The sequence below is a fragment of the Camelus dromedarius genome, chromosome 16 (assembly GCF_036321535.1).
Source record: "Camelus dromedarius isolate mCamDro1 chromosome 16, mCamDro1.pat, whole genome shotgun sequence".
In the NCBI taxonomy this organism is placed as follows: Eukaryota; Metazoa; Chordata; class Mammalia; order Artiodactyla; family Camelidae; genus Camelus; species Camelus dromedarius.
In genome coordinates this window covers 15542684-15603631 of record NC_087451.1, presented here as the reverse complement: position 1 = coordinate 15603631, position 60948 = coordinate 15542684, and the positions used below count along the sequence as shown (strand labels likewise).

Genomic DNA, 60948 nt, shown 5'->3' with positions numbered 1-60948 from the left:
GAACAGAATATGGAATGAAATTGGCTCAGTGGGATTTGCTTTGATAGAATGAAACTGTCTACGTATATGGTACAGATAATGTTAGTATGATTTTGGTAAATATATTTGAAACCATAAACATGGGTTCCTTGGGGTCCAAATCATGGGGTAAAAATTTTCTTTACTTGGCTGCTGTGGCCTAAGAGAGGAGGGAGGGAGGCTCCTACAGGGGCTGGAGAGGGACAGAGAAAGCGTTTTAGCCCGAGGACCTCTGAGGAGAAGAATCATGGGAGTGAGGTATTTGGGCCTTTAGGACACAGGGGAATTCTTTAAAATAATGTGTTTGTGAAACAGAGACATAGGTTCAGGTCACACTTCCACTAGTGTCCACTGCCCTCTGCTATTTCTGTCTTTACCACCTATGCTGCTGGAGCCCAAAGACTTCCTCACATGCTGGTTTGGAAGAAAGGCAAGCTCCTTCTCTCAAAGCAAGAAGGGAGGGCTGGGAGGAATGTGCCTCCCAAGTTGGGAAGGAATGTTAGCGCTGATGGGGGCCTGTGAGACTCTGTAGGAGGCTCTCTGCTCTCTAAGGTCAGAGCAGCACAAGTGGGTGTGCCACCACAGCGATGCTCTGCGTGGGTTACTGCCTATTGGTGGACAAAGGACCATTCAGAGTTTCTGGATTTGTTCAAAATGTCACCTTTACAATCAGCCCTCATTTCCTGTTCACATTTCATCTTCAAAAGAGCATCTGCAAATCTACAGGTATCATAACTACTGCTAAAGTTTATAGACTTGATCCTTAATAATTTATCATTAATTCAAATCTGAAAAAATTTAAAATAGCAAGTTGGCACAATTAGTTTCTGGTAGCATTTTTACACTACTTGAAAACATACAACATTCAGTTCTATGCTCAAGTTAATAACTCTTTTTATACAGTATATATTTCAATGTTAAAATTTGAACTTAAAGGCTGTTTACTGGGAATGTTAACTGTCAAAGTATAAGGTACAAAAAGCTATACAGAAATAAGAAAAGCACTTCTTTGAGTAAGTTGCATACATAAAGTACAATATCTTTAAAAGATATTCATTGATTTATTCATGCATTCAAGAAATTTACCTGAATGCCCACCATCTGCAAGGCACTGGGCTAGATTCTATGGATTCGGTGTTGAATAAGGCACAATCTGGTCTCCAAGAGCTTACAAACTAGAACTTTTCTAGGTACTCTATAACAAATGAGCTATAAGTGATTTCTAACGTAAAGAGGAGCAAATACTTTTTGCACTGAGTGTTAGTTTAGTCGTCTTTGCAAAAGCTTCTTTCTTTTCATAATATGCAGCCTCATTTACAAACACCGGGTACACAGTACAGTCTCCGCCCAATGGAATAGTCTTTCCATCAAGAGTTAAAAACACAGGATCCCCAGGGTGCAATGGCTTCCAGTCTTGATCCTCCCAGGAGACAATTAAAATACATAAAAGTGCATTAGGTTTTCTCCTACTTTAAAAAGTTAATGTCAGGTTCTATACAACTAAAATCATAGCATCGTCTTCTTTAAAAAGAGATACTTGAGAGGCATACGAGTGATGTGACTAAACTGAGACTGAGCAATTGATTTTGGCAGTGGTATTAAGAGTTTCCTTTTTATTTTTATAACCGACAACATGTAATTAGAGTTTGCTTCAATACTGTTTGCCTTGAATGTTGCCAAAGAGATTTATAATATTAAAAGGCAAAACAAAATGTGCATCTCCTTAAGGGCATACTCTAACTCTTGCTAGCTGAATTTAAATTCTGCTCAGTAAAATTGAAGAAATACCCATTAAGAGCCTTCTGTGTATAAGACATTCTACTGTTGGGGATAAAAAAAATGAGTGACATTGTGCCTGCACGCTAGGAGGTTCCTCTGTGGTGGGGACTGGTGGGAGAAGGTGGGAGCAGGCTGAGGAAAGTCTAAGACAAGGTGGGCGTTTTCCATACGTGTCCCCACATTGTAATAACGGAGTTACCTGAGGGTCCCCACCAAGGATTTGGACCTGTGAGCCCACCCACACCAGTGCTGCCACACCACAGGAACCCTAGAGCAGCTCTTCTCAGACTTGGATGTGTCTGCAGTTCATCTAGCGATCTTGTTCATCTGGACTCGTAACCAGGTCCCCGCCTGAGTCACTCACTCAGGGTCTAATGGCTTCTCCGTTCACTCCCTACTCTCCAGACACTGGTCTTCCTGCAGTTCCTCAAAACACTGCAAGTTCGTTCCCGCCTCAGAGCCTTTGCACTTGTTTTCCACGTGGCTGACTTCTCATCTTCCAGGTTCCACCTTCAATGCCCTCATCTTAAGAAACGGCATTTTCTGACCACGCCATCTAATGAGGAACCCTCTGTTATCTGCTACTGTATTATTCTGTTTATTTCTTTCATAGCACTTATGAAAATTTGAAATCATGTGATTTTTGTATTATTTACTTACTTATTCATGGTCTGTCCTCCCCTTACTAGTATGCAAGTTCTATCAGAGACCCTGCCTATCTTGACTCTCAGGGCCCAGGACAAGCTTAGTAGTTATTCAAACATATTTATTGAAAGAATCAATCAGTCCCTCCTGCAGAATACTGAGCCATTCCTTATTGTCTACCAAAACTATCCTTTCTGGCTTTGAAGACCTACCACTAGCCCTGTTTGTTACCGACTTCATTCATCTCACCTCTGCCTCCGCAGGATGATTTTTGTGTTTCTCACGTATGTCTTTGAGGAATATGAAACTTAAACAATCCTGTGTTGTAGCCAGTTATGACATCATCACCTTGACCTCTGGTTTTTGTTCTTGTAATTTTTGTTACTTGTAGGGCTTTCCTCCCTTCTCTCCCCAGACCTTTGTCTTTCTGTCCTTTCAAACACTGCCTAAGGCTCCTTCTTCAGGTTTCCACCTGGGTACCACTAAGGCACAAGGCAGGATTTGCTCCACTAGACTGCGTTTTGGGACAGGCTATTTTATTAAGTTGTAAGTCTGAACGACTATCATTAGGGTCATTAAATAGGAGTTTGAACTGGATCAGTGCTTTTCCACTCTAATTACCCAGACCAGTAAGATCAGATGATCCCAGATTGGGGGCCTGGCATCATTACCCTTTAAAAGGCTCTCTAGGCAATGCGCAGCCAGGGTTGAAAGCTCCAGACTAGACGATCCATCAGGATTTTTCCATTGCTGAGTCCTGAGGGTGTGTAGGGTGCTCCCAATGGGGATGGATGTCTTAGCTTTTGGGAACCTCTGCTTCCCCCTGCTTTTACCTTTTTCTTTTCCAGATTTAAACCTCCTATACTCCCCCTCTCTCCTACTTTTCTTCCCCTTCACTATGCCATTATTGATCAAACCGGACAAGGAGCAGATACTGGGGTTCTGAGGAGTCAGGAAATGACAGCAGAAAAAGTTCCAGAGAAAGAGGTTCTGATTGTTCTGCTCTAACTTATATGGTAGTGCTCACAGGAAGAGGGTGGCAATGTGGCTGGCTGCAGAGAACATTAGTTCTGGATCTGCCGTCAATAGCTATATGGCTATGGGAAGGATCTAATTTCTGAGCCTCTGTTTTCTTATGTTAAAATAGATGTAATAACTCCTAGCCATTGCACCTGGGCAGGAATTTCACCTTCTCTGACCCGCACCCCCCTCATTATTCTGCAGTAACATCTGGTTTTCTTCAAGACCACAGCTTAGACCTCAATACACCTAGACTGTAGATTCCACAAGAATATAAACCATGTCCACTGATGTATCCCCAGGGCCAGCACAGGATATACTCAATAAATATTTACTGAGTGACCATCTGAACACCTTACCTACACTGTTTTTGAGAACGTCAAATGAGCTAATGTATGTAAAATGCTTTATGGACTGTAAAGTTCTACTCAAAGGTAGGGCATCATTATTTTGAATATTTAAGAGAAGTAGTAAATGTTACCTGCAGTTTAGGGTGGATAATAGCAGCAATTTCTCCACTTTTGTTCCTGGGATAATCAACTTTCTCCATTATTTTATAGACTTCAATAGCACAGGGAGGAAATTCTTTTCCTATGGCAAAAACAAAATGTATAAATAACAAAAAAAGAAGAAGAAAACTCCTGAAAAAAGGGAACTTGATATTTTAAAGAAGGAACAGTAATAACCAAAAACTGAATTTTCAAGAACACACTTCCTTTTTTTGCTTTTAAATCATTTTATTGTGAAATTTAACGCTCAGAAAGTACATAAAACATAGTTTAATGAATTATAAAATAACTACCCATGTAACTATCACCCAGGACAAGAAACAGCACACTGCCAGTATTCCAGCATCCCCTGCGTGCCTCCTTCCCATCATAATCCCATTGCCTTCCCGCCTTTAGCAGTAATCACTAATTTTGGTAATGACTCTCTTGCTTTACTTTATAGTTACACCACCTATTTCTGAATCTTACACAGTATAGTTAAGGTTGCCTACTGTTGAATATTTTACAAATACAATCAATCACTATATGCACTTGGTCTTCTGAAGATCAACTTTTTGGGAAGATTCCTCTATATTGTGGTATATAGCCACTGTTCGTCCATTTTCTTTGCAGTATAGTATTCCACTGCAAGAAAATGCCATAATTTATTCACTCTTTCTAGGGTTTATGGACATCTTGCATGTTTCCAGCTTGGGCCTATTAAGAAGAATGCCATGGGCTTGCAGGGCTTCAGGCAGAGAGCTGCTCTGCCACCACCACTGAGACACTTTACCGGATCATCTTCCTGATGCTCAAATGTCCCAAGCTAAAGCTGAAAACACCGCCATAGATGCAAGTCATTGGCCACAACAGTCATTGCTCCAGTGTTATCTTAATTTCATTATTGCCAGAATTAACTAAAATGCTCTATGACTGATGATCACAGGTCCCAGAGGCCTTTAGCTTTCTTGGTAGAAAACAGAACTTACAAAGCCAGTGTGGAAGAGAAAGTGGCTAGGACTGGGAGTCAGGATACCTGGGCTCTTATCTCCTGGCTGTGTACTTGAGCAAAATGCTTAACTTCTCGAAGCTTACGTTCTTTACCAGTCAAACTAAGGTTGCGCATTAGTTTATCTTGAAGGGCCCTTTCAGCTCTGACATTCTATGATTGCATAACTTCAAGAGGATGTCCAGCAGGTTAGGTGACTTCAGCATTGTGCTCCTTCTCTTAACTGAGTAGGTTAAACATCTGGATAGCTCCTGAGCAGTGAGACACTAGGATGCAGGCAGTGGAGTGCAACTTACAAAGGCACAGCAACATTAAACAACCCAATGCCCAAAAACTTGGAAAAGGAGTAGTTTACATTATACCAGGCAACTTCTGAACAAACAGGATGAACTTTCATCCAACGGAGAGCCCACAGTGTGCTGTGCTTGCAATCCAAATAAATTCTTCCTTTGCCCTTAGAGCAGAAAGTGCAGCTGGGGTTGGAATGTCGATATAACGTGATCACTTCTGTGTCCGTTAGCTTTTGCTGCAAAACACACTACACCAGAACTTAGTGGCTTAAGACAACAATCCTCTAATTAGCTCATGCTCTGTGGGTTGGTTGGGCAGTTCCTCTGGTCTAGGCTGGACTGGCTGATATCTAATTGGCTTGCTCATGCATTAGCAGTGAGCTGGCAGGTCAGCAGGAGGCTGGGTGCTCTAAGATGGCCTCACTCTCTTAGTTGGTATTTGACTGGCTGTCAGCTGGAGCTGCAGGATCACTGGCCGAGGTGTCTCAGTTCTCAGCCTCATAACATCTCATTATCCAGTGGGCTAGGGTGGACTGATTCACATACTGGCAGTGCAGGGTTCCCAAGGATGGCAAGAGACAGAGCCTCGATTGCAAGTTCTTTTCAAACTTCTATGGCACAAAACATGCCACATGGCCAAGGCAGATTCAGGTGGTAGGGAAATAGACTCCACCTGTTGAGGGGACACAGATGCAGGGAAGGAAAGAATTTGTGGCTATTTTTACAATTTGCCACACTTTCCAAGATGAAGATGGGAACTGATCAGATATCATCTCTTTAAACCAGAAGGTCCGTTGGGAGGAAAGGAAAGAGTGGTAGAACACAAAGGAGTGTTTTTTGCTACTTAGAATCTCAGAGCTGGAAGGAGTCTCAGATGCCCAGCTTCCAGAGATGCTTGAATATTCTCCACATCTTTCTGGCCAAGTGGTCATCTTGCTCCTGCTTGAACAACTTTACAAAGTGTGGTCCGTTCCACTGTTGGTCAGCTTTGTTAATTAGACATTTCTGTCTCTAGGTAACATTATTCCACCAATTCTAATCTGCCCTCTGAGTCACAGAAAGGATGCCTAATTCTTTTCCAATATAACACTTTGAAAACTCTAAGATAAAATCGGCCTTAAGATTTTTTTTCTAAGCATCTCTAAATTCTATCAATGACTGCTCTTCTATTGTCACACACATGAGGACACATGTGAAGGTATCTTTGGGATTATTCTTATTATATTTCTCAAATTTCAACATTCTCAACTGCTTCCTCAGCTAACCTCTACTTTATAGACATTCCTCCTGAAATATAGACTAGGAATTTCTTCACATGTCTCCAAGCATTGTTTATCCAAGGCAGAAAAGAGACCGTCACTTCCCTCATTCTGTGATTTTTTTTAATATGAAAGTAAAATTTTGTTTCTGATGTACTTTAATTTTAAACATTTGGTTTAGATTAATGTTAAAGCCTGTCAGGACTTTTTGGATCCAACTTCTGATCTCAGATATTTTCCTGCTAGCTTCCTGTCACTTATCACTTACATAAGCATGTCACGTATGTCCTTATCCAAGTCACTAATAGTAATTTTGAGTAGCACACAGCTAAAGACAGAGCTCTTCTACACATTTCTAGAGACTTCTTCAGATGGTTGCCAGCATCCTTTGGATAACGGTGCTCTTTCCATGTTAGTTAAAAATCCATCAAACTGGATAGTCTAAATTAATAATGGTTCAAAAGTTTTGAATTGCAGAATCCTTTCCTTAAATGAAATGTTACAAGGATAAAACAGATACAACTGCTCTGGCTGAAGGAGGAGTGGGGGTCGTTGTCCTGGAGCTACCAGGGCAGCTACTAAATCCCCGCCCTGTGGCAAGAATCTATGGATTGTGATTTGAAAACCATGTTTTTGAATGTATGTAAGTTATTCCTCAATAAAAACAATGTCAATTATATAAAGAAGAAAAAAAGCAAAAGAGTAAATAAAAATATTTCTGTACAAACAGAAAGACACAAACAAAAAAAAACATGTTTTGGTTTTTTTTCAGTCAGGTTTGTGGCCTTCTACCTGGGTGCATTGTTTCCTTACATTCAACACACTTACTATTCCAAGGGTTTCTTGTGAATAAGTGGTGACCTTCCCAACACCAGGCCCATCAGACAGTATAGAACCTGTCCTCAGACAAAGGGGGTAAAATCCTGATTTTCAGTCTTTGTGACTTTGGGGTCAAAGGACTTCCAAGCACAGAAGAAATTCCTGTGATCACAGCAGGAGGTTAAGGAATTACCCTCTCCATAGTCACTAAAATATTCACCAGCTTTGCCGCTATATAGACCCATTCCTCAACAATAATTTCACTTCAGCCTGTCTGAATAATTATTTATATGTCACCTTGTTTTGTCTTAATTATAATTCTTAAAAGATTTAAAGTAAACTTATTTTTTAAAATAATTAATACGTTTCTTGTTTTGTTTTGTTTTGTTGCAGTTTTAGGTTCATCAAATCAATGAGCAGACAGTACATAGAGCTCCTTATACCCATCTCACCATGAGCCCCCATTTAACTACTTGTAATCACACAAATAATACATGAATACGTCATTCTTCTTGAACACAACTAAAACAAAATTAACTTGATTTTCCCCTCCTTTCCCCAGTAATCACTGTTATCACTTTGGTGTTTTCTCCTAGAAATTTTCCTGTGTAGTAACGTATATTTATATGTATTCTAGCAAGTGTTTTATTATTATTATTATTATTATTATTATTATTATTATTATTATTATTATTATTATTATTATTATTATTATTTGAACCAAATTGGTGTAACATATATTTTGGTCTACAACTTGCTTTCTTTCAATTAACAATGTAGTTTGAAGATCTTTCCATGTTGGTTTACTTAACTAAGTGATGGATATTCACGTTATTTCCATTGTTATGCTGTTACAGACAATGCTTCAATAACCACCCTTGTATGTGGCATGTTGGTATGCATGTGCTTGTGTTTCTTTGAGATGTGGAATTGCTATGTCACAGAATTTGCACATTTTAGAAAGTGGATACTGTCAAATTATCCTCTAAAGTGTCTTTACCAATTTACATCAGCAGGGAAGGAGACTATCCCCTTTTCTCACACCCTTACCAACACAATATTATCAGATTTTAATATTTTCCCAATCTAATGGGAGAAAATGGTTTTGCATTTTAATTTGCATTTTTCTGATTACTACTGATACTGGACATCTTTTCATCTCTTTATTGGACATTTGTATTTCTTGGTAATTCCTTGCTTTTTAAAAAGGAGATTAATAGGAAAATGAGGATTTTGTTTGGGGAGCTTTATTTGGCAGCTGTTTTCCTTGGAAGGCAGCTATGCTAACCACTCTACCACCAGTGCAAGGTCGGCAGCTGTTTTTCTTGAATGTGTCTACATTGGTAATGAAGGAAGACCGAAGTGAATACAAATTTTATAAAAGCACCTAATATCATTAACATGGCAAATATGACTTAGATTCCAATTGCTACTTCAATGTGTAGCAATTAAGTTGTTATGTGTGCTCCATCTCATCTATTTCTGATTTATTTACACACACAAGCTATAAATTAAAGAAACACTTTCTGCCTACTACTTACCTTCATTGAAATTATGTATAAAATCAAGTGCATGTTTAATCATTTTTCTCATTTGATCCAGGATATCAGCTCTAAGGACCCCTTGAGGCTGGGGACCAACTTCTATACCTAAGTACAGAAGGGGAGATAGTTGCATTTATACAAGTTTTAGAATATAAGATTGAGCATTTTAATATATCAAGATCTAGAATCCCATCATTCAAAGTGATTAAAAAAGTAGGCCATGTAGCATCATGAAAAATATATATGACATAATGCCAGGCAAAAAAAGAAAGCAGAGCATTTACATGTACAAGTTAGATGCATAGTAAATAAAGACTGGGAGAGAACATGGAAAAAAGTCCAAAGAGTTGTGTTATAGTAGTAAGGTCTTGAGGTCTTTTTTCCTTTAGATTTTCTTCAATATTGTCGAAATATTTAAAAATCATAATAATTAAAAGTAGACAAATTTACACCAAGAAAATAATATGTGGCCACAGAGAGAAACTGTCATAGACCTAACACTTAGCTTGTAGCAGAAAAAACATCTATTTAGTCAAAGAAATCTACACTAAGTTGAGCCATGGATTTAAGTCTAATGACAATCTATGTGACCCTAGAGTAACTTTCTTGCTCTTAATATAACAACCCATCCCGACATGATAGTGCAATGGATTCAATTATCTGTAGGAAAAAATCATATTTCTTCTCACCCTAAGAAGGTCTGCTTCCTGTGGCTGTCACACATCCATCCACAAAATACTTTTTCTAAACCACTCATCTAGTCCCTTCTCTCCTGTTCAAGTCTCCCACGCAGTTATTACTCCAATTACCACCTTCCCCATTTATAAAACCATTTACCAAGTATAACATTATCCATTTTTATTCTTTTCCATTTATCTATCATCACCCAATTCTGTTAATTCTCAATTCACAAAATCTTACTGTATTGTCTTTTACCTTAATTTTTGTGCTTAGCTTTCCTGGATATATGTTTGGGCATATATTTAAGTATAGGGTATAAGTGTGGCTAAGGTATGCATCAGTGTATAAGTGATTTGTACAAATGTGTGAAAACGTGTTCATGGATATGTCTGTATGTGTAATGTAGAAGACATTGTTGATTGCCTACCCCAAATCCATTCTATCTTACTTTTTGCTGACAGATACCTGATTTTGGTTGGGTATCCAACTCAGGAGTAAATGTGGAATAGTTTTAGTCAATCAGAGTAACCCCATTAACTCTAGGAGTTAACTTAAGAATGGATATGTGACCCAGTTCTGAACAACTGGCCATAATGGAAGGTCTGCAAGTGGATTCCTGAGAATGTCTTTTCTTCCCCTAGATATTGTCGTGTTGGCGTATGATGATTGAAACTACAGTGGACATCTTGTGCCACCTAAAGTCAGAGGTGTATTATAAAATGTTGAGTTGAAGAGAGTGTTTTTCTGATCTTAAGTGTTCCTCCCTCCATGACTGAATGACATAAAAATATTCTAAAGAAAATAGCAAAGTTGGAAGGAGAACATATAGTATTTCTAATTATTTACGATGATCTTAATACTGTCCCACATGAAAATGTTTGAAAGATTTGGCTCTATTTTTAAGAACTAAACACAGCAGTAGATATTCGTTCTGGTTAAGAGCAACACTGCCCCATAAATATCACAGATCAAGTTCGCTCTCGCAAGGCTTGGAAATCTTAGGCTTTATTTGATGTCACAGAGAAACAGGATCTCTGTCCCTTACTGTTAAGCATTCAGTTTGTTTCAAATAATTACCCACACCTGTGTATTTAGCATGCCCCGAATGATCTGTTGATTATACACCAAATTATCAGTAATTGAATAACTATGATAACTTTAAATTTTGCTTATATTGTTTGACGACTCACTTTTAAGTTAAATTGCTCTTGGTTAAACCATCTGAGATCTAACAAAAAAGATTTTAGGTTTTGACAGCAATTTTAATGATTATAGCGTGGTCTGTAAACAACTATGCTACTAGGTCACTCAGGAAAGAGAATGGAATATAGAAAAAAGAGACTGTCTGAGAGTGCAAGCCTGCATGTTGGAAGTTATCAGGAGGTAAAGATGAACTCATAGCCCAGTAACCGACAGGGTAAACAAGTGCGTGGAAAACAAACACAGGTCACCAGAGATTCTATTGTAAAGCAGGTGCTAAGAGGGATACTGGGAGAGAATTTTCCATGGGCCTTTTGTGTTTCTGCATGTCTTTTCAGTAAGACATGACTGTCTTGGCTGCAGATTATTTTTTTAAGAATGTTTGTACAGTGAGTACTCTTGGAAGGTAGGAATGGTGTCTCTCTTACAGCAAAAGCCAGGCTGCTTACTGCACATTATAAAAGATACCAGTTCCCTTAGCTCAGTGTTTCTTCCTGGAATGCAGAAAGCTGCCCAATGAAATCGAGGAAATTTGATATAGTTAGACACTGTTGGTGATAGTTTGTTTATTACTTGAAAATTATAAGCCATAATGATAAGCAAAGTAGCTATATATAGGCTTTAAATTAATTTTCTCAGAGTTTCATCTAGGACACATTTTGTTTAGTTGTGACAGTGGGAGATATGACTTACCAACAGCATACTTGGCTATAGAACGAGTGGTTGCGTATTTGAGGGAAGGATGCTCAGTAAGATAAACGTAGCAAGGTAATGGAGCCAAAGACATCTGAAAAGAATTTAAAACATCTTTCTTATTATGTAAAGACCGTATGTCTTGTTGTCTTTGCTGTTAGAGTCAATGATGCCTTCAATATGTTTCCCTTCATCGACTAAGATTAGTAAGACAGCTTTATGAAACACTCTGAAATCCAATGTTGTTATTATAGCTTTGAAAACACATAATAAAGGAATTACATATAAAGCTGGATTCTAAATAGCTTTCGGGATAAAACGTATATTAAACACTTCTCCAGAACTATGAACAGAGAATATGAATAAATTCTCCTTCTGAATGGATTTGGTTATTTTGTTTACATCATTGGTTCCATTTACTATTTAGCTTAGTATTGGTCTCTCAAAGAATTCTGTGTCTGTCAAAGAATTCTGTGGGCAGGTCTCTACAGATGTTGGGCAACTCCCCCTACCCGAATGAGAATTATCTGAATGAGAATTCAGGACAGGCCTCTCAGCTTTGATAACAATGGCAGCCATGCTGCTTCTATGCCCGGCAATCAAAGCATGCAACTTTCCTTTCAAGAAGCAGCAAAGACTTGCTGCATTATGAACTCCTACCAGAACAACTATCTAGTTAATGTCAAAAATTCAAGGGATACAAAAATAATTGTTAATTTTTACTATCTGCTAGGTATTCAGCTAAATACTCTAATTATTTTATCTCATTTAAGGCTTAGAACAGCCATGTAGGGTAAGTGTTATTATTGTGCCAATTTTATAAAACGAGGAAAGTCAGGTTTTGGAAGTTGAGTATCTTGTTCCAGGATAGTGAATGAGAGAGCCAGGATTAGAACCCAGGCACTCCTGGCTATATGGGTCACACTCTTTCTACTAAATCATACTGGTTCATACCAGCTCTCTGGAAGGAAGGCTATCCACTATACAGAAATAATCATACAGTTTATTATTTGTGTATTTGCTTGGTTGCTATTTTCTAGCAATTTTTCTCTAGTTATAGGCATTGGATTGCTGAATTTTTCATATTGTAGATTTCTGAGCTTTAGAGCGATTAGCTAGAGGAAATACTGAAAGATCAGATGTGCGTGAGGGTATCTGAATCAAATGGAGACATGGGCAGGGCTAAGGAGAGCCAATGTTTGTATTATTGGTCTTTAATCAACATTAAGTGACTATTTTTGAGCTTCCTAAAACTATAATTGAGCCACTTTAATCATACCATTTAAAATTTTGGTATTAATTTTACTAAAGGGCCTATGGTTTGGTGGCTATCTCAATAAAAGATTTACAATTTTATAGACACAAGGATCCATATGTTTCATTATTTTATTCATTGTATTTATTATTTCACTCATTTCTTCCCCTTTTCTCCTGCCTGTCACTACTACCTCCGTTCTAGTGCTTCTCCCAATCCCCCATTTCTTTTGAACCCTCCCTCCTGACCCTTTTCTAGTTGTTTCACATCTATAATTGACTGAAAAGTACACGTCCTAGGCTAACTTGTAAGTTAATAACATTGACATTACCTTAATATAATGAAACATCTGAATTAAAAAGTCATTCCTGGAATCTTCAAGAATAAGAGTGCACCCCATGTTAGAAGTAGTGTTGTGAAGGTCAAAAATAATGTCATAGGAATCTTCACTATCTTTTGGACCAAATAAATGATTTATTTCTTGAGCCCTTCTCACTTCATATGGCAAATCCTCTGACATTTTTTTGCTGTTATTAGCAGAAAGAAAAAGATTAACAACATCTGTGGCTAAGGTAACATAAACATACAAAAAGAACACAGTATAGAAGGAACCATTTGCAAAATCTTTAATATGAAAAATCTGTGAAGAAGTGGAAATTAGCTTGAAAACTTCACAAACGAAAAATTACAGTTTCCCCCCTCCATTTGATTCCATGTAATGTTGCACTGACATGCTTACAAATAATAGTTTATTTCTGTGGCTGGCCACAAGAAAGACATTTCAAACAGAATTCACCATCTGACTTCAATACTGAACAAAGTTCATCCATTCATTTAATCACCAGTGTCTTAGTAGTTCAGTGCACTGAGCTATTATGGAACTAGACCACCAAATGCACTATTCTGGGGGAGGGGCTCTAGCTAGTTCCAGTGCACAAAAACAGTCAAACTTAGGAGCTCACATCATCTAATTAGGAATTCTTAAGTGATGCCAGGAACCACTAAAGATCCAGGGTCAAGCTTTATAGAGAAGAGTCTGTAAACCCTGTGAAAATAGAAAATTTTACAGGTATATGCACTTATGCACTTTTCTGGGATAGAGTTGATAGCTTTTACTGAATTCTCAAGTAAGTCTCTACCTGACTAGCCACCTCCCACAGTAGTTATGATATAATATTTTTTAATGTACATGATCATTTAAATTTATTTTTCCTCATTAAAGCATTCAATCACATTTCTCTATAATTTGATTTCTTTCTAGTCTCTGGCAATTTTTGCTAATATCTTCAAAGGACCTATATTTGCACCTGAGTAATTCTTGCCTGGAAAGGAATCAAGAAAATGGAACAGCCATTTTTCAACTATGAAGCAAAAGCAATGAGGACGAAAGCTGCATATTAAGGCTAGTGCAGTGGGAAGATAGGATGACATCACTGTGCACTGTACCAGCCCTGGACTGCCTACCTCGGACTTATTACTCGTGAAAAAGAAACCGTTATTTGTTTAAGCCACTGTTTTCAGATTTATATTATGTGCAACCAAACATATCCTAATGAATATATATGTACTTTAAAAGTTAATTCATGCAACAACTCCATGAGTACCCCCCTTCACCCCAACTGATTTGCTCCTCACTCTCCCCCATGTGAGTAAATGGCACCACCAGCCACACAGTTGCTCACAGTCAAGGCTTGAAGTCTTAAAAGATAATAGACACTGAGTTCTCATGCCTGGAATCCAGGTCCCGTAGCAAGAATCCCAAGGGATGGGGTGGAACGAATAGGCAGGGAGAAGATCCTAAACGGGATGGCAGCCCTACTAAGTGACAAATATATTCTGCATAGGAGCCTTTTGAAGAATTTTTAGCATGGGAAAGACATGACAAGATTAGGATGACCCCTATGGCTACTACTATACAGACAACAGATGTAGGCAGGATTGGAGTAAGGCTGGATGCACAAAGATTCCTTAGGAGGCTACTTTAACCATCCACAGAAGAAATAAACTAAGGCAATGATAATGGAGAGGAAGACTGGATTTGCAAAATACTTGCAATTATTCAATACTTGAATAATTGGGAAGATGAGTAACCCACTAGATGTAGGGGATAAAGAACTGGGAAAGTTATAAGATGATCTCTATAGGTGATTTGGTGAGTAATGGTGACATCACTGAGAATTTAGGAGAATTAAGGAAAAGCAGCAAAATTTGGGAGAGGGAGGATGGGAGGAGGTAATTAATTAATTGATCTCATAAGTTTCCATAACCACCCTGAGAGATAACTGTCTAGCCTCTGATAAGTGTTGAATGTAAGAAGTAGGAAGTGAATTTAATTTAAGAGACTGTTCTCACTGAAGTGCATGCTACTGAGTGGTCATAATAAGAAAACTCATTCTAATCTATATTAGAGTTATTTGGGAAGTTAATATGCCAACTAAAAGTTATTCTTCAGAAAATCCTTACTTGTAATATAAGTGTTAGTTAATAGCTGTTTTAGGTGCATAGATAAAACTTAATTTTATCGACATAATCTCAGTCAAGATAAAGCACTTTTGAAATTAAAACTTATGTTAGTAAAAATATGGTCTGATAGGCAAGGTATGACTACTGTATAACTGCTCTGGAAAACATCTATTCCATAAAGTGAGGCACATTTGTATAAATGTAGCAACCATCTTTTGAACTGTGATAAGATTAAATTTAAGTAACTCTTTAAACTCAAATTAAGATTTAATAGAAAATGAGTCCATAAAGCAGTGCTGTTAGTTGTCTGTGTGCATGACATATCTTAGCTTGTAGTCTGCTAGCTCCTGAGGGTGAAACCATTTTGTACACAGCTTTGTACTCCTATAGTACCTGGCACAGAGCCCTGTAAAGAGAAGATGTTAATATTTTTAGGTACATGAAAGAAAGAAGTGGTGAAGAGCAAATACTTAGAGGCCTGTAAATCTATATAGCAGCTATAATGATGTAAACAAAGGCAGAAATAATTCATAAGGACTTCCCTAGAGTGTTATGATTGCATACCTTGTATGCAATATGTCATAAATCAGCTGTAACTTAAATTCAGAAAATTCAGGTCTCAGTGATCCACACTGAAGATAGTACACTAACTCTTCAGATCACAGAGTAGTCTACTATTTTCTGATGAGGGTCATTTATTCACTCTTTCATTAAACAAATATTAATTGAAATATTATACTTTTCTTAACTAGAACTTTCTGCATTATCATAAACATAGTTGCAAAAACATAGTAATGAATCACCTAGAAAGCTAACAAATATGTACCCAAGCAGAGTGGCCAAACATTAATTTAATGTAAAAGACTATTAAATCTGTTTCTTAAAAGACAAGGTTTAAAAATAAAAACCTGTGTTATTTGTTGTCTCAGTCTATAGAATACATTTAAAAAAAAATCAGTTAAGAACATTGCGATGTTTAAAAAAGTTTATAAAAGAGCACATGAATGCCCAGTTTAGATAACTGAGTAATTCGTAATGGAGTATGGTTAAAAGTGAAAGTGACCATTCACAACAGCTACTATACGTACAAACATGAGTATCATCTGCATACACAAATATATACATATGTGCTCTCACACATACTGCTTTTCAGACACACACATACACACACGTGTGCGTGTACACACACACACAACACAAAATAGAGTCTTACCCAAGATTTTCAGGATCAAAAACTCGATTCAGGTCACAGTCAACATATCTGGTGCACTTCTTCACAGCTCTTGGGTTGGTAATAAATGGTTTTACCTCCAGCCCCGTTCTCTGAATCTCAGTGCCGTTCTCCAGCCAGTGCTTAACTAGAAATACTCCTGTTAGCTCATTCCCATGAGTTCCTCCAAAGATAGCAACCTTTTTTATAGGATCGTCAGCAACGTGACAAGAAGTCATTTTATCGAGTAGTTTTATCTGATTTCTGCAATTCAGAAAGGAGGAGATCAAAGAAAACTTAATTTCTTAAGCAGTTTAGGAATTTAAATCTAAATGAGACCTTTAACCAAAGTGCAAAGTACAGGGTTCTCTTGAGAGGAGTGTATTTTGATTTTCTGTTACAAGTTCTGAGCCCTGTTTATTATAGGGACACTCCCTTCTGTAGCCCTGCCCTTTACCATATTTGGATTAAAATATGCAGAGATCAACTAGAGATACAGCTGTTTACTTTAACGTCTAACTCCCTCAAATGGTGGGTAGATCTAAATGCAATCATAAATTAGCATCTCATACTAATGCAAAACTTCTGTATTCTCTTTAGCTAAAATGTCATCTAATGGTGCTTTCAAGACCCTACATAGTAATAAAACTAGATTTTACTTTTCTTATGCTCAAAAATATGAAAATAAAGAAGTGGCCCATAGTATGCATGTTACTATTCAATATATATATTTCCACTTGCATTTAAACCATTTCTCCTCTGAAATGAGTCCAGGCCCTTTTTATCATCGGAGGGCATTTGAATTTCATCTCCATAAACAGCCAAAGTCAGATTCTCAGAGACCTCCTCTGGGATCAGCATCCTTTCTTTCAGAATGCTTTTTCATGGTCAGAGACACAAGAACCAAATCAATGACCACTGGGACTTAAAAAGCTACTTTGAAATATACTTGAATTTCTTCCTCGTGAAGTTATTGGTAACGCTGTGCTGACTTCCTTAGGGATCTTCCTCACTTTTTGCGTCAATAGTAAACCAAAAACAACTGTTAAGTAATTTTCAAGACTTTGTAATGTCTGAAAATGTCTTGGGGCATGCTACATACACTCACCAGATCATACGAGTTTATATGGACACAGCCTAATTTACTGGCAGCAGAGACTCTCCACTGGAATGTGTTACTCAGGATGGGGTCTAATGAGGGAAAACTATCCAGAAAACTGTACTAAGATGGTCATCCCTTTGGAGAAATGACTCTGAGCCAAATCTGATTTGATTTCATGCTCAACCACCCAGAAAGTCAAATATGTTCAAGTTCTGAAAATACCATGTGCTAGTAATGGGAGATTGATATGGGTACAACAGGAGTAACTCATTACAACTGCAGAGAAGTTTAATTTATAATGTTTTTCTGCAGATGTCATCTCAGCTTATTCATATATCCACTCTACAAGATAGGATGGGTTAAGTATTGACATCCCCATTGCAGCGGTAAAGGAAAAAGAGCTTAAGTAACTCGGTCAAAGTTTCTGAGCTTCCATAAGAAAACCAGGCCTGGGATCCAGGTTTTCTCAATCTAAGTCCAGTGTTTTTCACAGAACAGTAGGGTGCTCCCTGTTACTTTTGGCTTTCCCCAAAGTTCTAATTTTGCTCTTTCGAAATTCACAAAAAACAGTCACTTCAGTGTGCTCAGGAAACAAACGAGCTTACAAACAAAACACATGATGGAAACATAAAATGTGGATACTTCAAAATACTTAAAAAACCAACACCTATGTTCTTCCTTTAATTATAATGCAGAGATAAAGGAAGCAAAATAATAAAATCAAAGTTTATACATTAAAATGACTGTTCTAACTTCAGAAAAAGCCCCTGTAGCCTTTGCTCTCCTACCCACAGACACTGAACGTTTCAGTCTAGAGATGCCAAAAACAAGCATAAATATAAACAGATGATAGTTGTTTAGTTACTTTGGTTTTAAAAGCAGTAACTATGGTGAATTATTAACACTCGACTGTTTTGTCCCTTTTCTGCCAGTTTGTGGTTAGTTCTGCTCTTTGCCCTAGTCTCGCTGGAAATGCTGCTTCAGCGATGTCCTCGTAGCTGGCACAAATGACTTGCATTTCAAGGCTTGTTTTATGGAATGTTAACACATCAGCACTTTGAAGCACATCTAACATTCATAAATAAAGTTTCCCTTACACGTCAAAAAGAATAACTTTTTGGAGAGTTAATGAATTGTAGTAATTCTGTCTTAACTTACCTTGTTTATTGTGTACGGAGTTGGTCTTCTGCGGAAAGCTTTATTAGAAAAAAAAGGCGAGCATTTCCTTAGAACTAGAGCAACAGAGGCTTTTCATACTCTTATACCACGTTAACTTCCAAAAGATTTTTAACTCCCTGTTTCCCAAAGCACACTAAACTTTTGAGCCCTACAAAAACTACAAGTTTTTATTAGTCTAGTTCTTTTTTGAGAGTTCTGATAGTATACAGAGTGGGACCCTCTCTGGTTGTCACTATCTCATTCTTAGGTTGAATATTTAATCTTTTGAAGTACTTAAAAATTAAGCCTAATAACTTCAGCACTTCAAATATTTTCTGGGGAGAACGGTGCCTGATTTATTAGCAAAATAATGTAATTTGAAACAAAAGGAGAATAAATTTTTCACAGTCATGGCTGTCCAATAAATTTTGTAGGAGACAAATTTAAGGTGCAGTCGTTTCCAAATCAGTTTGATTGGAGGATAAAAAATGTCTTCTCTCCAATATTAAGCATAAGGTGTCTCATACATAATGGGGTTGTCCAGCAGTCATGTAATCAAACTACTCTTATCATTTTTTTCTTCTCCTGTGTCTCTATTGCTGTCATTCATCCTGACCAACTTTCCAGGTGGAAATACATAAATGGTAACTGGAACAAGATAGGGATTGAATCGACAAGTTAATAAACTGCTAGCAAAGACTCCATGCTGCTTATGTCTGCAGTCCTAACAGATCTAGCACAGGATGTTGCTCATCGTGGGTTTAAAGTTTTTCTCTTTCAATGAGAAATCTACTTTGAAGGGTAGATGGGTATTGTGTACGTGTGTATGTATGTATGTACATATACATTAGGTCAAAATCTGCTTCCCTGAGCTTTGCTCATTAAAAAAAAATCTCTCTGGAACCATGAAGACTAACAAATCTTATCAGAATTTTATTGTGTGAAGTTTTGTGTTTTCCAAATTAAATGAAAACCTTAGTCCTTCAAACTTACTCCTTAATTTGGCATTCAAGGTCTCCTATTATCTGGTCTCAATCCACCTCTGATCTATCTCCTAACATTCTCCTTTATTTGACCTAATCTTCAACAAAACTACCAGTATGTCTCATGGTCTAATAGTCTCAGGCCTTTACTAACAACCTTCCCTTCATCTCTGGGTCCCTCTGCACCTCTTCCCTCCTCCTATTCCTCTTCAAACCGTCAGAAGACAGGGTAACAACAAAATATGATCCTTGAATCCAGACAACTACTATTATTAAATAAGGGCTAACATTAACTGAACATTTACTATCTGTCAGAACTGTTCATTTTCTCTTTTAATACCTTTGGGGCGATTAAGTCAATTTTATTGTTACTATTTTACTGTGGAAGGAAATGCACGTTTAGAGAGGGTAAGTAACTTGCCAGAGGTAAAAGGGTCATGGAGGGTCAGTCCAGCGGCTGAGGGCCAGAGCCCAGAGTCACTGCCCCTCCGCTCCCCTCCCCGGGGTCCTGAGTCTCTGCGGCGTGTGCTTTCCCTCCCCTGAGCTCCAGCATCACTGGCCCTGCCCTCCCGACCACGCTCGGCTTTGCGGGGCCGGCATCTAAACCCAGGCCTCAGCTCTCCTGGCCTCCGGACGTCTCCAGTGCCCCGCCTGCTTGACCTCACGCAGAAACTCAGCCTAACCAAGCAAGACCCCCATGACCTGGCTCTGAGGCCTGTGGCCTTTGAGCCATTCTCTTCTAGGCACACTCCGGGTTGCCACCAGCCACTTACAAATGCATATCTAGAACCTAAGAAATGACCTTGGGGCGCGGGAACGGGGTTGGAGGACTAGCCCTGGGCCCAATTTTCGGACGAAGCTGGGGTGGAGTCTGGGAGGGCCCCGCAGGTGACGAGAACAGGCTTGTCCCTCTCTGGGCAAAACTCCAAAGAGGTAGAGCCATCCCTGCGCCCCGTACTTCACAGTGTGAGAACGCATGGGCGCGTTCACGTTTCTGTGCCAGGGAGAGGGGGCAGGCATCTCTTCCCCTCGGTCCACAGAAGGTACGATGCCATCTCGCTGTTCACCGGTCGGCGGCCCCTGCGCCTGCGCAGTCGGAGGCATGGGCGGAGCACGCATGCGTACGGTGTGATTCCCGCGCTTTTTCGGAGGCGGGAAGGTAGCGTCAGTTGCTGTTGGCCTGACGGAGCGACGGTTGACAGAGCGACGGTTGACGGAGACGAGAAACCTGAGGGTTCAAGTTGCGTGTCGGGTTGGCAGGAGGGCCAAGAAGGGAAAGAATCTGTGTAGGCCTTAGTTACTAACCTGCCTCGAGCCCTGGGGTCAGGAGAAATCTTTGGAAGAGAACAGGAGCCCTGACTGGAGGTTTTCCCACAAGGGGCTGAAGTAGGCCCCGTGGCCTCCATCTGAGGCAACGGTCTTGGGGGGGGGGGGGCTGTGTGTGTGTGTGTGTGTGTGTGTGTGTGTGTGTGTGTATGTGTTAGAATCGGAGAGAAAGGAAGGATCAGAGACAGCTGAATGGCAGAGTCAGATTTATTTCGAGATTCTTGCAGTGAGCAAACTTTCTGCACACTGACGCCGCCACCCGTGTTAATGCGATTAGGATCCAGTCAGAAGCCGAAGCGGAGAGGGCAGCTCAGGGTCCCCGCCCCACCAGGGTCAGGGGTCCAGGGGAGGATGCGGCATTTTTATTTGCCTGAGACTCAAAAACGTACTAACACTTCTCAGCCGCCTCTAGGTTCAGGATGTGAGTTGCGTTGGTGTTTCTGGGCTAAGAAAAGGTGGCCCGACCTCTGCTTTGGTTCCTAGAATGGCATCAAGAATATTTTCTAAAGAGACTGCTGTATCCATCAAGGCCAAGACGTGGAAACAAAACAGAGGAAATCCCTGACCTCATGATTCCCAAGTTTTATTTCTAGAAACAATATTTAGAAATTGATATTTACCTCAGTATGATTTGCATTATTACTCAGTGGTGGTCATGTGTGTTTGTCTCATGGGGCAGTGAACCTGGGAGCAGAAGTGATCTTAGCTTTTCACACAACGGGTAAGTGCTGAATTTAATTGGAGTTAGACAATAAGAGACTAAACATGGAGAAAATTACAGCAGAAATTCTGTGGTAAAAGGAAAGGAAAAACAGAAAAAATCTTGTTTCACTTGTTAAAGTTACAGAAGCTGTGGAAACTTATCATTACAATTATTCTGCATATTAAGTGTGGCCTTAGGCTTTGGTATTGTATAATCCTGGGATCTCAAACTAATGGCCAAAGCAGATGATCTGCACAGTGTTTTACAGTGAGACACAGAACACATTCTTAATTGGCTTTCAACTGTATGTGTTTCCTCCCTGGCCTTGTTTGTTTGCCAATTTGTAGTCCATTTTCCAGAATTGTTCTCATTGTGGGTCCTTGATTCTGAAATAAATTCCGTAGACTCTGTGAAAATCCACGTATGTTTAGGAGGCAAGCTTATAGCCACACTGGTCTTATTTCCAACAGATTTGGGAAAATGGGTTATGTTGTAAATTCTTATTCAGAAAGCAAGAGACTACAGCGTGTTTACACTATTAAGTCTGAAACCATGGTTTTCAACCATAATTTCAGGAATTTCCAGGCTGAGAATTTGGTTTTCTCGTTGATAGCACATGAGTTACAAATTTCTCTCCTTGAAGGTTTAGTCGAATAACTTCATGCTGTAAGGTTGAAGTGCTAAAGAAAGAGTTATCGACTTTGATATTGAAGGAAATGAAAAGAAACCTAAATGAAAATTCAACTCGAAGTACAGCAGGTATTGACTGACTTTTATTTTAAAATTTTCTGTAGTTTGTATATACCATGTAAACCTTATCTAGTATATAGATACAACATTTTGGAAGGAACTTTTAAAAAGAGTGAACATATAGTCTAGCCTCTACTTTTTAGGTCGAAGGAAATAAATTACTCAAGACAAAACACTTAGTGGCTTAGGTGGAAGTAAAATCAGATTTTCCTGGATTTACTCTTGTGTTCTTTCTACAATCCCCATGTACTTCACGAGTTGTTCTGTGCTTTTAAGCTGAAAATAAAGAAATTAATAATACTTTAATTTTTATTTGTGACTTGTTTAAAATATTTCCAGAGCTACTTCTGTCTTCCTAACAGCTTCCCGTGCCATTTCTGCTTTTCCTGCTTATTAGTTAGTACAAGGACAGAGGGCAAGAATGAAGAGAACCAGGGGAATGATGATAATGCAGAATGAAGATAATAATAGCTATGATTTATGGTGGATATACTGTATTCTGGGCATTTAATAATATGTATTCATTTATTTAACTCTGAGAGAGTTTTTGTCATCCTTGCTTTCTAGATGAGAAGCAAAGGCACAAAGAGGGTAAATAAATAATTTATGAAGTAGAAGAACCAGGATTTGAATTTGACTCCCATTCTTTTGATCACTATCTTATTCTGCCTCTCAGTATATGTCATATTGGCACGATAAGTTTAAGAAAATAGCCATCGTTTGGACTTTAAAATTGTAATTTAGACCTGCTTTGAAGTTATATTTCAAGCCTAGACAGTTTGACTCCAGAGTCCACATCGTTTTCCCAGCCTTTCATATACAGCCATCACAGAGTCTATATTCTCCTGTAGTGAAAGTGCAGATGGACCAACTAGAGTATGGTATAGTGGCAAGATAGCTCTGAACTGAGACTTAGGAAGCTTGGGCCCTATCTAAGTTCTTTCACTGTACAACGTGCAAACTTGTGGGACCTCTTTTTCCACTTAGAGCCCTTCTAGCTTTAGTGTTTATAAATTCTGACTTTTGACTAGACTTGCGATCCCAGGTCTTTCATCTGGAGGGTTTGGAATAGTATCTGTTCTCATTTAAACTCATTATTATTACTCTAAGTCATTCTCAAAATGATTCACAGAAAATATGCATTACAGACACCTGGAGTTCTTGTTGAAACTGCAGCAATTTGGCTTTCAAAGCATATCTATGGAAATAAAATCTATGAGAGTGGGGTCTAGGAACTGGTATGTTAAACATAATTCCAGATAAATTTTGGTCAAACGAAAGTTTGAGAACCATGGCCTTAAAGGGTGTGCTCCCATGGTCCAGAGAGTGGTTAGGGTTTTGGAAAGCATGGGTCAGATTTTGGTTCTCCCTTCCCTCTGGTGTACTTGAAGGGTCCCCTCCAGTTGATATGGTGATAAGCAAGCACAGGAGGAAAGTAACAGAAACAAAATGTAGATTTGGAAAAGTTTGGGGGATGAGGGAGGAGATGGCAATTACTCAAGAGGAATTAAAGCAGTGTTAACACAAAACAGGAAAGGAGTTTGTAGAGGCAAGGAGGCCTATTTGGGATCTTAAGAATGTAAAAATAAATCCAAATATATAGAAATATATCTGTAGTAAATATAAAATTAATGTATAGAAGTAGACAAATTCAAGTTGTGTATTATTATATACTAGTAATTATTCTATAACTAGATCTGACTATTTGCCTATTATGTACTAATTTATTGACATATATAATTTAGGCTGTTTGCCTGTACCATTGTTCAATCAGAAAAAGAGGAATAGACAGCCATTAACATCCAATCCACTTAAAAATGATCCAGGTATCAGTATTGCTTCTGACAGTTATGATTTCCCTCCTCTACCAACAGGTAAGAAAATAAGTTAAAATTTTCAGAAAATAAGAAATAAGACTCTAGAAAACTACCATTTCTATTTTATTATAATGGAAGTAGAAACTTTATTATTTTTCTTCTTTCCACTATCCAATTAAAAGGATTACTTTGCTCTTTCTGAGCAGACTAGTGTAGTAGTTTGAGTTTCCTTGTCTACAAGGATGTCTCAGCATTTAAATGGAGTATCTTAAATATGGAGTCTTTGTTCTAATGAAGCAGTAATCTATATTGTAAAGATTTTTTTCTTTTTCAAAACATGTAGGTATTGTGACTTAAACATTTGGTGGTAAAGAATGGAGAAACTCAAATTACTTCAGGAATAGGGATAAGTGTGAATGGGAACATGGGAAAGGTGGAAGGAAATAGACCTTAGGAGGGGTCTGCTTGGCCAGGAATTTGTCTGCTTGGCCGTGGTCTTTTTTCTCTAATGTCATTTTTGCCTTTCTTCATTTTTTTGGTTTTTTACTCCTTTATCCAGTTGACTTCCTTATAGCTTCGACTAGCACATGAGCTAAATTGCCCTTGCTGGCTGTTAATATAACCTTTTAGTGCTAGTTCTCAGAGCCCATCATTGGCTGCCCTCTGTTTCTCTTGATTCAAATTCTAGAGACAGCCTCTGCTTCAGCTCATATTTTTAAGTAAGATCATTGAAATCCTGATTTAGCTTTATGGGTAGGCCTCTTATCTCTGAAACAATTAGCTGTGGTGGTTTGTGCTGGGAGGTCTTAATGTTTGCTTACTTTTTACTTCTCTCTGGAAGAAGGCATGGACAGGCAGCTATTCTGAAATATACTTGGTACATGCTGGTTGTATACATTTGCACTTTGGGGGCACACTTAAAAAAGCTTTAATAGGATTTATGAACTAGAATTTTAAAATCCCTTTATATGTCAATACTTGTATTGTTAATTTTATCCAGTGTGTAACCATAGACCTTAACCTACTTTCAAATCTGTAATTATTTTGTTTTCTTCCACACTTGAGCAATTGGAAGTATGAATTTCATATTATTCTCATTTTTATGGAGAACATAAAAAATTCACATGGATATGCATTTAGGCATTTATCTGATCATCTTTTGCCATTTAAAAAACTCTCCACTATTTAAAATACTTTTTATAAGTAGCATGAATGATGGATGATCTTGAAAAATAACAACGTGAGTTGCTCCTTAGGGAAGTGTGTGTCCTCCTGAAGTACTGAACTCTTCAAGCTCTGAGCAGGATTACTGTCTGTCAGAGATATAATAGGATTCTTATATTGGGTAAGAAATAGGACTAGGCCACTGTTTTCCACATTTTTGTCTTGATCCATTAGTAGGTTGGGAAATAATCAGTCTTTTAAAAAAAGAAATAAAAGAGAATAAAGTAGAGTAGAATAGAGAATATCAGAATGCATGACACATAGTAAGAATAAGAATTGATGAAAAACACAAGGTGCTATACCAGGATTGATTGTGGAAGAGAGATACAGATTAAACTATTACCTTGCTTAAAATACAACAGGGAAGACATTGAAAAAAAGTAATAAGGCAGGCTGTGATAAATTCCACAACAAGGTACTGTTGAAGAACATGTCCATATATTTAAGTTCTTTTCACCTTCAAGCTTTCAACTGCCTCCCCCTGCAAATTAAATAAATATGAAAGAATTATTTCCAAAAAATGCTACCTACCTTACTCTTACCTGTGTTACTTATATCTTTTGAGATTGGGCCTGGGAAGCTATGAATCCAGAGTTGCCTCCTTTAACGAAAACAATGAACACAGGGTATGTGGAAAAATTTATACCAGTGAATCTGTATGTCTGTTACTGACTGATGTTATTCTTCTATGTATGTTTTATATTTTATATTTATGAATCTGGGAACAAATTATTAATAGTTAATAAGATATTTTCTTGAAAGGCAAATATATTCAGTTTCTCATCCCCTGAGAAGTCAAGAGTTTGTGTCAAAATCTATTCAATCAAATACTGAAAGAAGTAAGAGTGGTGGGAGGTGAGTCTACTTAAGATTTCTTCTTATTCTATTCCTTCTCCTTCCCATCTCCTCGTTTACTCCCTTCTCTCCTCCTCTAATCTCTTCTCTTTTCTTAGACAGAATTGCATTTAGAAAATTTCTATAATTAATAACTATAGTGATATTACTATGTTCTATAGAAGTTAAGAGAACATGCCATATAAAACTTTAAAAATAGGTAATTTTGGCAGTGTTTATGTTTTCAGACTACTCTGTGTTATAATGAAGTTTCTGCCAATATTTATCACCATGAATTTATGATTTTCCTGTGGATCATTAATGATGTAATTGATAATAGGTAAAGAGTCAGGAATAAGTATATCTAAATATTGAATATATTTAGAAATTGAAAACCAAATAGAATGCTCAGTCTTACCCTAGTACTTAGAATGCCTAATACCCTTATTTACTCAGAATTGTTCTCTTACAGCGCCTAATGTTTTTTAACGATTCTTCTTATATGGATCTATTGTAAAAGTTAAATAATGTAAGATAATGTATAATTTAAGTCAGTAACTCATGGAAGGAGCTGGCATGACCCCCCCCTCCAATATTCATATAACTAAATTTTGGATCTTTTACATCCCCTTTACCTTCTTCAGGATGGCCAAAGATATGAGGAGTCTTCTCTTTCATACTTGGCCTCTGGAACACCCTCTTGACATTCCTATCCTTGTTACAGCTCTTCTTAGCCACAGTTGAATGTTGTACTTCTGCCCTATTAAGATCTTTAAGTTCCTTGGTAATTGCTGGACAACGTTAGCTTACATGCTCTGAAACCAGAGGCTTTCATGTCCTCACAGGCATTTGATGAAGAAGAAGACAATTTTAGTTTCTTTCTTTTATAATTACCATGTTGTCTTTTCTTTTGTATCAGTGTGCTTTTCCACGCCAGCATCTTCCTTTTTCTAGATGATTTTGGCTTTTCCAGAGAAGAGCATTCTTCTAAGTTCCAAGGCATTTCTATTCTCACTCCTCCTGTAATAGAGTTTATCAGACAATTTGCAGTCTTGCCCATTTTTAGACATGTTACTTTTATTATTTTCAGAATGTTATAACAATAGTTATTTTAAAAGATTACAGTATGAATTTTTTTAAAAAGTCCTAAAATATCTATATGTCAACTTTTGACTGACTTCTTTATATTTTACTACAACTTAAGGAGATGTTACTTGCTTTCCTACTACTCCTAAGTAGGACTTTTAAGCTACACAGTAAAAGTACAGAATTCCTCATCAAACAGCTATCTACCTTGCCTGTATTTTCCTTGTGACTTAAAATCACTGACATTATAATATCAAGCCATAGCTTAACTTTTGAAAATTTTACATTGTAGAAAATGAAAAAAAAAATGTATGAAGAAGGAAGCAAAGTTTTCAAAATTTTACTACTCTGAGACAACCACTGTCATACAAAGGCTTGTATAGTTTAAAAATATACTCTCTGGCACTGGACTTTGAGTTGGGAGACTAGGATTCCCTGGGTTTTGAATTGTCAGTAACTAGTTATATGACCTTAGGCAAGTTACTTCCTCATTAAGGCTCAGTTTCCTCACTTGAAAAGAGAGTATAATGTATTGTAGGGTTGTTGTGATGGTATATTTGGAATTTCTAACTAGTCAGTAGTTACAAAGTAGTTTATAAACCACAAATTACCATATAAATGCACATTTTCATTAATAATTTTCTTTTAATTAAGAAAAATATATAGAAACAACGCTATTACTAATTTTTTTTAAAAAAACTATTGCAGCTACAAAGATGGCAACACAAATACCAGTTTTAAAACTTGGGATAGAAATGATTTTAAGCCTCAGTGCAAAAGAACAAATAAAATGGCAGATAATGGAATAAATTCTTATCCAGTGAATTTGGGAGCTCAACAACAGAAGCAATTAAGAGTATCTGAATCGACTAACTTATCTCACCAAAGAGAAAGTAAAGTACTCACACAAACACATTCATCAAAAATATCTGGCTCCACAATGAGAAGTCTAGACAAAAACAGTGCATTACAGGCATTTAAGCCCAATTTTCAACAAAATCAATTTAAGAAAAAAAAGTTGGATGATTTTCCAGCAGAAAACACCCTGAAGGTAAACTTTTAAATATTAATTATTTACATTTTGTATTTACATTAAAAATGTGTGAAATATTTAGAAAGTTACAGAGATAAGAGCATTTGAAATTATTCCCATGGCCTACGTTACTTGATTAGCACAAATACCCAGTTCCCTTCCTCACGTCCTGGCCCAATAGATTCTTTACCCTCTGCCCTTCTCTATGTTCTGGAAGGCTGAATGGTCCTACATAGTGCATCATCCTGGGATCCCGTAGCTGGCTTCTGTTAGGGGTTAGCCAGTAGGAATGGAAGACACTGGCAGGACATCAAAGGGTAGGGAGAGAGGTTGGATTTTCCCATTCCCTCCCTAATTAAATGCTGTGTCACAGGCGGCAGCTGTGTCCCTGTATGATATAGCCCTCCAGGAGTCCAGCTTTCACAAGCTTGATCATTTTATTTCCTCTGCTTGTCCTTTCAGCCTTGGAGTGGTAACAATTTCTTACTGTTGTTGGTCTTTGAGTGCTTAAGTACCCTATGTTGATTATGCCTATACATCTGTAAGCAGTTTTTTCTTAATAAGAAAAAAGTATTTTCCATATAAGCCATCTGAGGTAAATTGTTTTACCCACATATTTGTGTAGTATAAGGACTTAGAATCTTTACATAGAAAGTGAATGAGTATGATGAAAAAAAATGACAGGTTTTTCTAATGCTATGTTTTTATTTTTTCAAAAGGAAACCTCATTGTATCAGTTAAAGTTTAAAGAAAAAGATAATTCTTTAAGAATTATATCTGCAGTTATTGAAAGCATGAAGTACTGGCGTGAACATGCACAAAAAACCGTACTTCTTTTTGAAATATTAGGTGGGTGTAGCACTTCGAAAATACTTCAGTAATACCATTTAGAAAATAGTTTTGTATGTTAATAGGAATACCTAGAGGATCTTAAAGAAAAATAAAATTTTTACAGAAGGAGATTATGGTTTATTAGGATTTTCTTCAGTTCCTGGGTCTGTCACTGATTTATGTGACTTAAGACGTGTTTGGTTATTCATGGTAGTACTCTTCTGATTCATAATGTCAAAACTGGGAGGATTCTTACAAATAATCTAACCCAACCATTGACGTAGGTGAAAAAATGGGGCAAATAATTAAAATAGACTTGACTGAAATCACAAAGCTAGTTAGCAGCACAGATGGATCTAGAACCCAAGTCTCCTTATTCTCAATAGAGTGTTCTTTCTGCTCTGTTACACTAAATCCAGTAGTAATTTTATATATAAATTAAATTATAGTAAATATTCTGAAAGAACATTTGTGAAGAATCCTTTACTGATATGCGTAAACACCCTACAATTAATCTGTTTTCTAAATTAATATTTAAAAGGGAGGAGAGTTTTATAGAATGTGTCTGGAATTTGATTTTACTTCAAATGAAGAGACAAACAAGAAGTGGAGATTCAAAACATACTTCTTTCCACAGTTTAAATAAAATATTTAAAGTAATTTAAATTATGAAATATTCTAAACATGCAGAAAAATCTAGAGAATATAATAAATATCCACATACCTGTTTTATAGACATCCTTGAAACCTGTATCTGTTTTTCTTCTCTGGAGATAATCACTGTGGTATCTTTACATGTTTTTATAATTTTACTATATACATTTGATTTCATAAATTTATATTTATTTTATTACTATTTTATGTGTTTTAAAATATAGAGTTTGCATTTTCATCCAGTATTATGTTTTTGAGATTTAGCCATCTTTCTGTTCTGTAACAGTGTTGACTTGATCATGAGACCCCAGTTGTGGTCTCTCCAGTAGTTTCTGACTTTTATGGTATTAAGATGATTGTCAAAGTTCTCTATACCACACATTTTTCCATATACCACACTGTCACATTCTTCGACAGTTTCTTCTGCTTGCTCTTTCCCAGAAACTAGCAAATGACCCCTTGCATATCATTATTTCTAACTGTCTGACAAGCCCATCACTGCAACCCTTAACTCTGTAGCTGGGGAAGGGGATATGCTGATTGGCTTACATCAGTCTTATGTCACTTCTGGGTCTGGGAGTGGGACAGATCCCATCCAGATCATATGGCTAAGTATGGCATAGGAGAGATTTCCTAAAGGAAAATCTAGATATCATGAGGGGAAATAGAGGCTGACCTCAAAGTAACAAATGTTCACTATCAGTACATAATAGATGGAAAGGAATGAATAATACTCTCATTTGATAATAATTTCTTGAGATAAACATGAATTATCATTTGAATTTTATAGATGAAGCGGATTTGAAAGAGGTTAAACAGTTTGCTCAGCTTAGTAAATTGCAGAATTGAGACACCATTGCATGACTTCTGATTCTGTCTCAATTTTTTCCATTAAACTATGATGTTTATTTGTTATACATGAGTATTTTATTTGTTATAATGTAGTACACTTGTCTGAGGTTTTAACCAGTTTGTAGAACACATTGTAAGAAAAAAAGCTTCAGATGGCCAACTATTGTCAATTGTATATAAACTTTGGCAAATAACCTGATCCTAAGTTGGAGAGGGCCAGAAATTTTGTTTTCCTTAGAATAAAACAGTTTTAGAAATATCTTTCCCTTTTGGAGGGATAGGTATAACTCAGTGCCAGGGCGTGTGCGTAGCATGCATGAGGTCCTGGATTCAATCCCTGGTGCCGCCATTAAAAAATAAATAAAATAAAAGTAAATAATAAACCTAATTACCCTCCCCCCAAATTTTAAAAACTTAAAAAAGGGAATATCTTTCTCTCTGAAAAAGTTTTCTTATTATTGAGAGGTTGGTGTGGGAATAGTTATTTAAATACCAATTTCTCTTTGTTAAATTTTCTTTGCATTTTACCAGCACTAATTTTTTTTCTTCTCTATTTCAATTTTGCTTAGCTGTTCTCGATTCAGCTGTTACTCCTGGCCCATATTGTTCAAAGACTTTTCTTATGAGAGATGGGAAAAATACTCTGCCTTGTGTATTTTATGAAATAGTGAGTATTTGTTTAAGAATCCTTTGCAAAGCTTATGCCAACAAAACCATACAAATGCAGGCTATAATTCCACTGTAGTAAAAATTCTGTTAATAATTGAGTAGTACTTTCAACATTTTGTTTGATTTTAATTCTGATATTAAAGTTGTTTATTCAACTGATATGGAGAGCCTACTCTGTGCTAGTTGCAAGGGATACAAAGTGGAATATAAGTGGTAAATGACTCTCCCAAAGAGTTTATAATCCCAGGAGAAAGACAAGATACATAAATATTACACTGTGGTATGACAAATGATATGACAGAGGTGTGTGCAGAGTGCTATAGAAGTAGGTAGGGAGGATGGTCAGATCACTGTAAGGTTTTTTAAGAATGCATTAACCTATTTTATCTTAGATATTTAAGGTCTAATAAATTAAGCCAAAGTGTTGGGACCGAGGGAGGAGGAGGGAGGAATGCATTCTAAGGCGAAGAAGCAGCATATACAAAGGCATGAAGCTCAGATAGAGCCTGGATTGTTCAGAAAACTGCAAGTAGTTTATAATTACCAGAGTGTAGAGTTAGTAAGTGATGGAGGTAAGCGTAGTGCTTCTGAACTTGAGAGAAGGCAGAGAGAATGGTCTGGAACATAGCAAAGAGGCTTGGTGACAAAGGAAGCTGGGGGTGACAAAGGAGGCTGGAGACCTTATAAGACTTCCGTACTTTGTAAAAGAGTTTGGCGTTAATTCTGAAATCACACTTGGATTCCAGTTTGTACTCCACCATTTATTACCTTTATGATCTTGAGTGAGCTGCTTAAACCTTCTGAGCATCAGTTTTTTAATCTGTCAAATGGAGAGACTAATTCCTACTTTGAAAATTTGTTTTGGAGATTAGATGATAAAACATATGAACGTATAGTGTCTGACACATAACAGATGATCAAGAAGTAGTAATGTCATTAATTTCTATAATATCTTGAATGCTAATTTTTAAATTTTATTATTTTACTTTTTTCTCTAGTCTAAGTTTTTTAAAAAACTTTTTTATTGAAGTATAACATATACAGAAAAGTACACAAATCATAACTGTACAATTCTACGGAGTATCACAAAGTGAACAGTAGCAAGGATAAAAATAGAACATTGCTGTCACCCTGTACATCTCTGTGCCTCTTCCAATTCATTACCTCCTATTTCTTGCCTAAAATTAACCATTATCATGACTTTTAATATCATCAATTAATTCTGGCTATTTTTGAACTTATATATAAATAATATCATATGAAGTGTCTTCTTTTATGTCTGGTTTCTTTTAGTCAACACAGTGTTTATAAGATTCATCTCTCTAGCTATAATTCATTTATTTATGTATTTCTATGTACAATATTCTGCTGTATGAATATATCACAATTTAGTTTTCTATTCTGCTATTGGTGGGCCTCTTGGTTGTTTCTTGATTTTTTATTATGAATAATGCTCTATGGACATTCTTCTATATGTCTCTTGTGCACATGGATGCCTTTCTGTTGGGTATATACCTAGAAGTAAATATAAAAAATGCTGGATCATAGTGCATCTATATGTTTTAATAAGGTAATTATTGCCAAAGGATTTTCCAAAGGGTTTTACCAGTTGACACACTCACAATCAGTGTAGGAGAGTTGTACCTTCTCTGCATTCTTATCAACATTTGGTACTGTCAGTCTTTTTTATTTTAACCATTCTAGTGGGTAAGTGTACTGCTATCTCATTTCTCTCCAACTCTGGTGACTGAGAAGGTTCAGCACTTTTGATGTTTACTGTCCATTTAGATATCTTCTCTTGAAAAATCTGTTCAGGCCTCTGATAATTTTTTTTTGTTGAATTATTTGTGTTTTCCTTATTGACTCATAGGAGTTTTTGAGAAAACTATTCTGGGTACAAGTTCTTTGTCTATTATGTGTATTGCAAATATCTTCTCATACTCCATGGTTAGCTTTTTCAGTCTTAAGAGTGGCTTTTGAGAAACAGAAAATCTTTACTATAGTATAGTCCTTTTAGTAACTACCAGCGTTTTCTCTGATAGTTGGTGCTTTTTATGACTGCTTAGTGAGAGCAATCCCAGAATACTTTTCCTGATTTACTAGTCCCATTAGTTCATTGCCCTTTTGAGTCTCCCAACACTAAGCCCGGGGTGGAGGTGGTGTGATTATCAGAATCTCTTTTCTTTGAGGGGCTTTGGTCTCCATTTTTTCTCCTAGCCATATGAGCCTGGCAGAAGCTCTGCTCAGTTCCTTAGACTCTCAAACTGCCTTGACTATAATTGGCAGATACCTCAGCAGGGAAAGCCTCCCCAGATATCAGGCCCCATTCTGGACTGCTCTCCTCTCCCAGATGGGGGTCTCTGTAATTCCTCACTGCCTTTGGTATCTCTCTGAGGAGATTTTAAAATAAATATTCCATCTAGCTATTCTAGTTGGCTTTAGTAGGAAAGTTGGTCTGAACTACCTAGTGTGCCATCTGTTGAAAGTAACAGTCTAATAGAAGTGAATATTCATGTGCCATTATATTGGGAATTATTCCAGTTTTTTTTTAAGAAGCAGCAGCTCACTCACCTTTAAGAAGCCCTACCCAAGTGTGAAGGGCTTTCTTCTGTGGAGGGTATCCATTTGTCCCTAGCTATTATGATCTTGTCAACACTGGGGCTCTAAATTAGGTAAGGGAATTATAGCACTTTGGGGTGATTCATATTTAGTTGATGATATTATTAGTTTTAAAAATTGAAATTCAAATAGGATCATAAATAACTTTATCGATATTTATTTTTTAAAAAACAGGATCGTGAACTTCCAAGACTGATTAGAGGCCGAGTTCATAGGTGTGTTGGAAACTATGACCAGAAAAAGAATATTTTCAAATGTGTTTCTGTCAGACCAGCATCTGTTTCTGAACAAAAAACTTTTCAAGCCTTTGTTAAAACTGTAGATGCTGAGATGAGGTATTATACTAATGTAATGAATGAAATTTAAGTGATGATGAAGGAAGTTTAAATAGTATAAATTAAAAACATTTTTCTGTTATTATTTCATTTACCATCACTGTGGTTTTATGGCTACTGTTTTTCTGTATTTCTGTTGTTGAATTAAAATACTTAAATCCTTCTATTTTATTTTTTAAATAACTTTATTAAATCCTTTTAAATGTAGAAAGAATTTTTGAAAAATAATTTTAGTATTTTTATAAAAATTGTACATTTGCTAAAATTAAAAAACCATTTCAGATTAAAAATGTTCAATATAATAGGGATAGGTAGATACTTATTTAACATGAGATAGGAATACATTTGAGTCAGCTCAGATACATTTGAGTCAGCTCAGAGGCCAACATCAAGCTTAATGGGGAAATATAGAGACATTCCCACCAAACTTGGGAACAAGACAAAGGTGCTCACTATCTGTAGTGTCACTAGGCATTATACTGAAGTTTCTAGTCTGTGCAGCTACTTTGACATAGTTGTAGTCTGGTCCCTGCTTGTTTTATGGCTTCTCCATCCGTCTTTTTTTTTTACCGCTGAAAATGTAAACTCTGGCCCCACCGGACCGCTGTCCACTCCTAAACGAGCAGTGATTAAGCATCCAGACATGAGTTTATCTCCATCCCCACGTTCCCTATAGTCAGGTGTGATCAGTGGTTATAATCAGTCACGGCTCCAGGATCCTGAGAGCATTTGTCCTAGAGAGACCTTGGGTAATTGCTTTGTCTTTAATGAGTTCCTCCAGGATCTAGACTCCTCTGGGATCCAGGGCCGCTTAGGCCTGGGGATGTATAGAATGGGAGATGGGACAATGGATGTTGCAGACACAGGTGATGACTACAGAGGCTGTTACTTCTCATGCTTTAGTGAATAAAGAGGGGCAGGATCTCAGGTCATGGGTCCTGGAGTCTCTCTCAGACACACTGGGTAAGTTGGGCAGAGGATGAATGAGCTGGTCCTTTGGGTTTTTACTACCTGAGGGTCTTGATTTCCCAGGTTATATCATGTTTTGCAGGAGAACATTTCAGGTGTGATAACTCCCTTCTTCACCTCTCAGCCTCCCATGATTTCTTCACAATCTAGAAATATTTTGATTGATGTTCATTAGTCACGTTAGTCTTTTTTTATTAATGATAACATCTATAAATATAACTGTGTAATGTATCTCACAAGATTTTTTTTTGTTTCAGCATAAGACCTCTCTATGAGACAGGCATTTAACGCAGAAGTTCTTGACCCTTTACTATATATTTGAATGACTTAATGACCTTTAGATAGCACCCCTCTCCCCAGAAATTCTGATTACATTCATTGGATGAGAGTGCAGTAATCTACATTTTAAAATACAGTGTGTTCCACAGACCAACAGAATTGGAATCACTAAATATAAAATTTGTGCTTATAAAATATAGAATTTTAGGCACCACAACAGACCTACTTAATCAAAATCAGCACTTAACAGGGCCTCAAGGTAGGCAATATGTAAATTAAATTTTTAGAAGCACTGCCCTTTGTGATTCTTATGTGCAGTCCAGACTGAGAACTACTGATTTCCCAGGTGCAGAGGATGAGAGACATTGTTAATGGAGCAGCTAAGGCTCATAGCCCTGATCCTGCCAGCATCTTCAAGTGTTGGCTCTCTGTTTTGTGATTCCTAGAGAGACTTGTGACAGCCTCAGGAAAGGATCCTACATGTTTTCCTGGGAAGCAAATTTCTGAGAAATTAAGTGCATGGAGCTTCACTTGATGCTTTTCCCTGCTGCAATACCAGAACATTAAGTCCACATGTGAAAAATACTATGTGGCTCAGTTAAGCAGCATTAGCAGGGTGAAAATCCTAGCAATTGGACCCAGTTATGTCTCATTGAGGAAAGGAACTTCTTATATCCCTAATACTCTTCCTTAGTTTTCCCAGCTCTGAGGCACACTCTGAGGTATGGATATCTGAAGAAGAAATGGAGCAAGGTCTCGAGGGTAGAAATTATCTTTATTTCTTCCTTTTCTCCCCAAATTACTAAACATACCCATCAGTTTTACCTTTTTCCACATGTATATAACTGAATCCTGTGGGTATCAACACAAGGAATAAGTGACAGTGTGCATGTGAATAGTGGGTTGTCTGTTTAGGATAAAGAGTAGTGTGATTGAGGTAGTCTAATATGTTCCATGTCTGAGGTTACATCCCAGACTTTTGTAAAAAAGTATCAAAAACTAGTGAGTTCTTGTTCTGAGAGGACTTAGGAGGAGTAGATATTCTAAAACAACAGGAGTTTTCTGTCTTTAAAGTTGGAGGAAGGCATGTCTTAACCTGAAGCACAGCCAGTAAATACCTCAAAAAATGAAACATTGCCTACATCTAGGCACTGTTCCAGGTGCTGGCACTGCTTCAGTCATGAAGGTAGTTATGGCCTTTCCTGTGTGAAGTTGACAATCTGGTAGGGAAGACAGCTATAAATGAATAATAGCTTTGGGTACTGGGTGCTGAGGGAGCATAGCAGTGGGTTCTCATCTGGTCTGCGGAAATAGGGAAGGTTAGCTGAGTAAGAGACTTGTAATATACCTGAAGGATAAAGAAAGACAAGCCAGGTGAAGGAGCAGAGGGAGAAGGATGCTAGGCATGAGGAAAAGGAAAGGCAAAAGGATGGAGGCAAGAAACTGTGACTTTTAACTCCAGCATTGGTGGAAGAGTGGAATGTGTATTTCATTATAGGGTAGATGAAGATGTGGAGGCAGGCAAGGGTCAGATCATGGAGCACTTTTTGGCCCTTGAAAGGAATTTTGTCTTTATCTTAAGAGCAATGACACCATGCAGACTTTAACAGAATAATGGTCAGATTTTCATCTTAGAATGCCATAGTGTGAAGAGACTGAAGGAGAGTGAGCATGGAAGTAGGGAGATAAATTAAGAGGCTGTTTCGATAGTACAGACAAGTTGTGATGTTAGCCTGGTTCAGGGTAGTGAGGGTTGGGATAGTGGTGGATGAATTAGAGAGAGAATTAAGTGGGAGATCCTACAAGACTTGATGGACTGGGTGCTGATAGTGAAAGGAGGGAATGAAAGAAAACTCCTAGGTATATGACTTGAGCCTTGATTTCTTTTACTGAGGTGTGAGAGTCTTGAAAGAGTGGGCAGGGTGAGCTCATGTGGGATCTTTTGGGCTGAAGATGCTTGTGATATTCCATGGGGAGATAATCACTAAGCAACTAATGGAGCTGTGAAAGTGATAGAGGTTTATCCATGAGATTTAGATGGTAATTAATGCCATAGGAATGGACAAGCTCTTTCAAAACTGTATATATAGAATTATAAGAGAACAGTGTTTAGGCAAAAGCCCAAGAATACACCAATATATAAGATACTGTTGGAGAAGAAACTAATCAGAGTTACTGGGAATGAATGGCAGGGAAATATCAGGAGAACCAGGGTGAGCCCATAGAAGATAGAAGATGAGAGTGTTTTAGAAGAGAGGCAAGAGTTACACTATTGTTACATGCTAATTGATGAGAAATGAAGGAAATGTCTGAAAAGTAGCTTAGATTTAGTGATGTATATTTCTGATTACAAAGAGTGGTGTTAGTGAGGTTGTAATCAGTTACTGAAGAACAGCTAACAGACCAGGTATCACAGAAATATGTTCATTTTTCTTCCGGTTTTTAATGGACACCATTATTTTCTCCTAAAGATACTGGACACAGAGCATGATGGGAAGAAATCAAAGTGTCATCTCAGAGTTCCTCCTCCTGGGCCTGCCAGTTGAACCAGAGCATCAAAACCTGTTCTATGCTCTGTTCCTGGTCATGTATCTTACTACTGTCCTGGGGAACCTCCTCATCATTGTCCTCATTCAACTGGACTCTCATCTCCACACACCCATGTATTTTTTCTCAGCAATTTGTCTTTCTCTGATCTCTGTTTTTCCTCTGTCACAATGCCCAAATTGCTGCAGAACATGCAGAGCGAAGTCCCATCCATCCCTTATGCAGGATGCCTGACCCAAATGTACTTCTTTCTGTTTTTTGCAGACCTGGAGAGCTTCCTCCTTATGGCCATGGCCTATGACCGCTATGTGGCCATCTGCTTCCCCCTGCACTACACCACCATCATGAGCCCCAAGCTCTGTCTGTCCCTGGTGGTGCTGCCCTGGGTGCTGACCACGTTCCATGCCATGTTACACACCCTGCTCATGGCCAGATTATCTTTTTGTGTGGACAACGTGATCCACCACTTTTTCTGTGATATGTCTGCTCTTCTGAAGCTGTCCTGCTCTGACACTCAAGTTAATGAGTTGGTGATATTTATCATGGGAGGACTCATTCTTGTCATTCCATTCCTACTCATCATCATGTCCTATGCACAGATTGTCTCCTCTCTCCTCAAGGTCCCTTCTGTTAGAAGTATCCGCAAGGCTTTCTCCACCTGTGGCTCCCACCTCTCCGTGGTGTCCCTGTTTTATGGGACAGTTATTGGTCTCTATTTATGCCCTACAGCTAGTAATTCTACTGTTAAGGACACTGCCATGGCTGTGATGTACACTGTGGTGACCCCCATGCTGAACCCCTTCATCTACAGCCTGAGGAACAGAGACATGAAGGGAGCCCTGGGAAGAGTCTTTCACAAAAAGAAAACTCTCTTCTCTCTATGACAGTAAAGTTGAGATTTTAACATATTTTACCCACTAGGTATATTGATATTAATATTGAGATTTTAACCCAGACTTGTTGTTTCCAATGATCTTTTTGTTCACATCATTCTACCTCTTATCCTTTTCTCCTCTCATTTATTTTCACATATACATTATCTATTTGACCTGTCCTGAACCTCAAGTGAACTTTCTATCTCCTTTGCTACAATAGTTTAGTTTGTCTTTATCTGGAAGCTAACTCATACCTGGGGCCTTAAAAGTTACTCCCTCAGATATGGGGAGGAAAGCCAGAGTCTGGTTAACAGCCTCACTTTTTAAGGTTGTCTCTCTCCTATTTTGGAATTGATCAACAAATTTTACATCTGTGATTTTTTTTATATTGCATCTTTTTTATTGAAGTGTAATTTATTTACAATGTTAATTTCAAGTGTACAGCAAAGCAAGTCAGTTATGCATATACATACATATATATATTTTAGATTCTTTTCCATTATAGCTTATTATATGAAATTGAAAATAGTTCCTTGTGCTACACAGTAGGTCCTTGTTGTTTATCTATTTTATATATAGTAATATGTATCTGTTAATCCCAAAAATTTATTCCTCCCTGCTCCATTTTTCCTTTGGTAACCCATAGTTTGTTTTCTATGTTGGTTAGTCCATTTCTGGCTTGTGTCTTTTTTTAGATTCCACATATAAGTGATATCACATGATATTTCTTTCTCTGTCTGACTTACTTTACTTAATATGATAATCTCTAGGTTGATCCATATTGCTGCAAATGAAATTATTTTATTCTTTTTTATGACTGAGTAATATTCCATTACACACACACACACACACACACACACACACACACACACACACACACACCAACCACATCTTCTTTATTCATTCATCTATGTACATTTAGTTTTCCACAGATTCTATGTTGTAAGCAGATCTTTAATACCTACTTGTTTCACATAACAGAAATTTTATACCCATTCAAAATCAATTCACCATTTCCCCACCCTCCTACTCCTGATAACCACCATTCTGTTCTCTTCTTCTATGAGTATGCCTATTTTTGATGCCAAATATCTAGAAAGAAATCATGCAGTTTTGTCCTTCTGTGAGAGTGTTATTTCACTTAACATCACGTTCTCTAGGTTCATTCATGTTGCTACAAATGTCAAGATTTCTTTCCTTTTTTAAGGCTCAATGGTATTCCATTGTATGAGTATACCACATTTTCTTATTCATTCATTGATGGACGTTTGGAATCTATCCCTAACTTGGCTATTGTGAATAATATTGCAATGAACACAGGAGTGCAGATATCTCTTTATGATCCTCATTTCATTTCCTTTGGATATGTAGCCAGAATTGGGGTTGCTAGATCATATGATAGTTCTATTTTTAATTTTTTGAGGAGCCTCTATACTGTTTTACATATTGGCTGCATCTATTCATACCAACAGTGTATAGTTTCCCCTTTCTCCACATTTTCTGTGACAACTGCTACATTTTTTGTACATGTTTTATTTGTTTTGTTTTTGATACTATCCATCCTGACAGGTGTAAGGTGATGTCTCATTGTGGTTTTCATCTGCATCCTCTGATGATTAGTAATGTAGAGCACATTTTTTTATATACCTAGTGGCCATTTGTATGTCTTTGGAGAAATGTCTATTCAGGCCCTTTGCCTATTTTTATGTCAGGGTGGTTTTTTTTTTTTGCTGTTGAATTACAGGAGAGTCATACATTTTGGATAAAACCACTCACTAGAATGATGTTTTGCAAATATTTTCTCCCTATCCACAGGATGCCTTTTCACTCTGTTGACTGTTTCTTTTGCTGCACAGACCCTTTTAAGTTTGAGATAGCATCAAAAAGAATAAAAATCTTAGGAATAAAATTAACCAAGAGATGAAAATTATAAAACAGTGATAAAAGAACTTAGAGTGGAAACAGGTAAATGGAAAGACATCCTAGGTTCATGGATAGAAGAATTAATATTGTTAAAATGTCATATTTCCAGCATGATCTATAGATTCACTGCAGTCTCTATCAAAATTCCAGTTGCATTTTTCAAAACAGAAGTAGGAAAAAAATTCCAAAATTTCTATGGAATCATATACTCTGCCACGCAAAAGCAATCTTGAGTAAGAAGAACAAAGCTAGAAGCATCACTATTCCTGATTCAAAAATATATTGCACTTTTTTTGGGAAAGACCACTTCCCTACGTTTGCACTGCTTGTGTTCGGGATTCCAAATAACTTGATTTGAGGAGAGAAGAGGAGCCTTGGGGTCCTTTATTTGGCAGGGAGAGTTGGTAAAGTGATTAATACACTGTTGTTGGAAGACAAGTCTGGAAGCTTGAAAATGTTTTGGCACAGTGTTTAACCCTAGAACTGAACCTTAAAACCCAGCTGAGTAATAGAATATTCTGTTGCCCAGGAGCCCACTGAAATTTTTAAGGAATTCTAGATGGCACTTGAGTGTAGGCAGGTCTGTTAATGACAGTATAGTCTCTTGATCTGGGAGGCTCAGAGACCCTTCCAGGTTTCCTATGAGTTAGAAACTTGTTATAATTACACTAAGATATTACTTAGCCTTTTTTACCGTTCTGAAGTAAACTGGATTTTCTGACAATGAGTGGAAAGCAGGTGCCCATGCGAACCTAGATGGCCTATTAAAGAGATCCATGCAGTTTCTAATGTATTCATGAATTACAATGAAGATGATTACATATATAAATATATTACAAAGCCACAGTAGTAAAAATAGTAAGTATCAGCATAAAAATAGGCACATAGATCAGTGAAACAGAACAGAGAACCCAGAAACCAATCCACATGTAAAATCAACTGATCTTTGTACAGGGTGCCAGGAACATGCAATGTGTGTATCCACAATGAAAAGAATGAAATTGGACCCCTACCTACACTATACACAGGATTCAACTCAAAATAAATTAAGGACTCAAAGATCTCAAACTGTAAAAGTCTTTGAAGAAAACATAGAAGGAAGACATTTTGGCCTTGATCCTGGCAATGGTTTCTTGGATTTGACACCAAAAGCACAGACAACAAAACCTGTGCAAAACCAAAACATAGACAAGAAGGAGTATATCATACTGTATTACATTTCTTGATTCATATTCCACTTATTTACCCAAGGAACTGTTTGTGTATATGTGTGTGTCTCTGTGAGTCTGTATATATGTATTTACAAAAATGGATTACTGATGATACAGGTTTTCTTTTTCTATTCAGTATTACATTTCCTGATTTATTTTAATATTCTCCATGAGTTACTGAAGGTAGAGGACTTGCTATAATGAATAAACCCTGAAATCTCAGTGGTGTGATACAACAAGTGTTTCTTTCTTTCTTATGTAAAATTCAGTTGTCATTGAGCGATGGGGACACTATGCTTCATGCCATCAGGTGACAGAAGCACTGAAATATTCAATATATGGTTTTCACAGTCACCTCAGGTGTTGAGTGTAAAGGGAAAGTCCCAGGACATTTCATGGAGATTCTGTCACTGAGACCCTAAATCATACACACAGTCTTCAGCACAAACTCAATAAAGCTGTTGCTTTAGAACTTTGCCACTAAAGTGTGCAGCGGCCAGCAGTTGAAAGAGTTGGTTAGTGTGGTAGTGAATTTCTTAAGTGTCCCCCTAATATTCCCATCCATTTATTGCTGTAAAGGGCCTTTGCAGATGGAAATAAAAGTAATTATCAACTGACTTTTTTCTTCCAGTTTTATTGAGATGTAACTGGCATACAGCACTCTACAAGTTTAAGTTGTACGGCATTATGATTTGACTTACATCATGAAATAATTACCACAGTAAGTTTAGTGAATCCCCATCATCTCATATAAATACAAAATTAAAGTAATAGAAACACATTTTTTTTTACTTGTGATGAGAAGAGTTTGTATTTACTCTCTTGACAACTTTCATATATAACATACAGCAGGGTTAATCACATTTATCATGTTGTATATTACATACATTAATTACATCCCTAGTACTTTACTTATAACTGGAAGTTTATACTTTTTGACTACCTGCATCCAGTTCCCTCACCTCTCCCCTCCACCTCTGGTAACCACAAACATGATCTCTTTTTCTATGAGTTTGCTTGTTTTTGAAGTATAATTGACCTATGTTATTTTCTGTTACACAACATAATGATTCAATATTTCTATACATTTCAAAATGATCACCATAGTAAGTCTAATTACCGTCTGTCACCATACAAAGATATTACAGAATTATTGACTATATTCCCTACATTGTACATTTCATATCCTTAAAATTTATTTTGCAAGTGGAAGTTTGTACCGCTTAATCTCCTTTACCTATTTCTCTTCTTCCTCCCACCCGCTGCTCTCTGGCATCCACTTGTATATTCTCTGTATCTATGACTCTGTTTCTGTTTTGTTCATTTGTTTTGTTTTTCAGATTCTTCATATAAGTGAAATCATACAGTATTGGTCTTTCTATGTCTGACTTGTTTCACTTAGCATAATACTCTCTAGGCCCATCCATGTTGTCACAAATGGCAAGCTTTCATTCTTTTTGTAGATGAGTAATATTCCATTGTGTATATACCACATCTTCTTTATCCATGCATCTCTTGATGGGCACTTAGGTTGCTTCCATATCTTGGCTATAGTAAAATAATGCTGCAATGAACATGAGAGTGTATCTATCTTTTCAAGTTAGCGTTTTTTTGGGTTTTTTTTGATAAATACCCACAAGTGGTATTTCTGGATTATATGTTAATGCTATTTAAAATTTTTTGAGGACCTTTCATATTGTTGTGCATAGTGGCTACACCAATTTTCATTCCCACCAATAGTGCACAGTGTTCTCTTTTTTCCACATCCTCACCAACACTTGTTTATTTTTTGTCTTTATGGTAATAGCCATTCTAACATGTATGAAGTGGTATTTCCTTTTGGTTCTGACATGCTTTTCTGTGATTATTAGTGATATTGAGTATCTTTTAGTGTACCTGTTGACCATCTATCTGTCTTTGGAAAAATCTATTCAAATCCTCTGCCATTTTTAAGTCACATTGTGTCTTTTTGCTGTTGAGTTGTATGAGTTCTTAATATGTTTTTGATATTTACCTCTTATCAGGTATATGATTTGAAAATATTTCATTCAGTACTTTGTCTTTTCATTTTGTTGATGAATTCCATTGCTATGTAGCAGCTTTTTAGTTTGATGTAGTTCCATCTGTTTATTTTTTTTTTGTGTTAAATCAAAGAATCATTCCAAGACGTATGTCAAGGAGCTTTTCTGCCTATATTTTTTCTAGGAATTTTATGGTTTCAAGTCTCATGTTTGAGTCATTAATCCACCTGAGTTAATTTTTGTATATTGTGTAAGATAGTGGTTGAGTTTCATTCTTTTGCATGTGGCTGTCTGGCTTTATTGAGGAGACTGTACTTTCCACATTGCATTTTTAAAGTACCATTTACAATAGACCCAACCATTTAATTCACAAAATATGTTATGTTGAAAATTAGGAAACAGTGACTAAAGAACTCATAGAAATCTGAAGAAATTGATAGATATAACATGTTCATGGGTTGGAAGAGTCAATATTGTTAAGATGTTGACTCTTCTGAAATTGATCTAGGGATTTAAAACAATTTCAGTTAAATTCCAGAAGGACTTTTTGGTAGTACAAATTGACAATATGATTGTAAAATACATACAGGGAGCAAAAAAATTTAAGGTGTTTACTATAGTTAAAAATAATTAGAAAATTGTGGTATTAGAGAAATGAGAGAAGTATAGATCAAGACAGAGAGTACAGATTATCAGATAGAGTCCAAAATAGATTCATGTCCATTGATCATTGACAAAGGTGCAAAGACAGCTTGGTGGAAAGTAGTCTTTTCAACCAATGATGCTGGAAAAATTGGATTTCCATGTGAACAGAAAACCTTCAATGCATACCTGACAGTCTCAAAAACAATTCACTCTTAATGAATCATACACCAGAATATTTGTATGCATATTGAGAACGTTTCCTATAACATCCTGTTTTGTGGAGTCAGAAAAGTCCTAGGGCAGGGACTGAAGACCATGTGGAGTAGAACTGAGGTGAGGTGCCGTCAAGTTGCATGTACTAAAACTAGTTAAAATCAGTGCAGAGCTGGCTATGGCTTTATGACTAGAGTAAAAGATGAGGCTGAGAGAACTGAAAAGGGGCACAAGAAGTGTCTCCTCATATGGTTCTCAAGGGGGCAGTGCTTCTACCAGGGGATGTCACAATGGTTTCATTGAATTGGAAGTGGAGCCTACCACCTGGACATTTTGTGGGTTCCGATGTGAACCCCTATACAAAGGGTAGCATTACCATTGAGCCTGGGGTGGTGCTATAGATTAGCAAGGAAAAACTGGTTTGCTCCATAGCTGGAGTAGAGAGTACCATGTCTGAAATTCTGAGGAATTCTTTGAGTACCACTTAGTTTTTCATGTCTAAAAACAAGTGTTAACAAAACTATAACAACTCGGTAAAGCAAGACCAAAGAGAATGCTGATTACCTAGGAAGGAAGGTTTGCATTATGCGACCATGTAAGAATCCCATACAGCTGAGATGATGGCCAAGGAGAACATGAAACGAATAGTGAAAGAAGATGTTGTAAAAGTTAACTATGGCCTTGGTCTACTATAGCATATGGAAGAGCTGGAAAGCAGGAAGTATTCTGACACATATGGAAAGTACTAAAGATGACGGTGATGGCAGGTGCTACTAATGTTTTCCCACGGAAGTAAGAAGGTAGAAACACCTCAGTGGGATTCATACTAGGTTTCGTTTTCTATCTTGACTTGAGGAAGAACTGAACATGATCAGAGAGACTTTATCTTTTCTCTTATTCCAGTACTTTCAGTATATCTGCATGTGGCGGTGTCATAGGTATCTACCCCTTGTTAGCTGCAGGCGGTATTTCTCTCCTTGGGTATGTTTATGAGAAGTTGGGTTGTACTGAGAGATTCTGCCACCTTGAGAATTTTTCCAAAATTATGTGTCTTTATTGGCACTTTGCTCAAAGCACTGATGGCTTCTTTTTGCCCACAGAATAAAGCCTGCTGCACTCCTCAGATATTTTAGTATATTCACAGTCTGTTCCCTGCTGCTTTTTATGGCTTCTTAAGCCATCCTCCTTTACCTCCCAAAGCGTAGGTTCCAACCACACAGGTCTACTGTTCACTGCCTACACAGACAGTGATTAAGTTTTGATACATGAGCTTTTCTCCATCCTCACCTCTCCTCAAAGTAGTCAGGTATGATCAGTGACTAAAATCAGTCACTGCTCTGGGACCCTGAGAGCATTTGTCCCAGAGAGGCCTTGGGTAATGCTTTGTCTTTAATGAGTTCCTCCAGGATCTAGACTCCTTTGTGATTTAGGGCCCTTTGGCCCAGGGATGTGCAAAATTGTAGATATGAGAAGGGATTTTGCAGACGCAGGTGATGACTACAGAGGCTGTTTATTCACATGTGTTAGTGAATAAAGGGGAGCAGGATCTCAGTTCACGGTCCTGGAGTCTCCCTCAGACACACTGGGTAAGTTGCCCAGAGGGTCAACGAGCTGGTCTTTTAGGAATCTTCCCACCTGAGGGTCTTGGTTTCCCAGGTTGTACGATGTTCTGCAGAAGTTTTTCAGGTTTGATAAACTTCCTCTTCTCCATGTCTCTGCCTCCCACAATTTCTCCACATTTGAGAAATATTTTTATTAATGTTCACCAGTTACAATCCTTTTATTAGTGATAGCACTTATCAATATTACTTACTATATAAGATATTTCACAATGTGCATAATTTCAACAAAATAACAGCTCTTGAGATAGGCATTAATGCAACAGTTTTCTGAACACTTGTTTTATTTTAGAATTATCTTGGAGCTTTAAAACCTTTGTACAGACTTCCTCTTAAAGATTGTGATAAAATGTATCTGACAGGTCCAGTAATCTTTACTTTTAAAAGCATCATGTGTCCTTGCCACTCACTGTGTAGTCCATGGACTATACCATGGGCATTACCTGGGTGCTAATTTACAATGTAGAGGAGGGCCTGCTGAGTCAGAAATAGTGTTAAACCAGAACTTCAAGGTGATTTGCATAGACATTACATTTTAGAAGCACTGCCCTAGGTGATTCTTAAGTGCAGTCCAGACTGAGAACTCCTGACTTAACAGATGAAGAAGGTGAGAACCTCATTGCATCATCAGTGGCAGCATCCTTAAGTGCTGTCTCTGGTCTGTGATCTCACTCATACTCTTGACACAAGAGTCACCTTTTTTTTTTTTTTTTTTTTTTTTTTTTACCAGGGAAACGAAATTCTGTGCAATCAGATGTATGATGTTTTCCCTAGATATTTCTCCCCAGTGATACCAGTACCTAAGTCCGTGTGTAAAACCTGTTGGTGTGGATCAATCTGTACCAAGGGGTGAAAATCCCAGCAGTTGGATTCAGTTATGTCTTTAATGCAGGAGATTCCCACTTCTCTTAATGCTCTCGTGTGCTTTGTCAGCTTTGAGATACACTGAGGAGTATTAGGACTCTCCAGAGAAGCAGATCCAATAGGGGATTGTATCTATATCGAGAACTCTATCTATCTACATACTTGCATGTATCTCTATTATTTCTGTCATCTGTATTAGTGAAATTGTAGTGTGTTTTAGATACCATAACATATTCTATGGGGACAAAATTGTACCCATAAATTTTGTAAAAAAAAAAAAAAGTCAACGTCAGTGGTAAGTGGTTGAGGCTAGTGAGTTCTTGTTCTGGGAGTATTTAGTAGAAGTAGTGATTCTAACTTGAAAAGAGTTTTGTTGCTTTTAAAGTTGGAGGCATGCATGTCTCAGCCTGAAGCACAACCAATATTTATGAAACAGCACCTACATCCAGGCACTGTGCCAGGTGCTGGTTCTGCTGCAGTTGTGAAGGCAGACATGGCCTCTCCTACATGGATATTATAATCTGGTAGGGAAGACAGCTATAAAGAAATAATCTCATTGGCATGGAGTGCTGTGGGGACAAGTACAGGATGCTTGGAAACATAGCAGTGGGTTCTCATCAGTCTGGGGAGACAGGGAAGGTTTGCTAGGTAGGCGACATGTAATATATGTGAAGGGTAAACAGAGGCAAGCCACTTGAAAAGGGAGCAGAGGAAGAAAATGCTAGCTGGGAGGGATAGTGCAGGTGCAAAATGCCAGAGCAGGATTGTTGCATTTAAGTCCAGCTCTGCTGGAGAGTGGAATGTGAGTGTAGTTGTGGGGCCAGGTGAAGCTATAGAGCTAGGCAAAGGTCAGGTCATGAATCACCTTTTGAAAGGAATCTGCCTTTAAGGAATTTGCCACTATGTTAAGATCGATGAGAATCCATGAAGACTTTATGGAGAATGGTCATCAGTTCTTCATCTCAGAATGCCTAGTGTGATGAAGAATATTGACATAGAGGGTATTCAAACATGGAAGCAGGGACGTGAAATAAGTTGTCCCAACAGTGCAGACAAGATACGATGTCAGCCTTATCTAAGGCAGTGACAATGTAGATGAAGAGTGGATGAATGGGAAAGACAATTTATAGATCTTGTTGACAGATTGGATGTTAATGAGAGAAAGGAGGGAATGAAAGAAAACTCTCAGGTTTTTGACTGCAGCACCTGGAGCTCTTTTTTTCTGACATATGGGAGACTAGAGGAGGAGGGAATTGACAGAGGGGCAGGGGAGATCAAGAATTTCTTTTGAGACCTGTTTAGCTGAAAATGTATGTGATACTTTGAAAGAAAGATAATCATTAAACAATTGAGTATACTCTTTTATAGGTTAGAGAAACATCTGCACTGAGATTTAAATGGGAATCAAAGCCATTGGAGTAGATGAGTTTTTCTTGGTGGTGTATGTAGAATTATAGGAGATCAGTGTTTAGGAAAAAGCCTTGAACATCAACTTGAAGATATTGACAAAACAAGCTAATTGCAGTTATTCGTGATGTCTGTCCAGGTATGAGGAAAACCAATATAATATGTGTCTCAGAAGCTAAGGGACAAGAATGTTTTAGAATAGTTGGAATATTGTTCCATGTTAAAAGAGAATTAAAGAAAGTAAATCATTTCCCATCATAGAGATTCTGATGATAGAGATTTGGAGTACTATAGCGATTAACATTACTGTGATGAGAGTGAGATCAAGTATTTTTGCAAAGCATCTAACAGACTATGTATCATTGAAATACGTTCATTTTTAAATTCAAGTTTTCATGGACACTATTATTTCTTCCTAAAGATACTGGAGTTAGAGCATGACAGGAAAGAATCAAACTGTTGTCTCAGAGTTCCTCCTCCTGGGCCTGCCCATCGAGTCAGAGCAGCAAAACCTGCTCTATGCCCTGTTCCTGACCATGTATGTTACCACTGTCCTGGGGAACCTTCTCATCATCCTCCTTATTTGCCTGGACTCCCATCTCCACACATCCATGTATTTGTTTCTCGGCAATTTGTCTTTCTCTGACCTCTGCTTCTCCTCTGTCACAATGCCCAAATTGCTGCAGAACATGCAGAGCGAATTCCCATCCATCCCCTATGCTGGCTGCTTGACCCAAATGTACTTCTTCCTGTTTTTTGCAGACCTGGCAGACTTCCTCCTTGTGTCCATGGCCTATGACCGCTATGTGGCCATCTGCTTCCCCCTGCACTACACAACCATCATGAGCCCCAAGCTCTGTCTGTCCCTGGTGGTGCTGCCCTGGGTGTTGACCACGTTCCATGCCATGTTACACACCCTGCTCATGGCCAGATTATCTTTTTGTGTGGACAACGTGATCCCCCACTTTTTCTGTGATATGTCTGCTCTTCTGAAGCTGTCCTGCTCTGACACTCGAGTTAATGAGTTGGTGATATTTGTTATTGGTGGACTCATCATCATCATCCCGTTCTTACTCATCATCATGTCCTATGCACAAATTATCTCCTCCATCCTCAAGGTTCCTTCTGCCAGGGCCATCTGCAAAGTTTTCTCCACCTGTGGCTCCCACCTCTCTGTGGTGTCCCTGTTTTATGGGACAATCATTGGTCTCTACTTATGCCCATCAGCTAGTAATTCTACTGTTAAGGAGACTGTCATGTCTATGATGTACACTGTGGTGACCCCCATGCTGAACCCCTTCATCTACAGCCTGAGGAACAGAGACATGAAGGGAGCCCTGGGAAGAGTCTTTTGCAAAAAGAAAATTCACTTCTCTCTGCCGTGGTAAAGCTTGGGATTTCTACAAAATTTTATCTAGTAGATATATTAATATTGGAATATGAGTCCAGATTGTCTCCTCACCATGGAAACTTTTGTTAAAATGACACAGTACATAATTGTTCAATATGTAAAATGTAGTTGCATAGTTGAACTAGGGAAGGGGGTCTTGGTGACTTTCTAGCTAGGCCTTCCTCTTTGTTTTCCCTAGGGGACCCTGGAAAAGTGTATTTTAAAATTTGTTACTTTAAATTATCTTCATGCCTTGCATGCTTAAACTAATTTAATACAGGAGATTTTTTTTTAAGCCAGAACTCTGCTTTGATTGTGGTATTATTTTAAAATAATTCTCTATACTCTTAGGTCAATGCTAAACAAGAGCCAATCTTCTCATCCTCCCAACCTCACTCTAAATGTCTCCTACTCTCTTCTTGCACAAGTTTCACATCATTTTGTATCTTAACTTTTTTTCCCTCTGATTCATTTTTATGTCTATATATGTTTGCTGATGTGGCCTGACCTGAAATGGATTTTTCTAACCCCTTTTCTACAAAAGTGTATTTTGGTTTTAGCTGGGAATAAGTAATACCCAGGAGCCCTAGAATTTGTTTCTTTCCCTAGGAAAGGGAAAAAAAGCTAGAATCTTGCAAACAGGTTCAGATGTCTCTCTTCTGTCTGGTATTTTGGACTTTATAAAGAACTCTATACCTATGTTTTTATTCTACTTTCATGACAATTCTAAGAAAGTAGAAAAGATTGATCACTATTTTACTGGCTGAAAAATACGACATTCAGTTACTTGCTAAGTCATATAGTGTATCAGCTGTTGATTCTGTATAATATCCTGGACTATGTGATTCTGTGGTGTCTTCTTTTTCTTCCACTTCAGAAAGAAGGGGAGCAGCTGTTCAAAAAAGAAAGAAAGGAAAACTCTTAGCTCCATTTATGGCATGGACTAGATTTCCAACATTGATTCATTTGTGGCATCCAAACTCACCACTTTAATTCTCTCATATATTCTGGTGACCTCCACATTTCTATCTGAAGTCCAGATCTTTCTCCAGAGCTCTCAGCTGTTATTCTCATCTTCTCAGTGGACATCTCCACTTGAGGTTCTATGAGCAGTTCGATCTCAATGTGCATAACATTGAACTCTTTACTTTCTGCCATGTCTGTGCTTGTCCTTTATTCTATATCTTGTGAAAAGATGTTCAACTTCAGTGCTAACCAGGAAAAAGCAAGCTGAAAAAAACAAGTGATAATTGAATTACTGCAGAAATGACAAATGTATAAATGATTGACTTCCTATAATAATAGCAAGGATGTGGGAATAGGAGCACGCACGTACATTTCAATTTTCTTGAAGTATAGTTTACATACAAGAAAATGTGCCCATTTAAAATGCACAGTTCAGTGAATTTTGACACTTATAAGCATCCATACAATCTTCACCCAAATCCAATTCTGGAATAATTTCACCACCTCACAATCTGCTGTGACCCCTTGCAATCAAGCTCGCGTCCTCTACCACTGGTCTGATTTCTATCTGATTTTTATCACTATAGGTGAGATTTGCCTGATTTAGAACTTTATTAAATAGAATCATTTAGTATGTACTCTTTTGCATCTGGTGTCTTTAGCACTGCTCAATGTTTTGTAGATTAAGCTATATAATTCTGTGTATATGTAGTTTGTTTTTTTTATTACTGATTAGTTTTCCATTGTATAAATATAGCACAATTTGTTCACTCATTCACCTTTTGATAGACATTTGAATTGTACCCAGTTTTTGAAGATTATGACTTGTTGAAAAATACTCTTTTCCTCCACTGAATTACCTGGGTACCTGTGTATAAAGTCAGTTGACCATGTATAGATGGATTTAGTTCTGTCCCATCGATCTATATATATCTCTTACTTACCTATCCCTGTCAGACGTTCACATCATTCTCTCTCTGCCACATCATTTTCCCCTATTGTATTCTCATATCTACCGTGTCTTATCTAACCTGCCCTGATCCCAAAGGGATCTTTTTATGCTCTTTATTTATAGCAATGCATTTTGGTTTCTTTAATGTCATTCACTTGAAATTCATTTTTTCTATTAAAAGATAATGCATGTTGTGTGCATTTATTATCACAATGTATTTTTCTTACTTTAGTAATGTTAAACAGAATTCTCCCCACTGTTCTTTTAATATTATGGCTTTAAAATTTTTGAGCTCTTTACTTTCATTAATTCCTTGATTAGTTGGATTATATCTTCAAGTCATTTTAAAAATAAAAATGGTACCTGAATGCTGTATTTCTTGAATTTTCACATATTTCAGATTTTCCTTATATCTGAAGGACAACTTAGAATTTTGTGGACTTCTGTTTCCCAATTTTCCAAAATAAATGTGGAAAATTCTGAATAAGGCTGACTACTCCCTCTTCCCTCTGCCCCTTATATGGGCTGTCTTCTCCTCACCTGAAGCTCATAGGATTATTTCTACAAACTTTAAATTTCATAACTTCATCAGATTTTGTTTTTGTATTAGCTGACCTTTGTTACAGTTTTTTTTCATAACACAGAAAACCCCTTTTGATTTGTAGATCTGCCTCTTTCTTCTTTCAAGAGAGTTTTTTTTTCACTGTTACATCTTAGATTATTACTGTTGTTCCTTTTCCCCCCCGTTCTCTACTTTAATAAGACCAATAATTTTTGTAGCGGATTTGAAACTTATGCAACACAATCAATATAGATAAAAAATTATAACTTCATTTTCTACAAATTAAGAAGAGAAACAGAATTTGCAATATTATGATTCTATAAATATTATCACTGCAGAAGCAAGATATATGATTGAACTCAGATTTTTAGAAAATGAAACCCAATGTCAATAAACTTCTGACATTCTAATAGACTCACAGACACAGAATACAGACTTGTAGTTGCCAAGGGGGTAGGGGGTGGGAAGAGATAGACTGGGATTTCAAAATTGTAGAATAGATAAACAAGATTATACTGTATAGCACAGGGAAATATATACAAGATCTTATGGTAGCTCACAGAGAAAGGAATGTGACAATGAATATATATATGTTCATGTATAATTGAAAAATTGTGCTCTACACTGGAATTTGACACAACATTGTAAAATGATTATAAATCAATAAAAAAAGTTAAAAAATAAAAATAAATAAATAAACTTCTGTCATTCAAAGTAAAAGTTACAAGCTTAGTTTCAAATCAGACTGTCTTTATTATACTCCATCAAATCTATCCACATTTCACTTGTTCATATCTATTTCACATACAAATCTCTCCCTCCCTCCCTGCCCCACTTTCTTAATTATTCTCTCTCTAATTCTTTCTTTTCCTTCTTTCCTTTCTCCTCTCCTTTTTGAGAGCATTTGAGATAACTTTCATATATCAAGACATTTAACCACTATATTCAGCATTCCAGAGCCCCTAGAAACAAGAACAGTCTCATACATAACTGCAGTAGCACTGTCACATCTAAGAAACTTAACATTAATACACATATATAATATGCAATCTGTATACAAACTTCCCCAATGATAAAGACCGGTTCTTTTTTTTTTCTTTTAAGTTTTCAACTTTCATTCAGAATTTGGTATCACAGACATAACGTACGTAGTCATGAAGGTAGCTCTCCCCTAAAGGCTTATTCTTCGGCTTTGTATTGTGTTTATTTTTTAGGATGGGAAGGATTTGAATATATTTATCTCATCACACTCAATAATGTCACAGGCTGAAAGTCTCATTCTTTATTAGAAATTTGTTAACATATAATTCATACACCATACAATCCACCCACTTAAAGTACAACTTTATTATATATTAAGAGCTGTGAAACCATCACCACAATTTTAGGACATTTTCATTACCTCCAAAGAAATCCCATGGCCGTTAACAATCACTATGCATTTTCCCCTAGCTATCGCCAATCTACTTTACGTCTCTATGGATTTACCTATTTTCATATTTCATATAAATAGAATCATACCATATGTGGTTTTTGTGACTGGCTTCTTTCAATTGTTTTTAAGGTTCATCCATATTATAGTATGTATTAGTATTTCATTTATTTTTATTGCTGAATAATATTCCATTGTATGGATAAACCACATTTCATTTATTCAGCTCTCAGTTGATGGTTGTTTCCACTTTAGGGCTACTGTGAATAGTGCAGCTATGAACATTCATATACAAGTATTTGATACCTCAGCTTTTTTAGGTACATATCTAGGAGTGGCATTGCTGTGTAACATGGTAATTCTCTATATAACTTTTTGAGGAATCACCAAACTATATCACTCATCTTTCCCCCTTCCCAATGACCCCCATCCTCTGCCTTCCTCCAAACCTATATCTCAGTCACAATGAACTTCGTTTACTTTGTAAAAAGCTCCAGGCTCTCTCACCTCTGGGCATTTCCATTTACCATTTCCTCTCTCTGGATACTTTCATGCCCTTTTCCTGAAAAACTCCTCAGATACCACTTAACTTTCATTAACAAAATGTCCTCTCTGCCCCCCTGGATAAGGTTAGGTGTCCTTGATAGGTACTCCCACCACATCCTATATTTCCCCTATGATAACATTTGTAACACTTGATAGTAGCTTGTTTTGTTGTAATGTCTGCCAGCTAGACTATAAGCTCCCAGAAGTCAGGGACCACGTCTTCCTTGGCCACTCTATGTCCCATCGCACATGGTACAATGTCTTATACATGGCAGTTACCCAGTAAATATTTCTTGAAGAAATGCATTAATGAATTAATGAGAAAGTATTTCCTGGGTGAGTCATTCAACACATTACTTGCTATCATGGAGCTTAAACTCCAGCTGAGGAGAGAAGTTCAGTGTATTAGGAAGCAGTCGTTGGACAACAGAAAACAGCCGTGATCGAATGCTGCGGTATTGGATTCTGATAGCTGCTGGAGACGACCAGGCACTGCAGAAGATAGGGAAGGGAAGTGTTAGCATGGGCTCTGATGGTCAAGGGAGAAGCTCAGACTTGGGGTGAACCCAGGATTCCATCTCTGGACATGCCTTATTTAGAAACGTGGCTCAGAACTGTGGCTCAGTAAGGCGGGTGCAAGTACTGGGTTTGTTACTAATGAGTTTCTTTGGGGCCCAGGGATCCCAGGGGCCAGGGCATTGTAGAAGAAATGAGTCAGAAGACAACGGCGGAGACTCTAGCTGGCATGCACTATGTGGAAGTAGCACACAGGAAGCAGGCTCTGGAGCCACACTCAGATAAGCTGGGTAAGCTGGGAGGGCAGAAGAGGTAGTTGTTGTAAAATCCCCTTTAACAGATATTAGGATTCCATAATTCTATAGTGCAACTCCTGCAGATGATTTAGAAGCCATCATCCTCATTGTTTTCCACTCTCAGCAGTGATTCCTCCCTTTAACAGTAATTGGGAATCACCAGAGCTGTTAATAAGAACTAGTAAATGGTGTATTTGTGAAGTACTTTATATTTTGCAAACACCCATCATTCCAAACCCAAATCTGTGAGGTGTGTAAGATTCACTGGTGGTGGCGTGTAAGGTTGGAGAAGTTCAGCAATTTGCCAAGATCACAGCCCAGTAAATAATGGAGTCTGACTCCTCTGGGCTCCTGAATATTTTGCTTGGGGGTGAGGTAAACAGAGTGTAAGAGCTCATCCTGGGGGCCCCATTCCATGAAGCCAGTTTTATTCACCCTCTATTGAGCTGTCCTAATAGTAATATCTTTAACAAGGAATGGATTCCTAGTTTGAGAGGAAATCTTCACTATTTCAGTTCCAATCTGTCCCTCTGGGCCAGTAGCTTCTTCCATCTCACAGTGCTCCTTCATACCTTCTCTACTAGCACCAAGACACTGGGCTCATTGGAGAGGGAGGGGAATTGGGGTGGGGGTACTTGGGAAAATGCTGCATCCTCATCACAGAACTAAACAATGACAGTAGTGAGTCTTACTAATGCTGCACTTTGTCTCACCTTCCTTTGGCATAATAAATTAAATAATGTTGTATTGCTATTAAACTGATGAGAGAATTCTGACTAGGGGAGGTTAAATTCCTTGCCCAAGGCCATGAAACTCGTAGGAGTGTAGTAAGATGACCCCAGATTCAGGGACCTAGCATTTAAATACTGCATATGCCACACTGGGGGTACTCCCAACCTCAGCTGCTCCTCCTGATGTTCCTAGAATGTCCCATTCCCTTCTAACTCTTACTTCCATGACTAATGTCCTCTAGGTCAATAAAGTCTTAAAAGGGAAAAGAGAAAAGATTTTCATGTGGACTGGGATAGTATTAATCTAGGTAACAAAGAAATCAAAGAGAAACTTTTCCAGTAGTTCCAGTGTCAAGAATTGGATCCAAAGCTTTGGGGTGGGGGTGGGGTTTAGTGCCTGTAGATGGTGAAAGAACTTCTACTGCCATCTAGTCTTCAGCAAGTCACACCTTTATGACATTCTGCAGTTTGAGCAGCCCCTGTAGGTCTAAATGGCACCCCCGCTAGGCTGGCATGGCGCATGGGCTTGGATCAGTTTTGGCTTGTCCATCTCCTTCTTCGTACCCACCGAGGTGGGTGGCTGAGGGGGTGTGATGAGCTGGGTGGGTGGACAAATAGATAGGCTTTTCTTCGGAATAGGAGTGCTGAGAGCAGACCAGAGAGAAGGTGGATGTGTGGTGGCAGAACGCCCACTTGGTTTTGAATTCTACTTACTCCCAGTAAAGCTAGTGGAGAGGTAGCTCAGGACAGCTACCCAGTGCTCAGGATCCTGGTGGCCCTTTGATTCTCTAGCTCCTCACTGCTCCCTAGCCTACCATCTTCTTCAACCTCCAATGGTGGATTCTTGTGGAGGAGGAAATGTTACAGGGAGAGTCAGACTGGGAGATTTCACTGCTGTGTTTGCATTGGTGACTAGACCCTTACCAGACTTTTGGCTAAGCAGATAAACTTGACTCTCAAGTGATCAAGACAGACACATTCCTTGCCCTCATGGAGGGTCCTCTCTAGAGGTTATATTATATAAAGCAGCTGCAGTGAGATTTGAGCTCATGACTCCTTATTTAGAAGACTGTAGCTCTAATTGCCTGACTGGGTGAAAAACAAAAGACAAATGCCAGTCCACTGGCTCTTGAGGGATCCAGAGAAACAACAGGAGAAGCCCAATACTGGTCTCTGGTTTCTTCAGTAAATATTGGTCATTTATGCTTTTTCCCCCTTTCTGAAATTAACCATTTCATGGAATCATCAGATTTATTGACAAATTACATACGGTATTTACAAAAAAGTTTTCCTCTCCTCTGAATTAGTACTTGTATCTTATCTTCCTGCTTTCCTAGTGGCACTGCCAGGTCCACCCTCTTCTTGGGACCCACTGACCATTCTCTCCCACCCTTCCTCTGCCCCCAAGCTTGAGGAAATCTCTTTTTCATTTGCTGGGGCAAAGATTCTCTTCACCTTCCAGTTCTGGCCAAGACATTTTTTCTTTACCAGCAAATTTTGTCCTCATTCCCGGGTTCTGGGTTTGGAAATAAAAACAGGGAAAACCCGTGGACTATTTCTTCTTTCCTGCCGCATCTTTATCCTGAGGCAATGAACATAGAGCTGACTACCCATCTGAAAGGGAAAAGTGAAAGTGAAAAGCAAGGAAAGAAAACCTTCAAAGATTAATGTCTCAAAAATTATTCTATCTATAATTTTTGAGATATTCACAAATTGAGAGAGTTCAAGGACCCTTTTATTTCCCGCTCCTTGAGTTGGTTGATTTGCCCCACATGTTTCATGGTTTCTGATGTTTTTGTGCACCAAAGGGAGATCTTTCACTTGCCCTCCTGCTCTATTACATGACCCGGAGGAAGTGGTTGTTATTTATATAGATAGATAGATAGATATAGATATAGATATAGATATAGATATAGATATAGATATATAGATAGATATTTGTAGATATTCTGAAGCTGACTGTAGACCTCTCTTTTAAATGATCAGATGTGTGAATAAAAAACATTTCCCATTTCCTCCCCCAGAATGCATTACTCTCAGAGCTCATTCTATCTGTGCTCTCATCCATGAGACTTTCTTTCAATAAGACACGCTCACTTGCATTGTGTAACCAGTCCTGGAAGCACTCTTGGTTAAAAGTTATGCTCTGAAGTTAGACTGTTGGACTTAAGTCCCAGGTCTGTTGCTTAATAGGTGTGGGACTTTAGACAAGTTACTTAATTTTTATCTTAAAAAATGGAGATAGTAGTACCTATCTCATAGGGTTGCTGTGAAGAGTAAATGAGTCTATGCATCTTAAGCTTCTATCTCAGCAAGAGCAAGCTCTGGCAAATATTTCCATGGTCTTATTACTACTGTCATCAGTCATCGTCATCGTTGTCATTGTCACCACCAGCACCATCTTAATAACCATCAGCATCATTCCTGAGTGGTAAGAATGGTGACTGGTTTTCTGGTTGATATAATATTTGTATCCCTAAGTGAGAGGCATACAGACTTAGATTACTTCCAGTCTACTTTCAGATCATGTTGATCTGACCCTACCCATGGTTCTGTTATTGAACAATGTTACAGAATTCTGGAATATGATTTAATTTGACTCACTACTTTATATGCTTTTGTGCTTTTCCTTTATGTAAATATTTCTTTATATACTTGGAATATTTAAAATAAAGTATTAAACTTAACTATTATGACATATGAGTATTTAATTAAAAATATCTTTTTGGAAGTTCTGAAATATTTATATACATGTATGTGTGTATGTGTGTGTGTGTGTGTGTATATATATATGTATATATAGGCTCATACTTTCATACAAATTATTACTTTTAAAAAGGTAAAACAAAAACAACATGAAAATTGGAAACCAAACTGTCATCTCAGAGTTCCTCCTCCTGGGCCTGCCCATTGAACCAGATCAGCGAGACCTGTTCTATGCTCTGTTCCTGGCCATGTATCTTACCACCATCCTTGGGAACCTCCTCATCATTGTCCTCATTCGACTGGACTCTCACCTCCACACGCCCATGTATTTGTTTCTCAGCAATTTGTCTTTCTCTGACCTCTGCTTTTCCTCTGTCACAATGCCCAAATTGCTGCAGAACATGCAGAGTGAAGTCCCATCCATCCCGTATGCAGGATGCCTGACCCAAATGTACTTCTTCCTGCTTTTTGCAGACCTAGAGAGCTTCCTCCTTGTGGCCATGGCCTATGACCGCTATGTGGCCATCTGCTTCCCCCTGCACTACACCACCATCATGAGCCCCAAGCTCTGTCTGTCCCTGGTGGTGCTGTCCTGGGTGCTGACCATATTCATCTCTTTGTTGCACACCTTGCTGATGGCTCAACTGTCTTTCTGTGCTGATAATGTGATCCCCCACTTTTTCTGTGACATGTCAGCTCTGCTAAAGTTGGCCTGCTCTGACATTCAGATAAATGAAATGGTGATTTTTATCTTGGGTGGGCTTGTCATTATTGTTCCATTTCTGTTGATCTTTTTATCCTATGCTCGAATAGTGTCCTCCATCCTCAAGGTCCCTTCTGCCAGGGGTATCCGCAAGGCCTTCTCCACCTGTGGCTCCCACCTCTCTGTGGTGTCTCTCTTTTATGGGACAATCATTGGCCTCTACTTGTGCCCTTCAGCTAACAATTCTACTGTTAAGGAGACTATCATGGCTGTGATGTACACTGTGGTGACCCCCATGCTGAACCCCTTTATTTACAGTCTGAGGAATCAAGACATAAAGGGAGCCCTGGGAAGAGCCTTTTCAAAGCAGACAATTCACTTTTCTCTGGGACAGTGACTTTAAAGATTAAAGTATGTTTTCAGATAGTAGGTGTAATACTGACAATAAGTAGCATTCTGAATAGTCTAGGAGCACTCAAGCTTGGCACTACTAATGCAGCCCCCACAGCACTTCGAAGGGGCGTTTTCCCAAATGTAATTAGATGAGGGTCCATTGTGCCTCTTGGGTTTACCACTGTGTCTTGGGTGTGATGTAGCACAAGGGCTGACATGTAGTGGACACTCGATGACTGTTAGTTCGATTTTGAATAAATACGACTGTAACCTTGGTGTTTACTGCACTCAAAGAATGTATAATAGTTCCTAATTCTCTAGAAGATACATCCGAATTCCTCAGCCACTTCAGTGCTTTGCTTTTGCCAAACATATCTGTTCCATGAAGAATATCTTCCAGTTTATTATGTGGTTGCTATTGTAATAGTTTACTCTCCAGGATCATCATGTCTCCCCTTGCTAGCCCATTCAGTTCTTCATTTTATTTTCGGTTGTTGATTGAGTCACCCTTTTAATGACCACATTCTAAAATTATCTCTTTCCCTTTAATTGTACCAATCATTTATCGGTTAATGGCAAATTATTTCTTTTGATAATGTCTATATTTTGGATGAGAATTCCTCTTTTGAATTAAAATCATATGATATGGAATGGACCGTAGAATTCTGTTATGAATTTCTTAATTTATAGACAGTAAAATGGTGGCCCATCTAGAGCCGAAGGTAACACAAATAGTGATAGAAGGACTAGAATCTATTTATGATCCCTGGGTAGAGTTTTTCTGCTGGAATATTATGCTGAAATTACTTGATGCTTTTTTTGTTTACTTCTTT

General features: G+C 37.8%; 5 protein-coding genes across 5 annotated transcripts; 4 read left to right on the top strand and 1 right to left on the bottom strand.

Annotated features, from left to right (window-relative positions):
• Positions 1–895: 895 nt before the first annotated feature.
• ASPA (aspartoacylase) lies at positions 896–16771 on the bottom strand. Its single transcript, XM_064495039.1, has 6 exons — positions 16377–16771; positions 13032–13227; positions 11446–11539; positions 8869–8976; positions 3944–4053; positions 896–1438 (listed from the first exon to the last, which is right to left on the bottom strand). Exons 1-6 carry the CDS (start codon positions 16610–16612, stop codon positions 1241–1243), a joined length of 942 nt encoding a protein of 313 aa, XP_064351109.1. The 5' UTR covers positions 16613–16771; the 3' UTR covers positions 896–1240.
• A 5590-nt stretch (positions 16772–22361) lies between these two features.
• Positions 22362–34380, top strand: SPATA22 (spermatogenesis associated 22). The gene is made up of 8 exons (XM_064494884.1): positions 22362–22404; positions 24141–24269; positions 26002–26062; positions 26199–26291; positions 28065–28407; positions 29109–29238; positions 31296–31393; positions 34189–34380. Exons 1-8 carry the CDS (start codon positions 22362–22364, stop codon positions 34378–34380), a joined length of 1089 nt encoding a protein of 362 aa, XP_064350954.1.
• Positions 34381–38084: 3704 nt separating this feature from the next.
• LOC116157947 (olfactory receptor 1E1) lies at positions 38085–39028 on the top strand. Its single transcript, XM_031469748.2, is given in 2 exon segments — positions 38085–38268; positions 38271–39028. Coding segments are annotated over 2 exon segments (942 nt in total).
• Positions 39029–49352: 10324 nt separating this feature from the next.
• LOC105103684 (olfactory receptor-like protein DTMT) lies at positions 49353–50310 on the top strand. Its single transcript, XM_010997293.3, has one exon. It carries the CDS (start codon positions 49360–49362, stop codon positions 50308–50310), a length of 951 nt encoding a protein of 316 aa, XP_010995595.3. The 5' UTR covers positions 49353–49359.
• Positions 50311–59147: 8837 nt separating this feature from the next.
• LOC105103683 (olfactory receptor-like protein DTMT) lies at positions 59148–60119 on the top strand. Its single transcript, XM_010997292.2, has one exon. It carries the CDS (start codon positions 59169–59171, stop codon positions 60117–60119), a length of 951 nt encoding a protein of 316 aa, XP_010995594.1. The 5' UTR covers positions 59148–59168.
• Positions 60120–60948: the final 829 nt, after the last annotated feature.

What these genes read in the sequence shown, in the direction of transcription:
- ASPA (XM_064495039.1), bottom strand. Translation starts at nt 16,612, where the DNA reads ATGACTTCTTGTCACGTTGCTGACGATCCTATAAAAAAGGTTGCTATC. An exon ending in AGATGTTTCATTATATTAAG is followed by an intron (nt 11,540 to 13,031) that starts GTAATGTCAATG and finishes AATTCTTTTCAG; the next exon opens with ATGTCTTTGGCTCCATTACC. An exon ending in TTATCCACCCTAAACTGCAG is followed by an intron (nt 1,439 to 3,943) that starts GTAACATTTACT and finishes GTCTCCTGGGAG; the next exon opens with GATCAAGACTGGAAGCCATT.
- SPATA22 (XM_064494884.1), top strand. Translation starts at nt 22,362, where the DNA reads ATGAAAAGAAACCTAAATGAAAATTCAACTCGAAGTACAGCAG. An exon ending in ACGAAAACAATGAACACAGG is followed by an intron (nt 26,063 to 26,198) that starts GTATGTGGAAAA and finishes TTTTCTTGAAAG; the next exon opens with GCAAATATATTCAGTTTCTC. An exon ending in CAGCAGAAAACACCCTGAAG is followed by an intron (nt 28,408 to 29,108) that starts GTAAACTTTTAA and finishes TTTTTTCAAAAG; the next exon opens with GAAACCTCATTGTATCAGTT.
- LOC105103684 (XM_010997293.3), top strand. Translation starts at nt 49,360, where the DNA reads ATGACAGGAAAGAATCAAACTGTTGTCTCAGAGTTCCTCCTCCTGGGC.
- LOC105103683 (XM_010997292.2), top strand. Translation starts at nt 59,169, where the DNA reads ATGAAAATTGGAAACCAAACTGTCATCTCAGAGTTCCTCCTCCTGGGC.